At 37.5% G+C, this 62156-nt stretch overlaps 2 protein-coding genes across 2 annotated transcripts; both read right to left on the bottom strand.

The window, feature by feature from the left end:
* Positions 1–17013: 17013 nt before the first annotated feature.
* LOC141661035 (uncharacterized) lies at positions 17014–18670 on the bottom strand. The gene is made up of 3 exons (XM_074468016.1): positions 18453–18670; positions 17510–17986; positions 17014–17425 (listed from the first exon to the last, which is right to left on the bottom strand). The coding sequence occupies exons 1-3, from the start codon at positions 18668–18670 to the stop codon at positions 17014–17016; spliced, it is 1107 nt and encodes a 368-aa protein (XP_074324117.1).
* A 5951-nt stretch (positions 18671–24621) lies between these two features.
* Positions 24622–30785, bottom strand: LOC141659135 (uncharacterized). Its single transcript, XM_074465889.1, has 7 exons — positions 30266–30785; positions 29013–29210; positions 28653–28925; positions 26829–26931; positions 26250–26368; positions 25756–25932; positions 24622–25441 (listed from the first exon to the last, which is right to left on the bottom strand). Exons 1-7 carry the CDS (start codon positions 30560–30562, stop codon positions 24674–24676), a joined length of 1935 nt encoding a protein of 644 aa, XP_074321990.1. The 5' UTR covers positions 30563–30785; the 3' UTR covers positions 24622–24673.
* Positions 30786–62156: the final 31371 nt, after the last annotated feature.

The following is a 62156-nucleotide window of genomic DNA, read 5'->3' as shown; positions in this document are numbered from 1 at the left end:
AAGTTGATGGACACAGTACCCGCTGGCGAAAAGCCTAAGAATAACAGGCTTGTGAGTTTTCCGAGAACTTACGCTTGTCAATTGATTAAAGCTTTTTCAGTCCAGTAAGATGAAGAAGCGGAGAATAGGGCTGAAACTTCAACTGTAGGTGTTGCTCGGAATAGAGGTGTCCCGACCAAGTTATTCACAACCGTGGTCGGTGGAGTTCTTGAGATCCTGAAAACCAATCCCTCTACCTATCAGCGATAACTTAATAAAGAAGAAGTTGAAAATCTTCCTCGAGCTGCCCTTTATCTTAACGATCCTGAAAATCGGACTGAATTCACCCAGTTTATTTCAAATAAAGTGCTTCATCTCGTGAAAGAGCTTGTAGAAGATATATTCAAGAGGTATCATGAGAAGGAAAAAGAGGTAATTTTATTTCAATTGCTTTATTTTTCATAAGTCGTGAATCTCAACCACTGTTACTTTTATTCTATGCTTGAAGCCTGATTTTTTATATTTTATTTTGAGGTTTTTATGTGTCTGTGTGGTCCTTTGTTATATTCTTATTTTTTATGTTTGAATCTGAGGTCATATGCACATTAAATCTTAGGGTCACAATTTGACTTTGGATGTGTCAGTTTCTCGCGTACTATGTAAGAAATTATGTAAATACAATTATTATTCCACTATTAATTTTAAATTCCAAATATCATTCAGTGACTCTGTTGGTGCATATGATCTGAGAAAATAACATTACTTAAAAGATAGTTGATAAACGGATCCTTCGATGAACTACATTTTTGACACATTTTGTATTAGCTTGGATTTGGTCAGATGCATATGTTATAGGAGTGCATAGTATCTTATAATATTTAATAACCTTAATGAGAAATCTGATAAACTAACTAATGAAAGATCAATTAAAAATAGAGTGTGAATTATATAGTCATTACAAGTTGGCTGCCATATTTTGATCATTCAAATGGTACTCAAACTTTGAATATTGTTTCAATATGAGGTTTTCATGAATTAATTAGAATCACATTTTTACTCTTGTAAGTATTTGCATCTGTTTCTATTGTGTACTGCAGGTCTTTGATAGTTCTGATGAGGAGACTGATGTGACAGATATTTTTAACGATGAAAGTGATGTTGAGGCTGATGGGGAAGGTCAGAATGGTAATATAGACCCCTCGGAAGAAGGCACATCTGAAGGCAAAAATGAAGAAAGCAGTTCTGAAGGCTCCCATCATGAGGATGACTAAACCTTGCTCCACTGAAACACTCTTTGTTTTATTAAGTTTGTCGTTAGTTAGACTTAAATGCTTTTGGTTAAAATACTTTTGGTTAGACTTGGATTGTGGTTTCTTGTGGATGCTATCGGGATTATGCTCTTGTAAGCATTATTAGGATCATGGTGAATTTCTAAAGTAGGGACATAGTTTTCGGAAACTTTGCTTTTATTTTTTGTTGTGGATGTTTGGTTAATTCTAGTGTCCGGTAACTATGTTCAGAAATGATGCAATTGTTTGAATTATAAATTGATCATGTAGTGAATTCTATTTTGGTCTCATTGATTATGAATTTGTATTTTGGTTACTTGTTTGAAAATGTAATGCTTGGTTGACTTTTTCTTGTAGTTTTTTATCGTACATTTGTTTATAATCGGCAATGACAAAAAATAAATGATTTTTTTTCAAATAAATAATAAAATCCTACCAAATATAATATACCACAATGACCATTACAAACCCAAAATGGTAAGTATTGGTTCGTGTATAAACCGAAAAATATGGTAGAAAATGGTTGGTAGAAAATGCTTTATCAATCAAAATCAACCAATACTGGTAGGAAACAATGACACAAAACCAATCAATTCTGATTGGAAAAGGGCTTGACTTCGTCAACAGACCTGCCACATGGCATGCCACATATCTGGGCCCTACAAACCAACTCATCAGCCGAGGTCCATATTTTAGTGATGTGGTAGGGGACATGGCAGATCATGTGGCAGGCCACATGGACAGACACTTGGCGAGTGGGAGCCAATTGAAATACAAACATCAATTCCTATCAAAGATCAATTCCGACTAGAAAAAATTCCACCAAGCCGTTTGGTAGGAATTGACCCCTTTTCCTAACAGAAGTAGGCCATTTCCTACCATCTTTTTTCTTGTAGTGTTTGGTGTAGACATATACATTTAGTAAAATACTTCAAAAGAAACCCATGAATCATGTTCGAGTTGATGTATAATGTTTTGTATAAACTAATTCGTTATATTTATTGATATTAAAAATGTGCATTTTAGTAGCTAAAACTTTAAACTTGTTGACAATTTTGTTTTTCTTTTCTTTTCTAGGAGTATCTTATTTTTCTTTATTAAGTAAGCAAGTAATGTTAGAGGGAAAAATAAATTATATAAAATTTTTATAAAGTGTCATGGCGGCATGATATATTTTATTATTGCTATTAGTGTGAATGCAATGAGGATCATCTATTATATATATAATACAACAAGGGGTTTGTTTAGCACTATTATGCCCCTATTTAATATCTATATAATATTTATTTTATATTTATTCCCACAATTAATATTTATTAGTTCGCTATTAATATCTACATAATACTCATTTGCTCACAATTAATATATATTAATTGATGTATCATTGAAACGCATATGTTAAGCCTATTTGTTTATTCGAGGATTTAACTCAACTCAAATAAGAATGTAATAAGTAAATAGTGGATCTATCGTCAGAGAGATCTCACAAAGTAACATATGTCAAAGGGTTAAGAAACATTGTTCATCTACAGACTTGAAGATTCACTGGAAGAAGCTCAAGTAATTGATCAAGCCTCAGTGATATAAATCAAGATTGTAGATTTAACCAAGTGACAGAGATCTCGTCAGGGTATCTATTAATTACAGGAATTTAATCTGAAGAAAATCAAGACTTGGAGAAACATCACAGAAGTTAGTCATTCATGAACCAGACAGTACATCGAGTGTCAACATTCAAGTGGTGAAATGGATTCAGTGATTTTCAGAAGATTGTCAGAAGAGTGGTTGTTGTTCAAGAGTAGTATTAATTCTCTATTAATTAATTAAGTCATTTAATTTAATTAAGAAAATAAATTAAATCTGCAAATATTAATTTATTGATTAATTGAATTAATTGGTTAATTAATTCTGAATTAATATTATGCATTTTTCAGAAATGATTTTGGATTTATATTCAAAAAGAAAATCAGCAAAACAGATTTGAACTGGTATGACAATTGGATTGTCATACCGAAAGTCCTACCAAGTCTTTCTGGATAGTTCTACCAAGTCATTCTATTGTCCTACCGATAGTCTTTCTAAGTCAAGTAATTGTCATACAGTGAGGAAGTGCTGCCAAATTTTTTTTTTAAAACTTTTTTTCGTTTTCGAATCCTTTTTCTCGTTCTTTAAATCCGTGTGTGCTTATTTATAATTGGGTATTAACTTTTATTTTGTTTTATGTGTTTTTCTTGTGTTATTTATTATTATTTTGTGTCTTGTGCGGTTTTTCAGATTTGTTATTGCGAGTTAAGAATTTTAACGAGATACATTACTTTCTAAGTTTTTCGAATATAATTGACTTAATTCGAATTATTAATTTTTTTTAATTTTTTTTTAATTCGAATTTTCTTAATATCATTCTTAAAATTCTGAAAGTGTGTGTTTTATTATATTTTTAATGGCTCTCAATTTCCAAATTGTCGCGCATAATCAGGTTGGTTATTTTAATCCGGATAAATGTGATGTAGAAAAATTTAAGCCGTGGATTAGATTTTTAAATGACTATTCGATTGTTAGCTCTACTATTAAATCAAATGTGATTTTAAATTTTGATCTGCTAAGACTGATTTGCACAACCTCTACTGTGGCCGATGATTTTAAATCTTTTTCATTCACCGTGGCAAACACACAGTATGTGGTTGATGAAACAGTCGTCAATCGAGCTTTAAATTTTCCTATGGACAATTTCTGTAATTTGCCCTCTGAAAATGATATTTCAAACTTTTTCCATGCTATTCACTATCAGGGGGTGATCAATTTAACCAAACTTTCAAAATCCAATTTGGTGTCTGAATGGGACATTTTCTTCGATACTCTTTCTAAAGTGTTTGCCAACTGCACTAAATCCAACTTTCACAACATCACTTCCACTCTGCAGTATATTGGTCTTGCGATTGTTTTCAATCAAAGGATCAATTTTGGCAAACTACTTTTACCCATTCTCTTGAGACATCTCACTACTGCTTTACGTGATCATTCTACAAATCGTAGGGTCTCGTGTTACTATGCTCGTTTTCTCATGCTTATAGTAGATCATCTTCTCACACCTGAGCACAAAGCCCTTTTTCCTAACAACGCAGTAACCGAACCCCCTCCTGTAAGCAAAAAGATTTACACCCGCCAAGATACAACCTTCAAATTCATGCAAGTTCCAGTACTTGTATCTGTTTTCATGGCCACTTATATTCCCTTACCTATTTTCAATCTTCCCGGTCATGAACAGCAAGCTCAACCTCCAGTGGTTCAAGCCACCCAGGCTCCTCCAACCTATCTCAACCTCTCCCCCACTGTCTAAAATGTTACCCAGAAGGTTAATAGGAAGTAGTGTATTGGTGGATGTGAATGAACCCTCAGCTCTGCCTCCTCCGAAGAAAAGAAGAACATTTACTGAGGCATCTGAAAGCCCATCCTTGTCCTCCCAACAGGACATGGACTTTGAAATGGCCACTGAACAGTTACTAGAAACATCCTCTCAACAGGATGAATCTATTGAAATTCGCCATAGGGCCATGACATCCTGTGCTGAGTCAAGCACAATTCCATTACTCACAATGGAACCATACATACCCACAGATGTTACTCAGGACACAGAGCGAGGATTGCACATAGAGTCGGTTACAGTGCCTGTCATAGTTACGGCAGAAGAGCAGTCACATGCTTCTGAGGGAAAATCTGACTCTCAGCCACCTTTAATAGAGTCATTTTCTCCCCTCCCAGATCCAACACCTCTGGCTCCCTCACGGGATTCTCCACTCGCAGATTTATCTGGAGAAAGTGGAGGGCAACTCGGTCAATCTATCCCTGAAGCAATTCAGACATCTATTTCACATGAAATGATAGGTTTGACTGAGGATCGGGACTCGCGAATTCCCATTGCACCACCACTGACCTCTCTTGAAGAGGCTAGGGTGATTTTAATTGCAGGTACAGAAGAACAGCAACATCAAGACTCCTCACGAGCAATTATATTGAGAGAAACACAAGCACGTGAGGTGAGTGAACCAAACACGAGTGAAATTCAGGTGAGAGCACACACAGACACAGACACTGAAAACCTGTTAGCTCAAATTGCTGCTTTAAAATAAGAACTTGCTAAAAGCCAAGCTGAAGCTAAATCATTCAAAGCACAAGTGGTTGAACGGTCTTCTTCTTCCACCTCTGTAAACAATCAGCTGACACTCATCATGAATGATATCTCAGATCTCAAGACCACTGTCATACCAAAGCTCAATTCCATTCAGGAAACTCCAACTTTATCAGCTGATGACATTTCTAACTTCTGCTCTCTACATACAAGAATGACTTCTCTAGAAGACCTGGTTGAAATGAATCATTCACTGGACTCCTCCAGATTTCTAAAGATAGAAACGGGCATGGAACATCTCAATGAAGGGATGAAACATTTGTATTTCATGATCAAGAATTCTCACTGCCCTAATGAAGAACAAAGAACTTACTTTGAAGGGCCGTCTGGTGGAGGCTCAGGCTCTAGAGGTGATGGAGGTCCTGGAGGTTCTAAAGGAAAGTCAGTAGAGGATCCCTCAACTAAAGGGGAGAAGAAAGGGAGTAGTGGAAAGGGAAAAGAAAAAGATACCTCTGCTGGAGACAAAGGAAAGGCTGATGATGTCTACTACAGTGGAGAACATGATGACTTTGATATTTTTGACATTCCCACTGAACCAGTCTTGGAAGATAAAGATGGTTTATATGAAGCTGAAGAGGAAAATGATTTTGGAGAATCGGAAGAGGAAGCTACAGTGGATCCTATCTTTGAGAAAGTGTTTCAGCAACAGCAATCAGACTTGAAAAGAAAAGAAGCTGAACTCAAAAAGGTATCCCAGATCATTGACATGAGAAAAAGCATTGAACGAACAGAAACTCTTGAAAAGCAATGTCTTCATGACATTAAAGTCAAAGAAAGGAGAAGAGATGTAAGATTGAAGATTGGTGAAAAATGGGATGAGGCTAGGAAAGTACTTGATATGCCTCAGCTGAGCACTAACAATGATAGGCAGTTCCTACATCTTCTTGACAAGCTGGAAATCTCAAATCCTAACAATGACATGTACATGAATGCTATAAAGACTGAAGTCTCAAGGATCACAGCTGCTTTTGACAGATCCCTAAATGAGATGAGCATTTTTGTATATTGTCAGAGTGAAGGATCTTTCAAGGTGTCACTTCATCTGTTTGAGAATCGTTCTTTGTCAGAGATTTGGGTTCTTCTCAACAAAGTAAAAAGAAGCTCAGAATTGAATGAAGTTCTTCGAGAAAGGCTTAAAGAGTTTGCCAGCAGGGCTAGTCCTCAAGTGGTCAACAATCCTCATCAGGTGAGATTCTTTAAGTCTGATTGTCTTCAAATCTGTCATCTAGATACACAATCTCTTAAAGACTACTCAGCTAAGCATCTGGTCTGGATGGAACATCATTTAAGAACTGCTGGATACTCATCCATGTTGAAGACTCAAGCTGCTGATTTAATTCAGGCTTATTGTGAAAAGAATATTAAAAGGTACAATCAGTTCAAGAATAAGCTGAAGACAGTTGGAGTTCAACCAGTCAGACCAGCAAGCTTCACTTCAGAAAAGGATCGTGTCTTTGATAAGGAGCTGCTTCAAGATTTAGAAGAAGGTGAAGTTAGAAGAGAGGACAACTGAATTCAATTAGCTCAAAACACAATGTAATATGATTAGAGCTTTATGAATCAAGATAGACTAATGTAGTTACATGTTCAGGCTAGAGGAACATCTATCTTGTATTCACTTGTAAATTTCGTTTGGAATCTGGAAATTGTTAAATATAATCCAGAACTTTTCTGCTATTTACTTTGCATTACTGTTTATATCTTTTTCTTATTTGTTAGTTGAGTTATCCTCTAGGTATTTGTTGTTATTGTCTAACAAGCAAATAGGGGGAGATTGAAAGGCATATGTTAAGCCTATTTGTTTATTCGAGGATTTAACTCAACTCAAATAAGAATGTAATAAGTAAATAGTGGATCTATCGTCAGAGAGATCTCACAAAGTAACATATGTCAAAGGGTTAAGAAACATTGTTCATCTACAGACTTGAAGATTCACTGGAAGAAGCTCAAGTAATTGATCAAGCCTCAGTGATATAAATCAAGATTGTAGATTTAACCAAGTGACAGAGATCTCGTCAGGGTATCAATTAATTACAGGAATTTAATCTGAAGAAAATCAAGACTTGGAGAAACATCACAGAAGTTAGTCATTCATGAACCAGACAGTACATCGAGTGTCAACATTCAAGTGGTGAAATGGATTCAGTGATTTTGAGAAGATTGTCAGAAGAGTGGTTGTTGTTCAAGAGTAGTATTAATTCTCTATTAATTAATTAAGTCATTTAATTTAATTAAGAAAATAAATTAAATCTGCAAAGATTAATTTATTGATTAATTGAATTAATTGGTTAATTAATTCTGAATTAATATTATGCATTTTTCAGAAATGATTTTGGATTTATATTCAAAAAGAAAATCAGCAAAACAGATTTGAACTGGTATGACAATTGGATTGTCATACCGAAAGTCCTACCAAGTCTTTCTGGATAGTTCTACCAAGTCATTCTATTGTCCTACCGATAGTCTTTCCAAGTCAAGTAATTATCCTACCGAAAGTTCTACCAGTTCAAAGGATTGTCTTGCTAGTTCATTTTGGATTGTCTTGCTAGTTCATTTTGGATTGTCTTGCCGAATGTCATGCTGATTCAATTCGAGTGATCTGTTTACTTAAAACAAACAGAAGCAGATTATTTTAACAACACAATTGAATACACAGCCAACCACTGAAGAACACAAAACAAACAGAAGCAGAGAAATTATTGTAAAATTCTCAGAGCATTTATTTCTAGCAGTTATTGTTAAATCCAATCCACTAAAAATTCTTTTGTTGTTCATGTGTAACTATCTAGCGGATCAAAATCCCTAGAACTTAATCTCAAATCGCTTTTAGCATTTGATTCTAATTATTGCAAAAATAGAAAAAGTTCATGTCGAATTTATTCTAAATTTGTGATAATTAATTTGAGATTAATTCCTTGTAACAGATACCGTTGTTGTAACACATTTCAAGTTTAATAAAAGTTTTATTTAACTTGAATTTTGTTTCAATTTTTATTCCGCATTTTATTCGATTAAACGGTATAGTTTGTATTCAACCCCCTTCTACAAACATATTGGGACCTAACAATCATTAATATGCTTCATTATTATGTACTTTATATATACATTAATGTAAATAAAAAATTTATTTAATTAAATCATCATTAGTTAAAATCTATTAATTTTGTATGATTAATATATACATGGATACATATTCATACATGCATATATACATACATATACACACATACACATATGCATATGTACTAATTTGAACTGGGGGTGAAGAGCGAATACTTGACCGAGCTACAAATTTTTACTCATAAATAATATTTTTGACACACACAATAATTATCACCGCATTAATAGTACAAACACACATAAAATAATCTCAAAAAATCAATGAATTATACATATTTTCATGTTTGTGCATAATTTAATAAAATTTATTTCACACTTATTCTATCAATTAACGCATCATTAATATTTATATATTTTAAATCTCACTGAAATATCAAAAAATACTTATTTTAATTCTGATTTATGTTTGAATAATAGTTCTATATATACATATATTTTGTCACCAACAACAACAACAACAATAATAATAATAATAATAATAATAATAATAATAATAATCATAATAATATATCATCCAATAATTATACGTGAGAAACATATCAAACACAAATCTAATTCAAATTAAGTGATGTTTCAGTGAAATTTAAAATTCTTAATATTAACATACATATGTGCATTGAACTATTTATACCTCTAATTAGATAAATTATATATATATATATATATATATTATTGTCACGCTTTAACTATTATATTTTGATGGTAGAAATAAATTCATATTCATACAAAGATTAAGGAACTTTCATCTATATGAGTACAATACATACTTGTATTGACACTAAGTTTTATATAACTTATCAATCACATTTTTAAAACAGCAAATACACGACACATTTCTAACGTACAAACAAATAACATAATTATGAACACATCAATATTTTAGACATATTTAGAGAATACTCATGCATTAGTAATGAACCTACAAGATATATTGTTATTATTTTCTCTATCGTCCTGAGTGAGTTATATACCATTTTATTTCTCAAGTGTTTTTTCTTTGAAATGTATGGTTAAAAATGGACATAGACACACATAATTTTTTTCTTATAGCCTTCATTAAACATGTGATCATGTTGATTTATATTGGTATTTAGTTGCGGCCTTACACGTCACAACTTGAAAAATGGTAGCGATTGAAACAAATAATCCTAGTAATGTTTTGTATCAAATGAAATTAGAAGGAGCCTAGCATGTTTAGAACTATATATTTGTTAATATTGAATGAGGGATGTGAAAAGTTATTAAGGTCAAGAATAAATATTCAAATAACAAAAAAAAATAAAACTATAAGCAGACAAACTAATATATTCTGCAATATCTTAATCAATCACAAACATTTTTATAGCAACCCCCATGAATCACCCTTAACAGTGGACAATAAGAAATACCACAAACATTTTTACAACAACCCACATAGATCGCCATTAATAGTGGATAAAAAGAAATACCACTTTCGATCATTATTGTTTGGACTTAATGTCAAATTTCCAAGAACATGTTCAACCCAAATATCACCCCACCCCAAAAATACATATACACAAACAAATACGTCCTCTATACACCGGGCAACGACATATATATACTGTCAATAATTGCACTTAAAACAAATACTCGCAATAACAGTGCAACCACAAATACTCATGGTCATATACACAAATAAATACATCATTTATCCATTAGACAACAACATAAATATAGCGTTAACAATTATAATTAAAACATAAAATTTAATTTACGGAACACAGGTTATAAAACTAGTTTATATTTAATCAATAAAAATTTGACAGGTGTCATTTTATTATTATTTTGAAACTTAAGTTTGTACATATAATATTTTCCTAATTATGGAAGAATCGGGTCGTTACTTTCTACGTAAGAATCTCATCTAAATTCAGATGAAAAAGAGATTTCTTTGAAATTCTTACTCAATAATATAACTGAACATACAAATCAACAAACAAATGATTACTTAAATTAAATAGGGTGGGTAGTAGGGTTTAATTCTAAATCCTTCCAATTAGTTATCTAAATTTTAAATCTAACAGAGGATGGCGTTTGATGACTCATTTCTTATTCGACAGCTATATGTAAAATTTGAAATTAGAACTTTTGATGATTATAATTAAGTAAGTTCAATCGAATTTTACGGGTTCCTTTAAGATATTTTTAAAAAAATAACATAAAACTAAAGTGGCTCGAAGACGTAATTGAGCCCTGAGTTTGTATAGGGATTTTCATGACATATTGTTTGATGCTGAAGGAAAAGGGAATCGGGATAGAGTTTTATAACAAATTACTGAAGAATTTCAGACCAAGTTATGAATTTGTGTAGCTTGCAAGATGTCTATTTTTAGGGTATGAATTCACATACGATAATGGTAAGAATAATGTGGTGTGCAGTGTCGTCACGGAGGAGCTCCAGAAAGATAGGTTTCAGGAAGAGCAAGTCCAGGATCCTGAAGTCTCACCTGCTCAAGATCAACATAAATGATGATACTGATCCCATCAGATTCAAGATAAATGTAAGTGATGATGTTGACACCATCAGATTCTTTATGAACCATATTGAGAAGTACATTTCAACTTTATCTTTGTACTGTATATAAGGTACATATACAGTTTACGGGAATGCACCATTATACGGAGTGATAACTCAGTTTCTTCCCAGGTCTTCTCCTTTCTCTCACGTGCCGGGACCCGGCCTCCGCAGCGGTTTGGGTGCGGTTAACCTGCTAGGTAGGGATCTCTGCAAAACAGAACCGGAGGGGGGGTTGTATCCCGCGGCAACTCCGGTGTGAGAATAAGAAATGGGCTTTCTTGAAGAAGAAGAAGAAGAAGAAGAAGAGGGAAGAAGGAGTTATTCAAAAATATGTGAGGGTATGTGTATGTGTGTATAGCAGTCAAATGTTTTTCAACCCCTAAAACCCTCTTTTTGGGGCCTTTTATAGGTCCCAAGATTTAGAGTTTTTGGGGTTTGTACCTCTTCATCCTGGCCTTTGATCATTCTTGGTTGGTGACAGGTTGGACGGTCCAGATGAGCTGTGTGGTCAGGTGTCCTTTCTCCATCAGAGCTGTCTTGGGATGATTACCCATGAATGGCTAGGATGCAATTGTTCCATTTTGGGTAACATGAGACATTTGACTCTTTTATCCTGTGCCACGTGGCACCGGGGACCACTTCGGCTTGGGCCTGGGGTGGCATCTCTTTTGGGCCCCTGTTCTTCTATCCGGGCCTGATTATTTCTAGCCCATCATTTGCCTCCCACTCCCTTATACGGGTTTTCCCGGATGGGGGAGCAGGAAAAAAATTCACTTCTTTGACTTGTCTCATGACCCCGGGGTGTTGCTGGGTACAAGTCCCCGTGGTTGTGTTTGGGTAGGCCTTTTAATTCTTGGCACTTGGAAATTTTTTTTGTCATTTTTCTTTGATTTATGGCCCCTAACCCCGGGGTGTTGTTGGGTACAAGTCCCCGGGGTTGTGTTTGGGTAGGCCTTTTGGTTCTTGGCACTTGAAAATTTTTTGTCATTTTTCTTTTGACTTGTGGCCCCTAACCCCGGGGTGTTGTTGGGTACAAGTCCCTGGGGTTGTGTTTGGGTAGGCCTTGGTGCAGATGTGACAGGTGGTTAATGTTTTAGCGCTTTTCCCGGAGTGTCAGGTGGCGGTTGAGCTTTTTATACAAATATATGTGTAAGTATATGTGTATGCACGAAACGTTGCAGTTTTCCCCCCTTTTTTGCCTCAAAAGTCGCGCCTGTTAAATAATTACAGATGTGTAATCATTAACTGCAGCGGTTATTTTCTGGACGCTCAAGATTGCGCCACGTGTTCTCGATTAACAGACCGGATTGCGGGGCAGTTGAAGGGGTTAAAACTCCTTCTGTGCCTATAAATACCCTCTCTTTCTCATTTCTTTTTCCTTTACGCAACTGCGAATACATCTTTCAGCCATTTTTCTCCAAGTCGAATTGGGAGTCTCTTCGCTTTTTGAAGCCGATTTATTCTCCTGCTTTCTTGTAAGTTCTTGAACTTACCATCATACTTCTTCTTGTTTCTTCGTGATTGCTTAGTGAGTAACTGTAGTTTGGTTTTTTTTTTTGGAATGCATGTATACTCAAGTATTTGGATTTATTTATCTCTGTTGTGTCGAGTTTTGGCGAATCAAAATAGGTTGTTTGCTGTTTAGATTTATAGTTTTTATTTTGCGAAGAAAAAGTCGGTGTTTGTAGAGAATCCGGGTTTGTGTTTTGGTATGCATATGTGTGCAAATGAGGGTTTTAATCTGTGTAAAACTGGGCTTGATTTTTACTTTCATGACTGTTCATAACATGCGATATAGGCTTATATATGTATATATAGGTTTGTTTGATATGATTTGGTATATTGATTTTGAAGTTAACTATTTATGAGTAGCTTTTGTGTTTCTTTCTTTTCTTTTCCTCCCCGAAATGGCATAGACTCCGGGGTTATATGGTTAGGAGGGGTAGAAAGAAACAATTAGCTAACCTGAAGCATAGACCTGACCGTCCCCACTTTGGATTTCCCGAATACTCTTCCAGTGACTCTTCGCCGGAACTAGAAAATATGCCTCCCCATCGTCAAGCCATAGTTGAGGAGCTGCCTACCTTCCTGTTAAACCCTGGGCAGACTTTGGGTAGGAGAGACGGGTCTTGGATAGACATTGACCATTATTTCGTTCGGACTCATGAGAACAACCCTCCCCATGATTATTACTTTAGGGACCTTACCACTGCTTATAGGCCCGGGGGCTTAGAACCTTATGATGGGGCCCGCATGGATCAACTTTTTTATAATGCCCCCGGGACAAGATATGTTCCTGCCCCCCGTCATCCCGACCTCTCCGAGTACACCTTCCAGCAGATAGATGATCTGGTGAAGGCTGTATTTCACTTCGGGGATGATATGGAGTGGAGGTGGCCCGAGCCTCACGAGAGAGTTTATCACCGTCCTGCTGGTGGTTGGGTAGGAATTCCCTTAGAGCATCTGCATAGTATGAGACCTAATCTCCATCATTTTACCAAGTCCCTGTGCCGTGACGTCTACGGGATACCCTTCACCCAGCTAGCTTCGAACTCTATTAAGTGGGTTTCCTGGTTTCTGGCATGTTGCCATGTGAAGAAGTACCTTCCAACTTTTAAGCTTTTTTACTATCTTTTTAAAATCAAAAAGTCCACCTTGCCTCCTCTTTTTGAGTTTACCTTTAATATAGATGGTTGTGGGCTCCCTTCTGATGCCAAAAAGGCTCCAGTCTTCATGTTGAACTCGCTCCGGGGATGGCACCAGGAGTTCATCTTCGTCCGGGGGTGGGACCTGGAGTTTATGCCTTTGTACAAAACTACTTTGAAAAATAGCAGGTTCCCATCCGAGAGGCTTGGTGGAGATGCCTTGACGAAGATGTACGACTTTGTGGTTGCTCTTGGTGCCCAGTGGACCCGGGACACCTTTTTAGATAATCAAACATTGTATAATGTTGGCTGTAAGTGTTTTGCCTTAGTAGTTTTTCCCTTGTATTTTTCCTGTTGTATATCTTTGTCTTGTTCATTTGAATGACTGTTGTTCCTTGTGCAGGTCTTCCCCTCCTGAACCCCTTCCATTACGCTATATCGCAGCAATTTAAGGATTTGGTTGGGAGGTTCAAGAAGATTGGTGGTGCCGTGCAGCTGGACTCGGGGAAGAGGGTAGCTGGTGCAGGTAGCGGTTCGCAGACCCGGGATGCTGGTTCCTCGGGTAACAATGTGAGGCAGAGTGCTCCTGTGATTACCCCGCATGTTGTCCCGGAGCCTGAGGAGGTTGAGGTGGTTGAGCTGGAGGAGGTGGAGGTCGGGTCTTTGAATCCGCGGAAGAGGAAGGCTGTGACAGAGGTTGCTGGTGGGTCCAAAATCCCACAACGTAGAAGGGTTTAGGGATCGGGTCCTTCAGAAGAAGAGAGCCAAAAGTTGGTGGAGGAGGATGCGCTGAAGAACCTCCTAGCTCGGATGACCTTGGATGATCGCCGGAATGAAATGTTTGATAATTATGCTACCCCTGCTGACTTTGACTGCTATGCCACGGAGGATCTGGATACCTTCCTCGATCATCTAGTCCGGGACGTTTCGGAGGTAAGGTCGTTCCCTTACCATTTTCTTTTCTGTCCTTGTGTTAGTACTTAGCCGTTTTGTTTTCAGGCCAATGCTCGGATCAGCGGATGCTCTACTATTCTCCATAACTTCCGCATAAGGGAGACCAAGACCAAGGCTACGCTGAAAGAGCTAAGTAAGGAGAAGGAGAACTACGCCAAGTATCGGGAGGTGAAGGAGAATGAATCCCGGGAGCATAAACAAGCCGTGGCTGAGGCGGTGAAGTCTCGGGAGGCTGCGGAGCAGTTGGTGGGATCCCTCTGGGCGAAGGTGGAGAACCTGAAGAAGGAGCTTGCTGCTAGGCCCCCGGCAGAGGAGGTGCTGGAGTCCTTCCGGGGTACTCCTGCTTACTACGAGGAGCTTAACAACAAGATCTTTGAGAAGGTCAATATCTGCTGGGACGTTGCTTCTGCCTATCTTGCTGAGAATCCGGGCGGCGACATGGACGGATTCATAGAGCTATATCTTGCTGAAGAGCTCCGCCGTGAGGAAGCCCGAGCAGCTGAGGCAGGCACTTCCGGGACTCAGCCGCCTCCGCCTCCCGAAGATGGCCGCGAGAAGACCCCTCCTCCTCCCGAAGATTGAAGAATGAAGACCCGGGCTTAGTGCCTTGTAATTTTATTTTTGTAATTTGCTTCCGACTTGGCCTTTGTGGCTTTTAGATTTCCCTTAACTTGTTTTTGTAAGACTTTATTTGGATTTGCTCCGGGGCTTGGTTTGCCTCGGGAACGTATGTAAATATATTTCTCATTCGTATTTGGTTTTGTTTCCTTTTCTCAAAATCTTTCTAAGTACACGTGGTTCGCGTTGTAATCCCCGTGAGAGGGTTTAGTTTAAAATTTTAACTGAATAAAATTTTCTAAGTATACATGGGTTGTGTAATGGTCCCCGGGGAGGGGTTTAAAATTTTAATTGAATAAAATTTTCTAAGTACACATGGGTTGTGTAATGATCCCCGGGAAGGGGTTTTGTTTAAAATTTTAACTGAATAAAATTTTCTAAGTACACATGGGTTGTGTAATGGTCCCTGGGAAGGGGTTTTGTTTAAAATTTTAACTGAATAAAATTTTCTAAGTACACATGGGTTGTGTAATGGTCCTCGGGAAGGGGTTTTGTTTAAAATTTTAATTGAATAAAATTTTCTAAGTACACATGGGTTGTGTAATGGTCTCCGTGAAGGGGTTTTGTTTAAAATTTTAACTGAATAAAATTTTCTAAGTACACATGGGTTGTGTAATGGTCTCCGGAAGGGGTTTTATTTAAAATTTTAACTGAATAAAATTTTCTGAGTACACATGGGTTGTGTAATGGTCCCCGGGAAGGGGTTTTGTTTAAAATTTTAACTGAATAAAATTTTCTGAATACACATGGGTTGTGTAATGGTCCCCGGGAAGGGGTTTTGTTTAAAATTTTAACTGAATAAAATTTTCTGAGTACACATGGGTTGTGTAATGGTCCCCGGGAAGGGGTTTTGTTTAAAATTTTAACTGAATAAAATTTTCTGAGTACACATTGGTTGTGTAATGGTCCTCGGGAAGGGGTTTTGTATAAAATTTTAACTGAATAAATTTTTTTGAGTACACATGGGTTGTGTAATGGTCCCCGGGAAGGGGTTTTGTTTAAAATTTTAACTGAATAAAATTTTCTAAGTACTATAGTGACAGTGATCGAATGATAGTAGAATGATTTTGGGCTATGGGGTGCTCCAAATCGGTTTTTTCATTTAAATCATTAGAACAAAAGTACATTCTGGGGAAACGTTGAAAATTACATCAAGCTGCTATAACCTAAAAGTGGAGGAGATGCCGGAATGTGTGACCTACCTTTTCTGGTAGAATTTCCTTAGGCGAGCTCCGTGCCAAGTGTTTGGGACTTCGGTCCCCCGAGGTAGCTTAACTTGTAAGTTCCTGGCCGGAGTACTTCTTTAACCCTGTAGGGGCCTTCCCAGTTGGGCTGGAGCTTTCCCTGATTAGCTGGGTCCGAGGCCTCGGTGTGTCGGAGTACCAGGTCTCCTTCTTCATATTCTCTGATTTTGGCCTTCTTCCCAAAGTAAAGTCTTGTCTTTTCTTTGTAGCCTTCCATCTTTCTTACTGCTTCATCTCTTATCTCATCTAGGAGTTCCAGGTTGGTCCTAAGCCCTTCAATGTTTGAGATCTCGTCAAAATTGACGACCCTGTGGGAAGGGGACCCGGTTTCGATTGGAATGCGGGCTTCGGTACCGTATGCAAGCTTGAAGGGGGTCTCATTCGTTCCCGCTCTGGGGGTTAATCTGTAGGACCACAAGACTTTTGGAAGCTCGTCAGGCTAATTTTTCTTGGTTTCTTCTAGTCTCTTTTCCAGGCCCCGAAGTATGGTTCTGTTGGTTACTTCGACCTGTCCATTTCCCTGAGGGTGTGCAACCGATGCTCTTTTGTGTTTGATTCCGAGCTCTTTCAGATATGCTTCAAATTCAGACCCGACGAACTGTGGGCCATTGTCGGAGATGAGGACTACAGGGATCCCGAACCTCATGACGATCGCGTCCATGAACTTGATACAATCCTGTTGGTTGATTGTCCTCATGGCTTTAGCTTCTTCCCACTTTGTCATGTAATCAATGGCTACCAGGATGTAGCGGAGGTCACCTTTTGCTCGGGGGAAAGGGCCCATGATATCTATGCCCCATACAGCAAATGGGATAGGAGATAATACTGATGCTGGCAGGCTCGGGCTTTGTCTGGGAACATTGCTGAATTTCTGGCACTAGGGGCACTTCTGGACGTAAGCGACGGAGTCGGAGTGTATCGTGGGCTAGTAGTACCCTTGCCTGATGATTTTGTAAGCTAGAGCTTTGGCTGCCAGGTGGTCTCCGCAGATGCCTTCATGAACCTCCCGGAGGCAATAATTGGCCTCCTCAGGGTCTATACATTTCAAGGTAGGTGCGGAAAAGGCTCTTCTGTATAGCTGACCCTCTTCCAGGAAGAAACGAGCAGCTTTGTGCTTCAAATATCTGGCCTTGTTCTGGTCTTCCGGGAGTGTCCCATCTCTTAAGTAAGTTATGTAAGAAGTCATCCAATTATCTGGGCTCCCGATGCACAGGACCTCAGCTCGCTCTGTGCTGGGTACTTTGAGTTCTTCGAAGTATACTGAACTAACGAGGTCGGAAGAATTCTGCACGAGCTTGGACAGCTCTTCCGCTGTGGAGTTCTCTTCTCTATTGATTTGAAGTATGGTGATATTGAGAGTGGCTTCCAGGATCTTTCGCGATACATTCTCCGGTGGTTTGCTTGACCACGATCTGAGAATCACTGTGGATGGTCATTCTTGAGATGCCAAGAGATTTTGCCAACTTGAGCCCGGCAATGAGTGCTTCATATTCAGCCTGATTATTCGTTGCCTTGAAAGCGAAAGTTATTACCTGTTGAATGGTAAAGCCCTCCGGGCTAATAAGGATGAGGCCCGCTCCGGACCTTTCGGCCGTGGATGATCCGTCGACATAGAACTTCCAGGAATCCATCCCCGAGTTGGTTCTCTCCGGGGATATCTCTTGGGGTAAAGGTTGATTACGTTCCGGGAAGGTGCATTCCATCACAAATTCGGCTAAGGCCTGAGCCTTTATTGCCGTGTGTGGCACGAATTTGATGTTGAATTGACTTAGTTCAATGGCCCAGTTAACTAATCTTCCAGAGGCATCTGGCTTGTGAATGACCTTCCTGAGCTGCTGGTCCGTGACTACTCTGATCTCTCGGCCTTGGAAGTATTACCTCAGCTTCCTGCTGGAGTGCACAAGGGCCAAGGCAAACTTTTCCAAGTTTGGGTACCGAGTCTCGGCATCTTTGAGGACTTGGCTGACATAGTAGACGGGGCTCTGCATTTCCCCTTCCTCCCGGACCAGTGCCGAGGAGACGGCTTTGGGGCCGGCGGCGATGTAGAGAGACAAAGGTTCTCCGGGCTTGGCTTTGGAGAGCACCGGGGGGTCCATCAGATGCCTCTTGATTTCCTCAAAAGCTGTATGACATTCTGGTGTCCAATCCACTAACTTCTTGTTCCGGGCCCCTTTCAGCAACTCAAAGAATGGGAGACATCTCTCCACCAGTTTCGGGATAAATCTTCGCAGGGCTGCTAGGCATCCTGCCAACTTCTGGATGTCCCTCTATGTTTGGGGTATCTTCATTTCCATGATGGCGGTGATCTTCTCTGGGTTTGCTTCTATTCCTCTTTTGCTGACCAAGAATCCCAGGAATTTGCCTGAAGGTACCCCGAACGCACATTTCTCCGGGTTCAGCTTCATGTTGTATCTCATTAGGTTGTCAAAGCACTCCTTGAGGTCTTTTATGTGATCTGGGGTGGTGAGTGACTTGGAGATCATATCGTCTACATAAGATTCCATGTTCCTCCCCAACTAGCTCTTGAAAATTGTGTTCATCATTTTCTGGTAGGTGGCTCCAGCGTTGATGAGTCCGAAAGGCATCATGATGAAGGCGTAAACTGCCCTATGAGTAATGAAGGTTGTTTTGGCGATGTCTTCGGGATTCATGCGAATCTGGTTGTATCCCGAAAAGGCGTCCATGAAGTTGAGCATGGTATGGCCCGAAGTCGCGTCGATTAGCTGGTCAATATTTGGGAGGGGATAGGAGTCTTTAGGGCACGCAGCATTGAGGCTCGTGTAGTCGACACACATTCTCCACTTTCCGTTTGGCTTCTTGACTAGCACCACGTTGGCGAGCCAGTCGGGATACTTGATCTCGCAGATGATGTCGGCCCTGAGCAGCTTTTCTATCTCCACGTCTATTGCTTGCTGTCGTTCGGGAGCAAAATTTCTCCTTTTCTGTTTGATTGGTTTTTTCTTCGGGTCTACATCCAGGCTGTGCATTGCCACTGAATGATCGATTCCGGGCATATCCTCTGGCATCCATACGAATACATCCGCATATTCTTTTAACAGTGAGATGAGCTCTTCCTGAAAGGATGTCTCCAGGCCTTTTCCAATTTTCAACTTCCGGGTGGGGTTCCCGGGGTCCAATTCTATCTCTAACGTCTGGGAGGCAGGCTCTACCTTGGTTTTCTCTCTTTCTTCCACAAATTTCTGTATCCGGGCGTCGGCGTTGGTTATGTTGTATCCCGAGTCCTCTATCATGTTGACATCCAGCTTTAGCCTTTTATTGAAATGTTCGCGATGTTTCTTGCGGCTTTGGCCTTTGGGTAAGGCCATTGCCTTCTTTCTGTTTTCTGGTTCAGTTTCAGCCATGACCAGCGCCTGTCCATAGCATCTTCCCGAAGCGCCCCGGTCCCCCCTGAGTTCCCCAATGCCTCCCGGGGTGGGAAACTTCAGCTTCAGGTGAATTGTAAACGGGATGGCTTGGAGCTTGGTGATGGTAGGTCTTCCCAGGATCATGTTGTAAGAGGATGCAACACTTATCATGTAGAATTTCATGACATGAGATACCCGTCGGGGAGTGGTACCAAAGACCATGGGGAGGTATATTACCCCGCGGATCGGGATCATATTGTTTCCGAATCCGTAGAGAGGGTCTTCGAGGCATGGATCCATGCGGAGGTGTCCCAACTTCATCCTGTTAAGGGTATGTTCGAAAACAATGTTAGCTGAGGAACCATTATCAACCAAAATTCTTTGTACCTCATTGTTGGTGATGTCGAGAGTCACGACCAGGGCTTGGTTGTGCTCGGGATCCAGGCCTTCATAATCTCCATTGGAGAAATATATGCGCTCATCTTCAACCAACTGGATCATCAAGACATCGATGCCCTCATCTGGACTTCGGGGCGGGGAGGAGGTCCCCCCAAAAATCATGTTGACCACATGTTTCCCTCCACCGGAGGGTTTATCTCTGTCATCAAGTCTTCTCTGTAGGTACTGGTTCATGTTGCCCTTTTTTATCTGATCTTCAATGAACATTTTGAAAGAGAAGCAGTTCTCCGTGGTGTGACCGTGATCTTCGTGGTACCCACAATGCTTGTCCCGGACCCTGTTCCCGGGGGGTGCCAACAGCGGCTTCGGGGGGTAATAAAAGGGCTTTCCCTTGACCTCTCTCAAGATGTCGGCCCGGGGCCGATTGAGCGGAGTCCACTCGGGCTCCGGTTTTGGTTCCCTCTTAGGTTTGGGCTTCTTTTCATTTTTCTGGTGTCTGGAGTAGTCATCCTGGGGTGGGGTCCCCCTGGATTGCTGCACATAATTGGTCTGTCTATCTGTCATATGCCCCTTTTCTTTCCCGTAGGGGCGGCGGTGTTCCGGGGATTTTATCATCATCCCGGATCCTCCTGTTCATCTTCATTGAGGTGAGGAAGTCATTTTCTTTGATAAACTTGGACGCCATTGCATAGGCTGAAGCAAGGCTTTGGGGTTCCCTATGGATTAGGTCCTTCACATAGCCTTCACATGAAACTGGGTGGAGATTTCGCCGAAAAATATTCACGGCTTCCTTTTCTTCAAGGTTAGAGAGCTGGTTGACTGATTCTTGAAATCTTTTGATGAACTCTGGGAGAGTTTCTCTGCTTCTCTGTTGTATGGTTTCCAAGTGGCACATCTGGAGCTCATTCATACGGTTCGCCCTGAACCTCTTGAGAAATATCTCCCGGAAGTCCTTCCAAGAGTCGATGCTCCGGGAGGAGATTCGACTGAACCATTTCTGGCTCCACCCTTCAGTGTTGAGGCGAAGAAACGACATTTGGTGAGGTCACTGTAGTCGTATATGTTCGAGATCTGTTCAAAGTAGTTGAGATGTTCTTCAGGGTCAGCAAGTCAATCAAAATAGTCGAAGTTGAAGTGCTTGAGCGCTGATTCCCTGGGGGTGGATTCCAGCTTTCTGGTGAAGGACGTGGCCGCCGCCCCGACTTCCACTTCCCCTTCCACTTTTCTTTTAAGGTCCCGGAGAACTCGGGCCATTTGCTCCTGCTTGGATTCCTTTTCAGGTTCTGAATCCGAGGAGACATGGATCCGGCGTGCCTTTTTCTTCAGTTTGGCTTCTTCCTCTTCCTCCTTTCGAATACGGTCCCGGAGCGTGGCCCTCTTGATCTCGTCTCGGGCGTCCTCTGACGGCCTCTTAGTTTTGCCGATTCGGTCCAAGACTGAGCCCCTGGATTCTTCTGAGTGCTCTTCCTGGTCTTCAGGACGGGTCTCAGGAGCCTTGTTCTTTTCTTTCCACAGGTCCATAGCCGCTTGAATCTGCTCCGTGGTCATATTTCCCCAGGGGTTTGTAGAGGTTTCCGCATACTTGTGGGATGTTTTCTCTATGGTTGATCTCTGGTCTCCGGGCTGAAGCTGAGACGAAGCACGAGCTGTGGGGGGCTCTTCATCTATATCTTCCATCTCGTCGTCCCTGGGCGGGGCGACCGTGGGCTGAATGGTTCCGGAGACCGAGGTCTTGCTCTTTCGCGTGGTCATTATTCTCAGGACACAGTAAGGGTGATGTTGCTAGGATGTGTGATCGTTCTGGAGAAAGAATAAGGAGAGTGAGCTGTAAAGAGAGGGAGGGTTTTCGTTCTTACCAGAGAGGGTTTCTTTGGTTTTGTAGCTGTGCAACGTAGCTGGAGATGACACCACGTCACCGGAGGTTCGATGCCCTCCTTCTAGCGCCAATGATAACTCGGTTTCTTCCCAGGTCTTCTCCTTTCGAATACGGTCCTGGGACCCGGCCTCCGTAGCGGTTTGGGTGCGGTTAACCTGCTAGGTAGGGATCTCTGCAAAACAGAACCGGAGGGGGGGTTGTATCCCGTGGCAACTCCGGTGTGAGAATAAGAAATGGGCTTTCTTGAAGAAGAAGAAGAAGAAGAAGAAGAAGAAGAAGAAGAAGAAGAAGAAGAAGAAGAAGAAGAAGAAGGAGTTATTAAAAAATATGTGAGGGTGTGTGTATGTGTGTATAGCAGTCAAATGTTTTTCAACCCCTAAAACCCTCTTTTTGGGGCCTTTTATAGGTCCCAAGATTTAGGGTTTTTGGGGTTTATTCCTCTTCATCCTGGCCTTTGATCATTCTTGGTTGGTGACAGGTTGGACGGTCTAGATGAGCTGTGTGGTCAGGTGTCCTTTCTCCATCACAGCTGTCTTGGGATGATTACCCATGAATGGCTAGGATGCAATTGTTCCATTTTGGGTAACATGAGACAGTTGACTCTTTTGTCCTGTGCCACGTGGCACCGGGGACCACTTCGGCTTGGGCCTGGGGTGGCATTTTGGGGCCCCGGTTCTTCTATCTGGGCCTGATTATTTCTGGCCAATCACGGAGAGCACATAAAACTCGAGTGGTAACGCATGATTTCGATGAGCATAAATGGCTAGCAGAGAGCTGCAATGCCCTTATTCTTGGAATCACTGTATTATCGGTCCCAATTATCATCAAAACATATTCCCGTATTCATGGGTAACTCGGCTAGGCATCCATCTTGAAGCAACCCAGAATAAGCAATCAACGTCGCTATTTCAGCAACAACTTCCTATTTTGTTGTATCTAAAATTCTCTACAACAATTACCAATATCTTCTTTTATTTGCACGCAGAAAGCAATACACTATACACTATACTTCATACTATGAACAAGAAAAAATGACAAAAATACATCTTTTTTCATTGTGACAAAAATATCTCTTTTTAAAATTTTGGCCAAAAATTCCCGTCTAATACGCATTTTTCAGTTGGGTATACTAATACGCATTTTAAAAATGGGTAATTCATATTAAAAAAAATAAAATAAAAAATAAGATACGCATTCACAAAATGCGTATCACCCATTTGATTCTGGACATGCGTATCACATGTTCTTCTCTTTTTTTATTTTTTTTATGTAATACCCATTTTTCAGATGCGTAATAGATTTACTCATTTCTAAAATGCGTATTAGAAGGGTATTTTTGGCCATAAACTCCAAAAAATGATATTCTTGTTACAACTTCTAAAAAAAAGGTATTTTTGGTCATCACCCTATGAACAACGCTTAAATTTTTCGATTGACACATGTCTTGAAGTTTAAAATATGAAAGGCACATCATGGGCAAAACAGAAGAACAATCTTAAATATTGTAATATATTACATCAATATAAAAATAGAAAAAAATTAAAGAATTTCTACTTTACACGAGTTGCAACAATCCAAACTTCAAAACTAAAACAAACTAAAAGAATATCAAGAACAGAGGAACTAGAATTCATGTATGATCCTCACTCCTCACCCATGGCAGGATATTCTTGGGTAGGAGATGAAGAACTTGTAAATGAAGGAGATGTTTCACCATCCTGTGGTATGTCAGAGATGGCAGCAATCATGCGACTAACGCTAAGCGTTCGAGCAGGTTTGAAGCTAAGTGATTTCATCAACTTGTTATCAGAAAACACGTCAGAAGAATTTGTAAGGATGAAATAAACCAAAGCTTGAACAATTACGAAAATAGCCACCTTTACAACGAATGTATCTGTTTCTTCTAACATTAACATTGCCTTTAATCACTAATAGATGCAGCTCCAAAGTTTGATGTACTTTCAAGATTTCTTGACACTAAGACTGAGAAAATTGTACTTGCAGTGAGTTGTATACGGAGAGAATGATGTGTATGATCCGGTGAAGAATAGTTGATGAGGTTTAAAATTTATATACAGAAAATGGTAGAATTCTGAAGAAGTTGGCTCTGACTTGTTTGGGGGAGGAAGGGCAGATGAAGTTGATATTGTTTGACCTCGAACGTTAAAATAGTGGTTTTATCTTTATCCAAATTATGCAGTCATGACTTCATATAATACTGTAAACTGAAAGAACTTTGAGGGTGGCGGCTTTTATAATTTTTAACTTTCTAGAAGAGATGCTGTTCAACTTTCAAACACATTCTAGCTTTGTTTTTTCACCAAGTTTCATTTTCAATACGGGATCTCAGAGAAATTTATTCTTCACGCTACTTTAGGAATTGGAAATCCTTCTTGAGAAAAAATCAAAACTACAAAATATTTTGTGCATATCCCGGTAAATTGTACATTGGCATGCTTTTAAATTGTACATATACAGTCTTCATCATTTTCCAGTTCTCTGATTAACAACTCTATCATCTTCTTATACATAGGCATGTAATGATCGTTAATCATTGTTCTTGACAATCGCAGCTTACTATACAACTCCCTATTTGTCTCGTAGATGCCAACATGTTCATGCTCCTCGGTGGAGTGATCTTGACCTGAATCACTTGCATCAGATGTAACAACAGAAATTATATGCATTATTCTTCCGGGGGGATAAAATTGAAGGTTCTCCGCAATCTCGGAAGTCGATGGGGGTGGTTCAGTATCAGCTGCAACAGCTAGCTCCACTTCCTCTTCAGTAATTTCTCTTGCAGCAGCAGCTTCTTCTTCCTCCTGAGCTTTCTTGTTAGCTCCATTCTCTCCTCTCTGAAGTTCCATCTCCAGTTCATACAACAATTCACCTTCCGTTATCTCCTCCATGTTGGAAGCACTGTTATTAACTCTGCTGTTTGAAAGGAGCTCTTCATCTTCATCAGTCTCATCATTGCCTGATACGCCCCTGGAAGCATTTAGTTTGACATTGTTTATGTCAGAAACTCTATTCACAAGGTCACTCTTGGGAGAATGTGGGGATCGTGATCGCTCACTAATAAGCGAAGTTTCAGGCATATCCTCTTCTAATGTGTTTGACAACGAGACAACATTACGTCGACGAGCGCCCATACATGACCATGATGACAGGGTAGCACGGGATTGAACGACCGCCTGAGCAACATTCTGGGCACGCTTCATCACACCCTGTGATTCATTATGTAGAGCACACCGTTCATATAACACAAACGGATAGGTAATTAATGAAAATGTAAATAGCATGATTACTGGTTTGAAAAGGAAGAAACTTCTTTCAGACTTGTGATCCAAGTCATCAACCTCTTACAGTTTTTCATAGATAAATCAATAAACACAGTACATAACTTGTGTTAAGATTATAAAGTATAACTGTGCCTTTTCAAATCGACGGATAAGTTTAGAGAAAGGAACAGAAGTCCCTTTCAAATTATTTTGAAACTTAGAAAGGCTTTTAAACACAGAAGCTGCACTATATAACTTGCCTGAGTACTGCTAGAAACGGGGCGAAGAACCGCACTTGCACCAGCAACCCTCTCTCTTGCACTAGCTATTGATGGGAGACGAGATCCCAAGGCCGTTGCAGAGCGATAAACAACATTTAGAACTCTTGTATGCTCAACTTGATCCCGCAGATCATTATACCAAGATGATGCGGTGACCTGAAAATAGGCTTTTGATTAGATACTTTCCTTTAAACAAAGAAAGTTCTGCACTCGATCTACATTTATATTCCAGAATTATAAATAGTTACTTCCTCGCTCCATGTGGAATGGTGGTGGACTATTGGTACATAGCTTTAGGAAAGGTGTTATTTGTGCAATAACAAATAACATATTTTACCACATTTTATTGTACATTAGATAAGAGATGGACTTTTCATAGAGAAATTACTTGGCATATCAAATCGAGACAATCATGTAAACTGGAATGAAGAAAGAAGTAAAAACATATTCCAAAGGGAGATGAGTTACCACACCTCTGAGCGAAGATCATCTATTGAAGCAGTTGAGAATGTCGGAACTAGATCAGAACCGTTAATGATAGTTGTAATAAAATGCTTCCCTGACTCAGCTAATTCCCATGTCATACAAGCAGCTGCAAGGAAGTAAGTCGCCCATAAATATTGGTTAAAATTAAAACTGATTATTTTAATTCAAGAAGACGCATCCTCCACCCGCCATCATATCAGCATGTTACTTTCCTAAAATTCTCTTGTATGAACATTGAGTACCCCAGATAATAATAATAATAAATAAATATTCCATAAATGAATGGAGAAAACATCCATCTATGCTGTCTGTAGTTCTCTCTGAAAACTTTCATGCTCTAACAATTATTAAGACCCTTACAATTTATGGACACAAAGGAATCTGCTTATTCAAACAAACTGAGACTGGAGATGGATGTCTTTATTAAAGTCCTGACTCACACTTTAGTACATAGATCTTAGTCACCTATGTGCTTACTGCTTAGAGAAAAGGGCAAAGGAGATGGACAAGTAGATTTTCTTGCAGACCAAGTTGCAGAATCTCAGCATTGGACGCAACACTCATACCTGGTGCAAATGTGATGCAAGTGGTTGACGAAAACTCTTTCTGTTCCCGGAAAATATAGGTCAACAGTGCAGCAGTACCACCACCAAGTGAATGGCCAACTATCTACAAGTAAAAGGGATGTATTTTCATTACGATCAGTCATCAAGCATTATCCTTGATAGAGATATGAAATAAGTTTTTGAATATATGGTCAATGTTACACACAATAATTCTGTTTCTGCTATACTAATAAATTTATAGAGATAGTACATAAAAACATATATCTAATACTTAAGCAGTTGGAAACTGGAATGACGGGCCTCAGGCATCTTGAATTAAAGATTTATATGATAAGTATATTTAACAACTTTAGGACAACAATTTATTTCAAAGCGCATTTGATGGTTGAGCTTGAAGATTTATTTTACAAAGTTCTGAATTAAAAAAAAAAATAGGCTACTTTGTGTAGAACGGGTGACATATTTTTTCAAATCTTGCTCTGGATTTTTTTAGGAGAAATGATAGTAAGGAACAGAAATTCCCGTAGTCTTCCTCTCAAAATTTCTTCCCACTTTTCGGATAATATTGAGGGAGAAAACTCAGAGCTTCCTTTCTTCTCTTTTTCCTGTTATGTTCTGTTCTCGAGTTAAAGAATAGGGAGCACAGCTTTAGTGCAGGAAGATGGAACTATTAATTACAACTGATATGCAAACAAAGAAAAGAGATATGTTGCTTTGATAACCTTGTGTAAGGATAGTGATTAGACATCTAATTGTCACATGGTTCGATAATAATAATCAAAGTGTTTTAATAATATATTATAAAAATAAAATAAAATAATGCATATTGCATTAACGAGGCACCAAAAAGATCATCCACTGACAAAGTGTGGACATATTCAAAATGTATACAAAAGTTCTGCTGTGAACCATATCAGTCAATTTCTTGAACCAATATGTACATTGGAAACTGCGCCTATCATTAAAACTGAAAATTTATAAAAAAATAGCAAAGATAAAAAAAAACAGTAAAAATACAAGATACACTATATAAAGGGCAGAAGATAACATTATCTAAATTTGAAACTCCAATTCATAGCGTAGTATTGCACACCACCTTAAAGAAACAGGTACACCATTAGTCTACCATTTTAAAGCAACTCACTAGATGCTCTGGGAAAAACAGTTCATTTTTTTAGCTTAACTATACATCTGCGACATTCTAGTAAAACTATACAGATAAAATAACAAATTTGTTGAAAAATGTAAGGCCTAATTATAAGATTTTACTAATCCTAAATCGGAATAATAATATAAAATTACAAAAATACATATTAGTAACCTACGCCTGGTTGTTTCAACGTGTTAGCTTGCCTAGGAAAGGAGAACTACTTGAAACTTGCTTATTCTTAGTAACTTCCTGGAAATGAAATACAAAATTATGTCTGGTTCACAGTTATATAACTAGAGCTTTGACAGATGATTTTGTTTGGTCAAATTATAATTAATATATAATTACTGATTTTTAATATCTATGTTAGTTAAAATTTATAGAAATAAAATTACAAGGTAGAAGTGATATTTATATATATTTGCTGTAGTCAAGTCAATTTATAACTGATATAACATTGTGAGTTGAAATGACAATGGAGGGGGGTATATATCAGCAACTTATGGTGTTTTCGCGCATGTCATGCGATGATGACCTTTATAATTTCATCTATGACATCTACGATTTCATCTAGTTATTAAACAAAACAACTTATATATACTTCCTGGACCCTTGAACTTGCACAGGGAAGTAATTCCAAACCATGAGACTGTAGTAATACAAGTTGCGTTTACCTTCACTTTGTAACCGGGAAATTCCTTGAGAGCTTCCAGTAGAAATGGAGTGCTGAGCTTCGCAATCCAACGTGCAGCAGCAACCATCCCACAGTGGGCATATCCTAATACCAAATTGCTAACACCGCCATCATGTAAAACTGAATGATGAAAAGGGACCACTGCACCTGTTGCAGCAGTTAGCGTATCTTTGATACTATGAGTTCCCCTTATCAACAGAAGGAAGCATTTTAAATTTCTATCACGCAATATTGTAAAGGCAGGCTTGAGGATCTGTATTAAAAACGCAATTAGAACGTCATTTCATGATGAAAAAGATTTCATATTTAACCTACTTAGCATACAATAATATTTGCGTACCCCGGCTTTGGGCTTCTGAAGAAGAACATCTGACTGACTGTAGCCAGCAGAGTCCAAAAATACTGGAAATGGCTTCTTCGAGAAAAGAATACAAGAGGTTAATAATGTCAAATAATGCTTTAAATCAGCCAAAATATATGGCCCCTTAAGTTCAACGCAATCATCACCAGCATATACACTTGAAACTTGTAGGTTACCCTGCAAGAATGTACTAACTCATCAACAAACTAGCTCGAAAATCGAAATACTTGGCCCAAATATATATCTCTTAACCTCTTCGATTTTAAGACATGCCTAAATACACATTGACATGTATGTTGAATTTAGTACTTGACAGTCCAAAAATAGTAAATTTTGGAATGAATGGTCCAACATGAACACATTCACTATTAAGTCCAAAATTGATCCATTGACTAATGGTCTAATACCAACAGACCCCAAAACCAAAATTGTCACCCCTAGAGAGGACTTCAAAATAGAAAACTAATAATACCTAATCGTACCTATATGTAAATTCAAAAATGACCAAATCAAATGGTCTATAAGAAACACAAATAAATCAAAGTCGGAGCCTTTTATTATGCTAGATTGAATCCATAGTCACTCTCAGTACCACAATATCATACACATCACATATTGATAAATAAATAACAAAAATAAACAAATTACAACAAGATTTACACAAACACAAAGAAAGAAAATTTCCAAAAATTCAACTCAACGCAACATAGGCCAACACACACCCAAAGTCCCAAATATTCAATTTTCAAGAAAAATTTAAAAAAAATATCATAACATCCATCTGTAATATAAACAGCAATTAGAAACACAAATTACAGAACCTATATATCTCCAAAACCCAACTCCGGTCCATTAAGTAACCACATTGTTAAACATCATCTCTACTCCTAAAACTAGCGATCACTAAATCAAAAAATCTCCATAAACACACGCCCGCAAGTTAAAGCTAAACACTTCCGAAATTCTACATTTAGCAGTAAATCATTTTTCGCTCTGCAACAAAGCCACTTAAAAAGCCAATCGTGAATCGCATTAATTATAAGCTAAAAGCAACAATGTCAATTAAAAAGCCAATAACTTCAAAAACCATTTGTGAATCACAAGAGTTATAAGACATCGCAACAAATTCAATTAAAAAGTCAATAACTTAAAAATGATTCATGTATCGCACGAGTTATAAGCTATCGCAACAAAGTCATAACTTTAAGAAAAGCATCCGTGAATAAGCTAACCTGGTTGCGCATATGATAATTAATCCCAAAAGCTAAATCACCAATAGGCCATTTCCCCAACGTCTCCGAATACGTAAACCTAAGCGTCTCCGTAAGTGTACTAATCGTCTCTAACCACGTAGCTGGCGCATGAGCTGTTCTTCTCACAATCCTCCTCGTTTTCGATCTACTCAATTTCGACTTATCATCATGATCACTATCTCCCTCATCTACTTTCGCCGTCACTAGTCGCCGGCACAACACATAGTACAAAATCACCATCATTCCGGCCGCCGTCGCCATCGTCGTCGCCACCATACCTAATTCAACCTAATTAACAATTTAATTGATCTGATTATAGTTAAAGATCAGGTGATTAACCAGCAAGATTGAAGCTTTTGTGTGTGTGTAAGTGTTTTAATTGAGCTATAATTTAGGGATTTAATTGTGTAAATATGAACATTAAATAGATTTGTATGTATGTATGTATGTATAGTGTGTGTATGTATGTATATAAATGAGTATGGGAAAGGTAGATTGGATTTGGATACGGGGGGAACTACTTTTTGGAGGGGAGAGGGTACTGCCAATTTACAATAATGCCCGGGGTATTTTCAGTCTTTATTTTTTAGTACTCACAAAATTTACGCAAACACCATTCAGAAATTATTTTATATTTTATATTTTAATTTAATTTGTGTTTGAATTTATGCTAACTAACTTGACCAAATTTTTTGGTACTGTTCACAAAAATTTTAATACTGCCTTTTAAATAAATTGTATCTTTATTATATAATATATATATGGGGAATCATATTCAAATATTTGGTAGTTATACTCCGTATATCGTCAAGATAATTTCAACCTTTGGATCATAAAAAATAACATCCTAGCATTACAAAATTAGATATAAAAATAAAATTGTAAATATATCATGACTCCTATAATCCTTTACAAAGCATTCTATAATCAATGGTATTCTAAATTGAATAGAATATAAGATTTAAACCAAAAAGAAGTAGACATCCTAAATTAAATAGAATAATAATAAAAATTCTTATTATAGGTTACGGTATTTTAAATTGAATAGAACATAAAATTCTTAATACAATCATGAGTAGAAAATGATCAAATTGTTTTAATACTATTCAAAGACGAGAATACGATACAATTCCCGAATACAATCCCGTATACAATATGATTAGAGATTCAAAAAATCATAAATATAAAAGGATTGTTCTACTAATGCTCAAATTGTAAAATATGATGTAATAATATAACCGTGATTTGATTTAATATTTTACTATATATAACTTTGTAATATACATGGCAAAAAAATAATTAAATTCAATATTCGTATATTTCTCAATATCCGCATATTTGTTAAACAATATTCCATCAAACTATAAAAATAATACTAATATAAATACAAACATAAAAAATAACAATATATGTACATTAAAAAATTCTAAAATAAATTTATAAAATTTTAAAAAATAAAATAAGTACATTTTAAAAAACATGGAATCGCAGGGGTTATCTATTATAAATTAAAGATACTTAAATTTATTTAATAAATACTTATATTTAAAAGAAATTATAAATTAAACTTTTAAAACAAAATAAGTTACATATCGATTGTAAATTAGATTTTCCATAATTATTAAACTCTATTTATTAACATGTTCCCTTTTTAATGATGAGATAACTCAAATGGTTAAGAGCTTATTTTTTATTTTCTGTCATCCCTGAAATTTGTTAGGACATATATCACACTTATATTTGAGAAATTAAAAGAGAGGAAGCAGGGCAAAAGAGTAAAAAGAATATGAGTACAATAATTAGAATCTAATTAATCCAGAATCTAATTAATCCAGGGAAGGAAGTGGAGATAAAGACAGCCTCGGAGCAAGTGAGAAGTGGGGGGCCCAATTTTATTTCGGTGGGTTGGGTTACAGCTCTTTTTTATCCTTTTCTTTTTCTGGGTGTAAACTGTGCACAACCCATTGGGCACAGACAAGAAGATCCAGATTCCAGATGCAGCTGAACATAAAATTAGGTCAACTTCTAATAATTTTACTAGAAATATTTTATTGTTATAAATACATTTTTCCCGAATCACTATTGCATAAATTGAACTTTAAACAAATCCGTGAATGTTTGTTTCCCTCCCGAATGAATTACAAACAAACCCCGAAATATTTTTTTATATGAACAAAAGACAATTTTATAATAGAAAGAAATATTATTGATAAGTGTCAAACTTGTTCCGTTGGGTAAGTTATTGTTCCAGGTGATTTAGACCTATTGTTAGGCCATACAAAACAATGTTTGATCATTAATGGTGGTCGTCAAGCAACTCCGACATGATAATCGGTGAATGAAATTATGTTAAAGCAATGATCTTGAAAACTTTGAGAATGTGTGTGAATATATATATATATATGTTATGATAATAGTTTTTCATTATGATAATTTCCCTTATTATTGTTTATTTACTCGTTTGCTATATAAACTTTCCTTCTATTGTAATCGAGAAAAAGTTCATTATAGTAAAACTCTACTTTTATCTTTTCTCTCTACACTTTATTATGATACCAGGTTGATTCGACCCGTAACAAGTTAACAGAAAGACGATCGTGATAATTTCCACATGTTAGGGTTTAAAACATCCATTTTGAATCATTATTATGAACTTGTTGTTCTTGATTACAATCCAAGAGTAACTTATATAGTTAACAATTAAACAACAATAAATCATAATAACGAAATTTATTATGATAACAAAAATTATCAAATAATAATATTATATATGTTAACGTCCCCCTCGAACTCTCATGATGAATTGGGAAATTGCCAAACAGGAAACATAGTCACGTATCAAAACGAATTCAAAAATGAAACATCAAAATCAAGAGCATCCAAATAAATCCAAAAAATGAAATCATGGATCCAAAACTTTGATACAAATCCAAAATTATGCAAAATCGCATGGCAAGAGTAAAAAGTGTATTATATCATCCAACAGCAAATGGAAGCAAAACTAGATTAGAAGCGTATCAAACGAAAACCAATATCAGGGCTAACAAAAAAATTCAATCAATAATGGAAGAAGAATTATCAATATCATCCGATAACCAGTCGAAACAACTTCAATATATAACCACTGACTAACAAGAAAGCAAAATATAAATAAACTATAACCATCTAAAACAAAAATCCAGTCCAAACCACATATAAGTAAAATTTAAATTTATAAACTATATCCAAACCCCAAATTGCATATATAATATAGAATATTAAACAAAAACTCAATCCGAATCCAAATCCAAAGTAGATATAATTATAAAATCAAATAAAAACTGGATTCAAATCCAAACTATATTTTTGTTAGAAAGAATACACACAAACATACGAGATTGAATCTACTAAAGGAAGTATACATACAACATATATGACGCGAAAAATCACGTTCAAACTTGTATTATTAATCCAAACAATTGTCAGTTATACAATCAATATATAATACTTCAATGATATCAACCAATCAAGGATGCCTAAACCTAACAATACTTAAAATCCGCACTCCAGCAAGACTTAAGTCTATATCTTAGATACTCATCTATTCTATCAAATATAAAATGAATATATATATATATAGGGAGATGGTCGAATGAAAATCAACCTTATTCTAAAAACTAGAGACCAATGACAATCACTAATTTTATAACTTGAATTGAATCTGCACCACACAAGTTTTATCAAACCCCTTCTTTCTCCTCCTTCCAATTCCAACCGTAACTCCATCTGTACATCTATACGTAAATACTTTTATACCTGTTTTTAATTTAATATTTTCCATTGTCGACAAACTTTTTTTTAAATCCGACTTTACTATATTTTTCTCCATCTCCCAATGATCAATTTGCATACCATACTTGCTATATTTCGACGATAAATCACTATTTATACTTAACAGAATCACTAAACCGGAATTACTATAATTTCGGAACTTTCTTAATTTTAGTGATTCTCGTAAGTATAATTAGTGATTTATCGTCTTTCTCCTGTACCACACATTTCTCCTGGTGTCCCATCTCTCCCCCCATCACAAACCATTATTCTCCTACTATATGTTTTTACCTTTTATACACAAACTACTAGTTTAGTGAATAACATGTGTAATATAGTAATTTTTTATCTTTTTCACCGTCCTCCTCTTTCACTTGTTCATTTTTGGTTTTTTGTTTGGTTCTTACTCTTGAAATTGATCTTGACTTTCTTGTATTTCGGTTTCTTTAAATTCCAGTTTCTCTTCAACATTCTTTTGAATAATGTGTTTTGTCTGTTTACAAAATTTAATAATTCAAGATCTAGAAATTACTATCTAAAATTTAAGTTGGAAATCAATTTAATAGTTATTGTTGTGCAAGACATGCATGTACTATAACAAGACTAAATCAAATTGACAACCCTAAGTAAGTTGTATGATAATCTAAGTTTGCATTTTGTATTGTATCACTTAAGTCTGTAAAAGTGTAAATAGATTAGACTGGAGTATTTTTATGTAAACAGTCTCAAGCCAAAGAATAAATTCTGGAAGAAGATCATGAAGATCATGCCTCAGAGAAAGTGTGAAGAAGCTTGGAGTTGAATAAATCTGTATTGGGAAAAACATTTTAAGTCAAGAAATCTACAAGTCACTTATTAAGTGTTATAGATAAGTCATTCGAGAACTCCAGAATGACTTATCGAGAAGTCAAGAAAAACTACTAGAGCAGAGATATCGACAAGCCAAATTGAAGACACGAAGATTGGAGATATCGACAAGTCAAATTATCACTAAAGATCTCAGAGATATCGACAAGTCAAAATATCACCAAAGATCTCTGAGATATCGACAAGTCATTTCTGCACTAGAGAACTCAGAGATATCGACAAGCCAAATTGAAGACATGAAGATTGGAGATATCGACAAGTCAAATTATCACTAGAGATCTCAAAGATATCGATAAGTCAAAATATCACTAGAGATCACTGAGGTATCGACAAGTCAATTCTACATGCATAAATTTAGAGATCTCGACAAGCTAAATTCTCTTATAGAGAACTCAGAGACTTCGATAAGTCAAAACAACTATAGAGTAATGAGAGATCTCGATCAGTCATCATACTTATTGAGATGTCGAGTTCTCTATATAACAAACTGGAGATGTTGATGTAAAACTCAAGTACAAGATGCAGACCAGTTAAAGATCCAAGATTGTCAATCAACAAACAAATCAATCACTGATTTGAAAAGTCTATAAAAGCAGTTTGAAGAGTACAAGATCAAAGGCCAAGATTAACTGACAAAGTAAAGTAACAGACATGCACGATTTGCAAAGATACACTAAGCCAAAAATAAAAAGATTTAGTTATCCAAAAGTAGGGTTTAGTACATGCTTTTGCATGCTGTATAAAACCAGTATATACTGTTTAATAAAGTAAACACTTAATGCTTTGTTTTAGTTGTAACAAATAGATCTCAAAATCTTGTAATTCTCAAGAGAGAAGCTGAGTTCTTTATCAACAAAGAACCCATAAATTTGTAGTAAAGCACTAGCTTGATTTTTAATAAAATTAAGTGAGTTTCGAAAGATAGTGTGTTCATGTGCATGTTTTATTATTCCTGTTAAAACATATTATCTCTACAAGACAAAAAACTTTGTTCACCATTTATAATAGTTCAAAAATCCATTAAAATTGTCTAAAACACATTCAACCCCCTCTGTGTTGTATTTATTACCCAACAGTTGTTAATTTTTTAGGGTTCACCAATTCCTTAAATAGGTTTTAAAAATATATTTAGTACATATGATATTAATACTGATCGTTGAAAGATGTACAAAAATACAGTGAAGTCAAATTTAAAAAAAACTCGTTGAATGACAGAAAAAATTAATTTAAAAATGGAGAGAATTAGGTGCATTATGTATAAAAGGCTGCATGTAAGATTTATGTGTGGGGTTGTGTATTTAAAATTCATGTTGGGCTGGGCATGTTTCTAGTTTTTATTTTAAGGGTGTTTCTCTCTCTATATATATCATAAAATTTAACCAACAAGGCATATACCTAATCCGATAATAATAATAATTGTTTACTCATACAATTATTATCCAGTCCAGTTATGATAATATTTATCTACCCATTCAATTATATTACCCAATTCCAATTATGTCTTGTATCACCAAGGCCATACAATCATAATTAGGTTGAAACCCAACAATCCTCTCATTCAACCTAATACTCCTGATCAAATAGAACGGTAATCATCAACACATCAACGTCCGTTTGCCGATACCTCCACTCAAACATGAATCACTTTATCTCGTTCTTCTAACTTTTGAGAATCACTACAACCCGTATAATGACCTTCAAGCTACCATTTTTCATCATAATGGCATATTCATCTACAAAATCACGTACATCAACCGCGAATGGTCCTTTTATTATTGAGTCACCCCATCTTTATTTTCATAATTTTTCGGCCTCTTCAAGAAAAATAATAGCATCATCCAAAATAGTCACCTAGTTGATCAATCCATTAAAACAATCGTGATGATCTCTTCCATCTTCTTTCATCTCGATTCCGAACAAATTGATCTGTTGTGCAAGCCAGCCGCCGAACCGCACATAACTTTGTTTCCCTAGTTAGTAGGCTTCTTTGTTAGAAAATAGAAAGTTTGAGGCATATTTTATATATATTTTTGATATTATTTCCGGAAGCTAACACTTGGAGGTTGTTCCTTGACATGAGGACTTAAACTTTCATATTTGGATCTAAGACATTTTTTTAATGGAATCCATGAATATATTGAGACAAAGTTGCTTGTTTGAAATGGGTTATGGGGATTTTGTCCCACATTGATATTGTAAAAGAAAGATATTGAGTTTATATAACATCTTGTGTTAGTTTTGTTTAAAATTACTAGCATAAGTGGAATACTTGTGTGGTCTAGTGCTAGTGGGAAATCTTATATTTTCTTTTCAATTACAAGTTTAATTATTTATATTGATTATTTAATTATTAATATTAAATATATTGAGTGAGGATTATTTTAATTATACTCTGAATATATTTTGTAATATTAATATTAATTAATCAGGATAAAATATAAATAATAAGGAAAACCCATTTTGTTTTCTTTTTCTATTTTGTTACTTGAGATACCACATCGAGTAAAATAGAATAAGAGCAACTTGAGATGCCTATATATTGAGAGGTATACTTGAGATAAAGATAACACAAGTCTCGGTGCCTACCTCGCAAACATATATGAGTTGCATAGGTTTTTTATGGGCAAACTGAGGTGCGAGTCGCCATTGATCATTGTTGGTTTTGTGGCCAGATTGATCTGTTGTTGTTTTATCCTGGAAGCGATATTGCTGCATTCCATCCCAGCTTAAGTGAGGGGACAATAATCTCTTCAAGAACAGTCAAGTCCTCTTGAAGGGTTTGGCGATTCAGTTGTTGTGTTTTTTTTCTTATCAGAATTTGGAAAGCAATAAGAGATAAGTTTTTTTTACTTTCTTTATCAATTACAGTCTTTATAGTTTGTTATTGCCTTCGTGTTTTGTTTCATTAGTTGGTTATCTGGTTATTTGTCTTGTTCTTGTTATTATATATAACTGCCCATTGTTGCTGTGTAGTTAGAATTATACCCAACAATTTTGAAGAGATTATAGTTATATATATAGTTAATTAGCAAGATGGTTAACGAAACTAGTGATGTTCCTGGTTTTGGTGGTACTGTTTCCATTGATTGGACTACGTACCGTTTTCCTCAGCCAATTGATTTATCAGGTATGCCTGATAAATTCAGTGGTGGAGTTTCTTTTTCTCGTTGGCAGAAAAAGATGAAGCTCTGGTTAACGGTTAAGGGTCTATGGCCAGTGGTACAGTATGATCCTCCTGTGTTGGATCAAGAGAAAGCTGAATCTGTTAAGGCTTATATTTTATGTGCTGAGAAGGATGGGGTGGCTAGGGCAGCCATTTTGCCAGCCTTGGAGAACACCTTGTCCGATGTTTATTCATCAGATGCCCATATTGCTAAGGTCTTATTAGATAAGCTGTACCAAACCCATAATACTGATTCTCAAGGACTAGAGAAGTATTTTGTGATTAGGTTCCTTGATTTCAAATTGGTGGATGGAAAATCCATGGCTGAATAGGTTCATGAGTTTGAGATGTTAGTTCATGCTTTGGGTGAGTCCGTGATGGTCTTTCCTGAGAAGTTTCGAGTGATGTCTATGACTGAAAAGCTCCCTAAGTCTTGGGAAGAGTTTTCTATTTCCCTGAAAAGACAGAACGGAGAGATCACTTGGACTAACTTGATGTTGGACATCTCTGTGCAGGAGCAGCACAAGTCCAAACAAGGACATGTGATGCCTGTGGAATATGAGAGCTCGAAGGTGAATGTAGTGACTATAGGACATAAAATAAAGGTAGTCTTTAAAAAGGCTAACACTAAACTTGATAAGAACGAGGCTAAGAAACCAAAGTAGAACAAACCATGTTGGTCTTCTGGACAGGTTGGTCATTGAAGCAAGGACTGTCCAAGTAAGAAATCTAAGAAAGGTGGAGTGGTAGCTCAAGCAAATACTGTGCTTGGACTTGGAACCACGAGTGGGCCAGTAGCTAACATGGTCATTGGTGAGGTTGTTGCCTCTAGAACCGATGACAGGTATGTTACTTACAACCCTGTACTACTTTCCACTTATCTGTTACATGAATGGTTGATTGATACCAGAGGTAATGTACATATTTATGCTGATATTAGCTTGTTTGTATCTTATCAACAGAGTCATGGAGTGACAGTGACGATGGGGAATGTTAGTGCTGCACAAGTGCTTGGAATAAGAAACACGGACCTGAAGTTTGCTTCTGGGCGGATTCTATCTCTCACTAGAGCGCATCATGTTCCTTCTATTCGTAGAAATATTATAAGTGGAAGTTGTTTAGTTAAGAACAACTTTGAACTTTCCTTGAAATGTAATAAAGTAGTTATTACTCATACTGGTACATTCTTTGGCAAGGGTTATTTGTCTGATGATTTGTTTTTAGTAAATGTTGAACCTGTTTTGGGTAGTTTTATTAATGACACTGTTGCACCTTTTATTAATTGTGTAGAATCATCTGATTTGTGGCACTTACGACTTGGTCATTTAAATTTTGGTGCTCTAAAAAATATGATGAATTTAGAGTTGATTCCAAAGCATGCCATTGATAAGAAATCTAAGTGTCAAGTGTTTGTAACTACTAAATAAAGAAGAAAATATTTTCATAATATTGATAGGGATTCAGACTTGTTATATCTAGTTCACTCGGACATATGTGAATTTGGCGGTGTGTTGACTAAGGATCACTGTAGATATTTTATTACTTTTATAGATGATTATAGTAGATATTTTTATGTTTATTTGCTTAAACATAAGGATGAAGCACTAGATAAATTCATTATGTATAAAAATAAAGTTGAAACACAAACTGGCAAAGTACTTAAATGTTTGAGGTCTGATAGAGGTGGTGAGTATACGAGTACCTTATTTAATGAATTTTGCGCAAGCAATGGTATAGTTCATGAGGTTACTCCACCATATACACCTGAGTCTAATGGGATGACAGAACGAAATAACAAAACTTTTAATGACATAATTAACAATATGCTAATTAATTCTGGGTTGCCTAAGTGGAATGCTTGTGTGGCCTAGTGCTAGTGGGAACTCTTATATTTTTCTTTTTAATTACAAGTTTAATTATTTATATTGATTATTTAATTATTAATATTAAATATATTGAGTAAGGATTATTTTAATCATACTCTGAATATATTTTATAATATTAATATTAATTAATCAGGATATAATATAAATAATAAGGAAAATCCATTTTGTTTACTTTTTCTGTTTTGCTACTTGAGATACCACATCGAGTAAAATAGAATAAGAGCAACTTGAGATGCCTATATATTGAGAGTTATACTTGAGATAAAGATAACACAAGTCTCGGTGCCTACCTCGCAAACATATATGAGTTGCATAGGTTTTTTATTGGCAAACTGAGGTGCGAGTCGCCGTTGATCATTGCTGGTTATGTGGTCAGATTGAACTGTTGCCTTTTTTTATCTTGGAAGTGATATTGCTGCATTCCATCACAGCTTAAGTGGGGGGCAATAATCTCTTCAAGAACAGTCAAGTCCTCTTGAAGGGTTTGACGACTCAGCTGTTGTGTTCTTTTTCTTATCAGAATTTGGAAAGCGATAAGAGATAAGTTTTCTTTACTTTCTTTGTCAATTACAGTCTTTATAGTTTGTTATTACCTTCGTGTTTTGTTTCGTTAGTTGGTTATCTGATTATTTGCCTTGTTCTTGTTATTATATAGGAGGGACCTATGCCCGCGCTACGCGAGCTAATACGATCCTTAAATTCAATATCTTGATATTTTTTATTATTATGTTTAAATAAATAATTGTAGAAAATAAGTTACATTCTCTATATGGTAATGTTGAGATTGATACATGGATCAATATTTCTTGTAAAATCATTATACACATTCGCCTTACTAAAATAATAATTATTTAATTAATGATTTAATACAATGAAAAATCTATTTCAAATATGAATATATTTGATAAAAGATTTTCTATAACATGAATCTATATAATTTATCAAGTACACAAATGATAAAGCCTGGTAAGTGAATGTGGTTTGTATGTCGGACTAATAAACAATGTCTTAACCTCATATAGTGCAACTAAAATTATTTGTATAGAGTGGTGGGTGATAAGATAAATAATTGATAAAATAATTTTATTTGTAGTGTCAAAATACGATGCATCAGAACGAATATAATACATGGAAAGGACTATGATATTTGACCTGATAAATATTTTGAGCATGATTGTAGTTAAATTTTTAATCTACTTATCTTATGATGAATCTCTATTCAAATTTCATTTACTCTATATAAATAATTCTTTTATATTTTTTAAAAGTTTAAGCTTGACCGAAAATAATACGCGAAAACTGATAGATGATGCAACAGTGGATTGATATATTTTGTTGTGTGATATTTTTATACAAAATTAACGAACACAAATATGAATAAAAATATAAATGAAATCAAAATACATTTTACAAAGCCTTTTTTATAAAAATAATAAATAAAATTTTAAAAATTAAATACAATAAATTTATCAAATATATACATGTTTACCTTTCTGGGTTTGGTTATACTTACATACAAATATTTATTTTTAAAATTTAATTTGGATACCTGTCTAATTGCGCTATATTCTCCGCAACAGAAGAATTACACTTCTAGGGTCAATCTCCAAATCGCTGCTGCAAACTATAGCTAGTCTCCAAAGGTCTTTAGAGATTCAAACATTCGATCATCTTACATACATCAATACATACTACTGCAAATTGAGGTTAGTATTTTCTTCAATTATCCATTGATAATTTTTCAATTCTTTGTAAAACGATATGTATGCAATTTTAGGGATAAGTTATAAACAAATTTATAATTTCGAATTGAATTCCTGATAGTGTGATATGTTGTTTATATATTAATGTCTTGATGAATACTGCTCTTTAGTTTTTAAAATATAGGTTGCATGCAAGGATTTTACTTTATTTATACAAATCAATTTCTAGTTAATCAATTGAATGATAACTTGTTAATTGGGAAAATATTAGTTTTTGTTAATATTAGTTGTCTAATAACTGCATATTATATATTAGGCTACTTACAATTTGAGAAGGAAATGGGAAGATATGGACAGAGGTCAAGAGGGGGAAGCTGTCAAGTTTTATATCTGCTAACAACATTATAAACATGTTCAGAAGCTTTGTAAGGATTAAGCCTAATAACATTTTAATTAATTCAATTAGTTTAATTTTCCCTGCGACGTACACTAACAATTATTTTCTGATACAACAGCGTATTCCAGAATCTGTGATTTCAGAATGTGGGAAAAATGTGTCCAGGAGTTTAATTATTAGGTGCGGAGAAACTTTCTGGAAATGTACCTTTGACGCTGGTAGTAGGTGAATAAATGGATTGGGTGACTTTATGAAGTACTACAGGATCACACTATACGGAATGGTTCAATTTGATTATTAAGGCGATGATTTGTTAGATGTGAAAGTTTTTCGATCAACAGCAAGCGAGCACGATCATCCAAACTTAAGTGTTAGTGATTTCTTAAAATGTTCATAGGACAAAGAGTGGAATGCAGATGAGTTTATTATGGATAGTTCTACTATGGAATTTGAAAAGAGTGTAGGATCATGGGGATTTAATGCATTCAACAATGTACCTCCGTATTACTCAATAAAAGTTTACGGATTTGACTTACATCCAAAGATACATAAAATGGTATATAAACTAATGCTTTCGTGTTTAATTCGCGTTTGATTTTGGTATAATTATTGGTAACTAATGACTATACTGATTTCATTTTTTTAGCGTTTAAAAACAGAATTAGAAGGACTTTACCACAAGTGGGTGAATCTGAGCTCTGTTTCGCTTGTATTTGCTTGCACCAAATGGGAAATAACACTGCTATAGGAGGGAGATAAATGTTCATTTGGAAAAGCCTGGCTTGATTTTGTAAAGACAGTAAATGTGCAGAGTGGGGATACATTAATATTATTGGACTGTCCTGCAGAGGGATCAACAACTGTGTACGTAGTTATCTTGAACAAGAGGCATCAGATTTACATTCTTCTGGTACATACATTGTTCTTTTTTTAGATTATAAAGTAGACTATAATCATAGTTTTTTATAACATTAATTTGTAATAATTTGATTTTTGCAGATGATAAAGTTGAGTTTTCTCGTTCTTTTTACAAAATAATGTCAGAGTCTCTACTTCAAAAAGGATTTTTGGTATGATATTTTGATTGTGTACATAATTTAAATATAATAAATTCTATATAAGTATTTGGTACAAAGAATACCTTAAGTACGTATTTGTTTATTTCTGATATATACAAATTATTTTCTGTATGCAATAAGGTGGTACCAAAATGCTTTAATGATGCTTATGGCGTGAAGCTAACCATGTTAAACAAAATCATTGTATGTGACAATCTGTGGTGTATATCATATACGTATAATGGAGGTTATGTTAGTAATCTTAGTGCAATGCTAGAATTCTACAAAGTTGTTGAGAATGAAACAATTGTATTGACATTTGATCATGGAAACGTGCTTCAAGGAAGAATATACCAATTAGATGGAAAAGAGATTGATTATGTATCTCGTATAATGGGTGGTGCAGCGATTACAACTGGTAAATGGATTTGGGATGAGATATCTAAGGAATCAAGTATTGAGGTTTAATTAAATTTTATTCCATTTTAGTTTAATGGCCTATAATGTTAAACTGATTTGGACTACCTTTGGTAATTGCAAATAAGTGATATGTACCAAATGAATTACATAATCACAAAATGTTAAAGCAGAACCCACTTAGCCCACTCCACTAGAAAATCAGGGGTGATGTCCTCATAAGTAGCCTCAACAATCCTCACAGCAGCTGCTCTACGAAACACCTGGAGCCTCTCTCTGAGTCGCCTCTCACCACTCCCAACCTCTCTGGTACGCATGATATATAATAACTCTTGAATCTGTCCCTGTAGGAATCGTTGCTCCATAAGGCAAGCCTCAAATTGATGATATGGGACAAGATAGGAAAAGAACTAGAAAGGTACTCTTGTAACTGAATGACCAGTAAAGCCTGAATCAGCAGGTGGAGGTCCTCTGATAGGTGGCCTCATGCCTGGGGGTGGAATAGCCTGCAGTGGTACGGGCTGCAACACATGTGGAGGTAAAATAGCCAATGCTGGTGGAACAATAGGACGTAGATCTGAGGATGGTACTCCAAATGAGGGCTCTGAGTGATCAGCTGATACGGGGATGAAAGAGTCGGCCATCACTGCTATCTGAAATCATATCGCAATATATGAATCTCGAACCACGACGCGAATCATACTAATACCTATTATACCGTAGCACTCAACCTCTCGACGTTCAATTTTTCTATTTCTTACTTCTGATCCTAACCCTCTACCCATTCCCGTCAACCTAGGCTTGTGTCAGTGACTTATAACCTATAGCTCTGATACCAAACCTGTGGCGCCCTCCAAACCCGGGTCAGAAGTTTGGGGTCCACACACACACACCTTATTTATAACTTGTTTATAACAATAATAAAGATAATAATAATATGTAGTGACCCTACTTACCAACTACCACGGACCGCAACAGGTTAAAGTATGCACACAAGCCAAACACACACTTATATTACAAACCGTCCAAATCCCAACTATTCAAACTCAAAACTGAGTATTAAACATTATTACAAACTTTTACAAACTTAAATTATCTCAAAAGTTGTCTACTAGCTTAACTCGATCAACCTGAACCCCTAGCTCTCGCGATGGACTGGGGATCCTTGCTACCAACTGGTTCCTTCTTAACTGGAAAAGAACATAAACAACATCGCACAAATGAGCTAACTAGCTCAGCAAGTCACAATGACAAAACTAAGAATAATGATCATCAAGTGAAAAGGGTTATGATATCAAGTGAACAATGAATTATGATTTAGAATTGGATATTATATTTTAATTTTAAAAACAAAGGTTAGGCTGCTGATCAGTCACGCACTAACCCCGAGCAAAGCATACATCACTGCTCTAACTACTGGATTTAAGGCAGACATTGGCCTAACTTGACCATTAATATGGTCTGACCACGAATCTGGTCCACAATTTTATAAAAATAATCCAATTCTAACATAATAACAGAATAAACAACGTAAAATAATAAACAAAATCATAAACAACATTGAATGTTCGATAAGGAAATGGTTTCAATCTTTACAAGGGATCAGTATGGCAATTTCAAAGCTTGACTGTTAGGTAATGAAAGAATTGGATAACAAAGGAATCAATGTTTCAGGGTTACCAGGAATTGGTCTTTCAAAGCATAAGGTACAATGGTTTGAGTATGTAAGTAATTCGATTCAGTGTTTGGTAGTTAGTTTGTATGTATTTGTGGAGTGGTATCGTATATTTGTGGTTCGTATTTGGGTGTACAACAATCAATGGTTTAGAAAGAATAAGGTTTACGGCTCAAGATCAATAACTGGAATCAGGGTTTTGGGTTCAGTGTTTCAAAGCACTTGCAATATAAAACGGGACTATCAATCAACTACAATATATCTCAAGAAAGTTCAGAACACTTGCCTGGTACTAGCTTGCTATACTGCACTAACTTCCAATCACAACAGTCTACTCCTCGACTATCTGTTTCCCTTTCCTACGCCTTGCCTCTTCTGCTCACATATCAGAAGCATCTATAAATACTCAACTTATACAATTCTATTCGATACACACTTCTATCTACCCTTTGTTTCACCCAAATCCGATTAACGGATTGAAAGTTACGCTATAGACAAGTAAACATCGAACATATAGATCGACAGTCAAACAACAAGTCACATATAACACATAACACGTCAAATAATCAATGACATATCATTTGTAAAGGAGTCTCGGGTCATAAACAGGCTTTCGGGTATTTAAAATGATTTTTAAAACATTTTTCGGAATTAAAATGGGTCGTTGAATCAATTTTAAAGTAATAAACAAGGTACGTGTTATGGATAAAAAACGAAAGTTATTATATGCTGTATATATTACTAAGAGTCGGGAGCTCAAGGCCTTTAATGGCTGCTCTCGTGTTTCGTGGCTCGATCTGCCTTTACGAGATGCCTACGTATCTCTGTGTATTAGAGAATCAAGCCAAAAAACGTAGTTCTGATTTGTGGGGTGAGACCCCTTATATAGATGTTGGTGGTCCTTGAATTGGACTTGGTATAGGAGACTTGGTGGGCAAGTCTCATAATTAGAATGGACTTTGGAGTCCTAGATAGTAGGAAACTGATTCCTTATCCTTTTAGGTCCCCTTGAGGCTTATCTATAAGGATTTATATCCTTATCAGGACTCTTCTCAACAGCTGATTTTTCCATTATTAATTAATTACGAAATTAATTAATAATCAGGGCTTTTGGGCCATTTTTATTGGACCAGACCTGATCTGGTCCATCAGGCTTAACCTTTCTGGTCTGAATATCAAACATCTTCTTATTGGGTCTAGCAGCCCATTATCAGGATTTATTTATCCCTATCATTTGCCCCCCAACTTTTGGGAAACATTGACTATGTTTCGCAGAAGTTAAGTCTATTCATGCCCTTACAGGGTTTCGTTCTTGCGTAAAGTGTGGAGCGACCTACACGTTTACAACGAATTTTTCCTTTTATTTAGGAATTATTTTGATTTCCAGGAATTTTTCCCTTATTTCCGGGATTTTTCCCTAATTTATGGAATTTTCCCTAATTTTTCTGGGATTTTTCCTTATTTTTCTGGGATTTATCCTTAATTTCTGGATTTTTCCCTTAATTTCTGGATTTTTCCCTTAATTTCTGGGATTTATCCTTAATTTCTGGATTTTTTCCCTAATTTTTCTGGATTTTTTCCCTAATTTTCTGGGATTTATCCTTAATTTCTGGATTTTTTCCCTAATTTTCTGGATTTTTCCCTAATTTTCTGGGATTTATCCTTAATTTCTGGATTTTTTCCCTAATTTCTGGGATTTTTCCTTAATTTTCTGGGATTTTCCCTTATTTTCTGGATTTATCCGTAATTTTCTGGATTTTTCCCTTAACTTCTGGGATTTATCCGTAATTTTCTGGATTTATCCGTAATTTCTGGTTTAAAATGCATACAAAATTGATTAGGATGCAGAAGAAATTGATCAGGATTCAGCCAAATCGATCAGAATTCCTGCTCGATTTCGATCAGGATCCTGATCGAATTAACTCAGGATCTTACACTCTGGTCGACAGGATTCCTGATCGATTTCGATCAGGGCTCTTGATCGAATTGATCTTCAAAGTGACACCCTAGTCGACTGTTACACGTGCTTAATCGACCAGGATTCCTGATCGATTTCGATCAGGACTCTGATCGAATTAAGTGATTTTCTATCATTCTGATCGAATGGAATATCGATCAGGATTTTCTTCTGTGTCGATCAGGACTCTGATCGATCTTAGGGGATTTCTTCCCTCCTGTTCGAATAAAATATTGACCAAGATTCTCTTTTGTATCGATCGGGACTCTGATCGAATTTAGGGGATTTCTTCCCTTCTGTTCGAATAACATATCGATCAGGATTCTCTTTTGTATCGATCAGGACTCTGATCGAATTTAGGGGATTTCTTCCCTTCTGTTCGAATAATATATCGATCAGGATCCTTTTTTGCGTCGATCAGGACTCCGATCGATCCAGTTTAAAACTCTGGTCGATTTTTGACCATTCATTTTCCATATGAGCTTCTAGATTATTCCTGATATTTCTAGTAGACGGGCTTTTAGGTTGGGCCTGGCTAAATGGGCCTAGAAACGCCTCGTATTCCGAGCTTTTCGCCTATATAAGTGTAGTGTGAAGTGAGAATCCTCACTTCACTTCTCATTTCTCATTTCTCATTTTCTTCTACAAACTTCTCTAGAGTTCTCCCTTTGAGTAGGCGATTTCCGGCGAGCACACAGCCACCGTAGCTCCACCATTCTCAAGTATTTCTGGGTTTCAAGCTTTTAAACGAAGTATATCAATGGCGGACCGTGACTTGGCTCGTTTGCAGAAGATGAATGTCTCTAAGAGAGGTACAAACATTCAAATTCAATCTCCATATACTTCTCTCATTGAAATGATTAATTCGAGAGGTGATGAATATCCTTCTCTATCTGAGTTAGATTCGTATAATCATGGTAACACTTTTCATGAGTTAGATGGTAGAATAGAGTCTATGAACACCCTGTACAGACTTCCACCCCACCTTAGGATCACTCCAGCCGCCCCTGGGGATAGGACTTGTAATTGGGAGGGGGATACCCTGTTCATTTATCGAGGAGCCCTGACCGCAGGTCTTAGGTTCCCATTCCACGAATTTATTCCTCGTTTATTAGCCGACGTACAAATCAACCCTTGTCAACTCCCTCCCAACGCCTGGAGGAATATTATCTGTTTTATGGTCCTTTGTCTCAGGAATAACTTCCCTCTTTCCGTAGCTGTCTTTAGGAAAGTTTTCCAATTCTATAATAGTTCCATGAGTCAACCGGGATGGGTTTTAATTCGCCAACGACCCAAAGTTCCCCATATCTTTGATAGTAACTCTATAGTCGAGAACAACCCTAAATGGAGGGATGAGTTTATGAGGCTGACCTGGGCTGGGGGTGATTGGGCCACACTCTTCCGTAGGCCATTTTGCAAGGTATCAGATGGTAGTCCTGGTAGTATCAGATTGACTGATGAGGAGGAGGTGGCCTACCAGGCCTTAATTTCAGATGATGGGAAAACGGATACCTGGACCCTTTTAGAGGAGTTTTCCTTGAAGAAAGTTGGTCTCTCCCAGGCCAGTGATAAGGGTAAATTTATACCTGCGTAATTATTTTTCCTTCTCTTTAATCGCACTTTTTCTTTTTTTCTGGATTTTAATGTTCCTTCTACTTTTTCCTTTCAGCTTGCGAGGCCATCAATAATGTTAACAGGCCTAAGGAGGGGGAGTCAGGCCGTCAGAAAAGGGCCAAGCTATACAGGGACCCTAGGAGCAAACCTGACGGTCCTTCTTTTCTTAAGCCCCACGTCCCGGTGGTCGAGCTGGGGGACGATGTGGATCCTCCACTTAAGGCACATTCCTTCAGGCCTAACTGGGGCTTCAGGAGGAGCGATACGGTGGTTGGATCCACCAAACACGCTAAAGATTGGTCTTATCACTCCGTCACTCCCCATGACTTTACTGACATTGTTACGGGGAGTGATATTGAGACTATTGAGCTTCTGGGCTCTCAAGCCCAAGCTGCGGTAATTTTCTTTCTCTCCTTCTTTGAATCCCAACTTTCTTGTATTCCAACGAACTTGTGCTAACTCATACATATTTCTTTGCAGAGTAATACCTACTTCCAGGCGGCCCTCCATCAGGCTAGGTCCTGGAAGGGTAACTCAGATGGGTTTGAGAAAGAGATGAAGAAATGGGAGGAGAGAGCCAAGGTCCTGGAGAAGAAGCTGGACACGAAGAAAGAGGAGCTGGCTCAGGCTCATTCCGAGCTGGTGAAACTTAGGAGCGATAAGGATAAGCTCATCGATGACTACATGGATTCTGACAAGTTTAAGAATCTTATGGAGATTCATGATGAGGGTCTTTATTCCCTACAGTTTACTCAGGGATGGGACGCGGCCGTGAAGGCGGTTTCTGAGAAGCACCCGGGCTTAGTCGACCCTAAGGACTTTATAAGTCCTGAGCAGGCTGAGTCGGAGGACAGCATAGATGCCCTCTTTAACTCCCCTCAGCCAGATGATCGCATCTTGGATCCTAACACTGCTTCTCCTCCCGCTTCTCCTGCGAAGGACGCTGAAGGCGCTGATAAGGAGAAAGAGAATGAAGGCTCCCACATGGAGGAGTAGTTTTTCTATTCTGTAATTTGATCCTTAATTTATGTCTGGACTTTTGTTTGTATCAGATCTTATTACCCTCCGGGGTTATTTTATATGGTTCTTTCCTTATTCGCATTTTTCTCCTTTATCTTTCTGATACTTTAATATGCATTCTTGGCTTAATGGGCCACACAAATATTATCACAACTCAAACATCCATAGGTTGAAATAATTTCGAACTCTTCAATTTCGAGTCTGGTTTTCCAAAACCTTACATAATATGGGTTCGACCCTGATCTATAATAGCTAAAAAAGAAAAATACTATGCAAACAAAGCTTCAAGGTGCTTTTAAACCTACTTGTCATAATGACAAGTGAGAATCGTACTTCGACCATCTTACACGTAGTAAACCTTCAGGTTTTGTGCGTGCCAGGTTCTCGGGACTTCAAAACCATCCATAGTCTCCAGCTTGTAGGTTCCTCTACCCTGAACGCTCTTGACTCTATACGGCCCTTCCCAATTTGGGGCAAGCTTTCCTTTCTGTCCGACACCAGAAGCCTCTATTTTTCTCAAGACTAGGTCACCTTGTTTGAAAAACCTCTCTTTAACCCTTAGGTTGTAGTAGAATGAAGCCTTTTTCTGATATTCTACTATCTTTGTGTGTGCTTTATCTCGCACTTCATCGATTAAATCCAGGGCTAACTTCTGCCCTTCCTCATTTTCTTTTTCATCAAAAGCCTGAATCATTGGAGAGGAATGTGATATCTCCACGGGAACTACTGCTTCTGCCCCATATGCCAACATGAAAGGAGTTGCATTTGTCGTGACTCTACAGGTAGTCCTATAGGCCCATAATATGGGAAGTATCTCATCCACCCAATTATTTCTTGACTTTTCGATTCTCTTCTTTAGTCCATCCAGGATTATCCGATTTGCTACCTCCGCTTGCCCATTGGCTTGCGGGTGAGCCACAGAGGTGAACCGTAACTCAATTTCATTTTCTTCGCAATACTTCTTGAATTCCTCGTTGTTGAATTGTGTTCCATTGTCAGTGACGAGGATACGGGGAATTCCATATCGGCACATAATGTTTTCCCACAGGAATTGTGCAACCTGTTTAGTTGTGATTTTGGCCAAGGGCTTGGCTTCAATCCACTTAGTGAAATAATCAATGGCTACAATCAGAAACTTCCTTTGTGCTGTGGCCATAGGAAAAGGCCCTAGAATATCCATCCCCCACATAGCAAAGGGAATAGGTGAGTTGATAGAGGTCAGCATCTCGGGGGGTTATCTGGCCACTGGTGCATGTTTCTGACAGCGATCACACTTCTTTACATATTTTTTGGCATCAGCCATCATTTCTGGCCAATAGAAGCCTAAACGGGTTATCTTATGAGCCAAGGCCCTGCCCCCCAAGTGTTGTCCACAAATACCTTCATGCACTTCTTCAAGAGCCAAGCGTGCCTCATCGGGCCTGAGACACCTCAAGTAGGGAACCACGAAAGATCTTTTGTAAAGAATCCCATCTATCAAAGAGTACCTTAGTGCCCGAACAGTTAACTTCCGTGCTTCAGTTGCATCATTTGGCAACCAACCGGTCTGAATGTGAGCCTTGATGGGATCAATCCATGACGTCCCCAAGCCTACGGGAGCCACAAGCTTAACATCTATGCTTCGTGTCTTCAAAACACGGAAGTACACACTCCCTGAACTTTCTTCAATCTCAGATGAAGCAAACTTTGATAGCGCATCTGCTTTAGCATTTTCTTCCCTTAGAATGTGTTCAACATGGCATTCATTAAATTGGGTCATCACAGCCCTTACTAGGCGAACATACTTAGCCATCGTATCATCTCTTGCCTCAAACTCTCCCTTTACCTGGGATATGATCAGCTTCGAGTCTCCACGGACCTTTAAGTTTTTGACTCTAAGTGTCCCAGCTAGACCAAGGCCAGCAATCAGGGCTTTATACTCTGCCTCATTGTTTGTGGTTGGGAAGTCTAGCTTCATGGCATACTCAATTAAGAATCCATCAGGGCTTTGCAAAACCAACCCTGCTCCACTGGAGTTTGTTTTTGATGCCCCATCAAAATAGAGAACCCAATATTCTTTATCATCCTTCTCTTTGTCCCCATTGTCGACTCCCTTGTCTTGAGGTATGATATCTTCCTGCCCCCTGACTTCTTGGTTGGGTATGGTACATTCCACCACGAAGTCAGCTAGTGTCTGGGCTTTAATGGTCGTACGTGGCTTATACTTGAGATCGAACTCTCCCAACTCTATTGCCCACTTAATCAGTCTCCCACTTGCCTTGGGACTGTGAATGATATTTCTCAGTGGCTGATTTGTTAGCACTTCAATTTGGTGAGCTTGAAAATAAGGACGCAGCTTTTTTGAAGCCATTACCAAGGCTAAAGCGAATTTCTCAATGGCTGAATAATTTAACTCAGCACCATGCAAAATTTTGCTGACATAGTATACGGGTTTCTGGACTTTCAGTTCCTCCTTAACCAACACCGCGCTCAAGGCGCTCTCTGAAACAGCCAAGTACAAGAATAAAACTTCATTCAGAACTGGCTTGGCCAACAACGGGGCCTGGCCCATATACTTCTTTAATTCTTCAAATGCCTTCTGATTTTCCTCACTCCATACAAAGTCTTTGATGTTCTTTAGTGACTTGAAAAATGATAAGCACTTGTCTCCTGACTTGGAGATGAATCGTCCTAACGCAGCAACCCTTCCTGTAAGCTTCTGAACATCCTTAACATTTTTTGGTGGTTCCATGTCCATGATTGCCTTTATTTTATCCGGGTTAGCCTCAATTCCCCTCTTTGAGACCATCAGTCCCAAGAATTTTCCAGATCCTACTCCGAAAGCACACTTCGTAGGATTCAACATCATCTTGTGGTACCTCAGGACCTCAAAAGCTTCCCTTAGATGGGCTATATGATCAGTCTTTACTAGACTCTTGACTAACATGTCATCAACATAGACTTCCATAGTCTTACCAATAAGATCCTTAAAAATTCTATTCACCAACCTTTGATAGGTGGCTCCTGCATTCTTGAGACCAAACGCCATAACAAGATAACAATAAACACCAAAGTCAGTGATAAATGATACCTTTGGAATGTCATCCTTATGCATTTTGATCTGGTTGTATCCGCTAAACCCATCCATGAAACTCAGCATCTCATGTCCAGCGGTGGCATCAATCAAAGTATCAATTCTAGGCAGCGGAAAACAGTCTTTGGGGCATGCATCATTCAGATCAGTGAAGTCTATACACATCCTCCACTTTCCATTAGCCTTCTTCACCATTACAGGGTTTGCTAACCACTCCGGAAATTGAATCTCCTCAATGAAACCAGCTTCTAAGAGCTTTTCCACTTCCTGCCTTATAGCCTCTTGTCTTTCCGGGGCAAAATTTCTTTTCTTTTGTTTTACTGTCTTCCGGCTTGGATCCACGTTTAGCTTGTGAGTAATTAACTCCGGGTCTATGCCTGGCATATCAGCTGCTGACCATGCAAACACATCACTATTTTCTTGCAAAAATTTCACTAACTTCCCTCTAAGGGGCTCCTCTAATGTGGCTCCAATGAAAGTCATCCTCTCAGGATTTTTGGGATCTAAAGGAACCGAAACCAATTCTTCTGCTGGCCTTTCTCTATTCTCATCATTTTCTCGAACATCCATGTCTTCAATAGGAAGAACCTGCCCCGCGACTCCATCTGCCCTCAAAGAGGCCACATAACAGCTTCTAGCCATTTTTTGATCTCCTCTCTCTTCTCCAATCCCGTTTCGGGTGGGAAACTTCATGACTGAATGGTAGGAAGAGGGGACTGCCTTGAAGGCATGTATCCCTGTTCTCCCCATGATAGCATTATAAGTTGAACTAGCCTTTACCACCACAAAATCCAGCATCTGCGTTGCTTGCCTTGGCTCCGTACCTATGGTGGTTGGCAATTTAATTATCCCTTCCACAGGACATTCTACTCCAGCAAATCCATATATCGGCATGTCGGTTGGTGTCAACTGGGAGTCGTTATACCCCATCCTTAGAAAGGTGTCGTGGAGCAAGATATCCACAGAAGCACCATTATCCACAAGGACCCTCTTAACCGGGCTATTTCCTATTATCGGTGTTATGACCAGCGGGTCGTCATGGGGAAACTTCACACCCTCTAGGTCGGAATCATCAAAAGCCAATGTTACTTCTGTCCTGGCCCTCTTCGGGGCTTCTCCAACAATATGCATAACCTCCCTAGTATATGCCTTTCTGGAATTTTTGGACAATCCAGCAGCAGTTGGGCCTCCAAAGATCGTGTTTATCACTGGCCCTCGAGGGCGTCGCGGTCCTCCAAAAATTGCATTTATAACCGGCCCTCTGGGTTGGGGATTCCGCCCCTGATCATCTTGATCCCTCCTACGATCTTCAAAGTTCTTCCTTCCATTATTATTTCTGTCTCCTCCATCTCCAGTATACTTGTTCAATCGTCCTTTTCGAATCAAAAACTCAATTTCATCTTTCAATTGCCTACACTCATCGGTGTCGTGGCCAACATCTTTGTGAAACCTGCAATACTTGCCCTTATCTAGCTTGGCGGGATCAGCCTTCAAGGGCTTAGGCCAGCGAATATCTCTGTCTTTCTCAATCTCCATCAAAATCTGACTTCTGGGAGCATTCAGCTTAGCGTATTCAGTGAACTTTTGCCCAGGTCCTCCCTTTTGGGGGTTGAATCAGGGTTTTGTTCGGTTCTAGGATATTTGTCCTTAGCGATATACTCCAGATCAGTTTTTCGCTTCTTGCCTCCAGTGGGCTCATTACTCACTACGGTCTTCCTCATGCTTTCTTCAACCTTGATATACTTCCCTGCCCTCTCTTGGAGCTGCAACATGCTCTCAGGGGGTCGTTTGGCCAAAGACATCTTAAAAAACTCATCCCTAGTTCCTTGTTGCAATGCTATCATGGCTACCTTATCATCAAGATCTGGGACTTTTAAAGCCTCCTTTGTAAAACGATTCAGGTAATCTCTTAAGGATTCCTTAGCTCCTTGCACAAGACTCATAAGAGATGCTGAACTTTTCTCATGGACTCTTCCACTGATGAATTGCTTAATAAAAGCCTGACTTAGTTCTCTGAATGATCCAATAGAATTTGGGGGTAGGCGACTGTACCATCTTTGAGCCATACCCGACAGGGTTTGAGGGAAGGCCCGACATTTTATAGCATCATTCACGGGTTGCAGCAGCAGTGCGTTAGAGAATGTCCTAACATGATTAGCGGGGTCTCCCGTGCCATCATAGGCTTTGATAGTGGGCATCTTGAATTTTCTTGAGATATGGGCATTCATTATCTCTTCTGTGAAGGGTGGAGTTGGATCATCAGGATCTCCAAGGGGAAGGAGATTGCTTGGATCAGTTCTTGGGACAGCAGCCCTTCTTCTTACCGGACCATCCAGGTCTATGATAGGAGGAGGATTTCTCCCCCTAGGAGGTATGTGGGGTCTGGTGGCTTGGTGAGCCTCCAAATCACGCCTCAGCCTTTGGATTTCAGCCTCATGAGCCCTGATCTTTTCCTGCACTTCTTGGGGATTCGCCCCTGGGGTGCTTTGGGGGCGTTGCCTTCCATCGGCCATTGGCTCTTTCCCAGGACGCCTCCTTCTCGGGGCCACTTCATCATCCGAAGATTCGGAGTCTCTCTCAGTGTATGGACCAGAAAATTCCCGATCCTCAGGGATAGGATCCAAACCTCGTATATAGGGGGGCGACCGCCCTCGTGCTTCGCTTCGCCCAGCATATCCACTTCCTCCAACCTCAGGGTGAAGGGGCATCCCATAAGGGGGGTTAGTAGTAACAATAGTTGAATATTCATACCCGACGGGTCGAGAATTCACAGGTATATGTATTTGTTGAACTTGAGGATTCGTACCTTGAATAGTCGGGGGAGTTGTCCCTTGTGGCTGAGGATGAGTTGCCCCTGTCTGGGCTTCCCCCTGAGTAGATGCATAAGTTGAATGGGGAGGAACCTCCACGCTTGATGAAATCACCTGGGTTGTCCCTGATGGTGTTCCCTCCTCCAGAGCGCTGGTTGTTCTCCGTGTTCTCGCCATGGTTGTTGTTCCGTTTTTCCCACAGACGGCGCCAAATGTTATGGATAAAAAACGAAAGTTATTATATGCTGTATATATTACTAAGAGTCGGGAGCTCAAGGCCTTTAATGGCTGCTCTCGTGTTTCGTGGCTCGATCTGCCTTTACGAGATGCCTACGTATCTCTGTGTATTAGAGAATCAAGCCAAAAAACGTAGTTCTGATTTGTGGGGTGAGACCCCTTATATAGATGTTGGTGGTCCTTGAATTGGACTTGGTATAGGAGACTTGGTGGGCAAGTCTCATAATTAGAATGGACTTTGGAGTCCTAGATAGTAGGAAACTGATTCCTTATCCTTTTAGGTCCCCTTGAGGCTTATCTATAAGGATTTATATCCTTATCAGGACTCTTCTCAACAGCTGATTTTTCCATTATTAATTAATTACGAAATTAATTAATAATCAGGGCTTTTGGGCCATTTTTATTGGACCAGACCTGATCTGGTCCATCAGGCTTAACCTTTCTGGTCTGAATATCAAACATCTTATTGTTGGGTCTAGCAGCCCATTATCAGGATTTATTTATCCCTATCAGTACGGTTGACCAATTCTGGCTTAAAACATTTTTATAATAATTATCGAGCCTTGAAACCAATTTAAAATAATATTTTGAAGCTCGAAACTATTTTTCGGAATTTTTAAATCATTTTTAAATAATTAAATCTAATAAAATAACTAATTAAAATCAATTAATAATTAATTAAATCAATTAATCAATTAATTTTCGAATTAATTGACCAATTAATCAATTAAATATTAACTGAAATTAATTAATTAATTAATCCATATTTATTTTTGAATTAAAAATGATTTTTGGAATTAAAATAATCATTTTCAGAATTTTTGGAAATTAAAAACAATTTTTAAAATGATTTTTATAAAAGAAATCCTATTTTTGAAAATTAATAAAACATAAATACTATTTTTACCAATTTTGTAAACAGAAATCTTGTTTTTTAAAAACTTTTTAAAACACAGGGACTACTTTGCAATAACACAGAAAGGTCAGGGACCTTTCTGCATTTTTGCCATCCCCTTCACTTGCCGGCGACTCGAAACTTTCCGGCGAGTCTAATAACAGTCCAAATCACGACCAAACAAACGGGGAAACGTAGAGTACAACCTTAGGAACTTATTCATGTAATTTATTCCATCAAACAAGCTGTAAATCGATCGTAATATCCCGAGGAAAACTCACCACCAGCGAGTTTATATAAAATCCGGGGAAACTTCAAACGACAACTCCGATCGATCCAGGAATCGTCTGATAACGTGCTATATATGAATAGATTGCAAATTTCAAGGGGAACAAAAACCACCCCTTTAGAACATCTAATAATCCCTAAATAAGAAACCCCCAAATTCAATCAAGAATATTCAAACGAATATAAACCCTAATTATACAATTCGAGAATCAAACCCTAATTTGAACATGTTATTGAACTCCAAATCGATCATATGACATACCAAAATGATCAGGAAGAAAAGATCTACAACATACAAGCATCAAATCATCCAAACAATAGCTCGAACAAAAATTCATGCTTTTAATTCTTAATAATTCGAATATAAATCAGTTTATAGGAAATTACCCTTTGATTCTGGGTTGAAATTGATGGCAGAATCAAATAGGAAATTTTTCAAGCTTCGATTCGAGTATATGCACGCCTTAATCCGATATCGGTAACCCCACCGAATTTGTGTTTGATTACGAAGAACAGTTTATAATTATAGTATTTTCTCTGTAAAAACTCTGTAAATACTATTTGCAAATGATTTCTGGTACGAAATAAAATACGGTAAAGGCTATTTATAATTACGGAAAATTAGTATCCCGTTGGATCATTCCAGATACAAAATGGTACGTTTATTTATAAAAACTGATCCAAACGGTACCGGTTTTCGGGATAATTATCCAAATCAATACAATTTGTACTACGGTCTTGGTCTCAGCGCCTGTTTACACGTATTACGGGGTGATAATTGTGATAGTTTAATAAAAAGATCCCGTTTATCGAAAATACGAGTTTTATTGATTTACCGAAATGAATAATGTATCGAAAATGTTGCGCCGGGACCCGCACAGGACAAACCGTACGCCGGATCGAAAAAATCGAAACATGGAAAATGCTCGAAATATTGCAATTAGGTTAGGAAGGAGTTCTCGGAAGAGTTTCAGGTTATAAAAACGTAAAAACGGATGACGTCGGTTGGTTCCCGATTGTATAAAATAGTTTTTAAATACTCGGAAAAAGATTTTATAAAATCCATATATTTCCTATAAAATCATAAATCAACATAAAAATAATTAGGAAGATATGACAATTATCTATATTTTATTTTGGACATATAAAATTAAAATACTCAATTAATATTAATTTTAAACATCCAAACACATATAACACTTAACAAATAATTCAGAGAATAGATACTGAGCATACATAATAATTATCTATTAGCAAAAATAATTACATGATATATCCCGAATATTACATCCTTCCCCCCCTTAAAAGGATTCTGTCCTCAGAATCTCCTAAGAAAACAAATGAGGGTACTTTTTCTCATATCACTTTCTAACTCCCAGGTTGACTCTTCAGCCTTTGGGTTTCTCCACAATACTCTTACTAACTTTACCACTTTATTTCTTAATACTTTCTCTCTTTCCTCTGGAATTTCTATCGGACTCTCTATATATGACAAATCTTCCTGAAGCTCTATTGGCTCATATTCTATTACATGCCTGAAGTCTGGAATATACTTCTTAAGCATCGATATATGAAAAACATTGTGAATGTGCTCCATGTGCGGAGGTAACGCCAACTCGTAAGCTACTTTGCCAACGCGCTTTAAAATCTCAAAAGGTCCAACGTATCTTGGGCTCAGTTTTCCTTTCTTTCCAAATCTCGGTAATCCCTTCCATGGTGATACTTTCAGTAATACCAAATTTCCTTCTTCGAATTCCATATTTTTTCTTGATTGTACTGTATACTTCCTTTGACGGTCTTGTGCTGCTATCAATCTCTTCTGGATAACTTCAACAACTTCCTTTATCTGCTGTACTAATTCAGGTCCAAGTATTTTGCGTTCTCCTACCTCGTCCCAATATACTAAAGATCTGTATTTGCATCCGTAAAGAGCTTCATAGGGTGGTATCCCAATACTGGCGTGATAACTGTTGTTGTAAGCAAATTCTATGAGAGGTAAATGCTCGTCCCAACTTCCTTTGAAATCAATAGCACAAATACGTAACATGTCTTCGATTGTCTGGATCGTTCTTTCACTCTGGCCGTCCATTTGTGGATGGTAAGCCGTACTCATATTCAGTCTCGTTCCCAGATATTCTTGAAAACTCTTTCAAAATCTTGAATTAAATATAACTCAAAAGTCTACTGATACATACTACACACTACTGTACATACTACACAGCCATAACAACTCCGATCAGCATCTCCATCTCTGTATCTCGGACTCATGGCAAGTCTGGGCCTCCAATCTCCTCAAGCTCCTCTAGAACCCACTTAACCCACTCCACTAGAAAATCAGGGGTGATGTCTCCATGAGTAGCCTCAGCAATCCTCACCACAGCTGCTCTACGAAACACCTGGAGCATCTCTCTGAGTCGCCTCTCATAACTCCCAACCTCCCTGGTACGCATGATATGTAATAACTCCTGAATTTGTCCCTGTAGGAATCACTGCTCCATAAGGCAAGCCTCAAACTAATGATATGGGACAGGATATGAAGAGAACTGGAAAGGTACTCCTGTAACTGAATGACCAGTAAAGCCTGAATCAGCAGGTGGGGGACCTCTGATAGGTGGCCTCATGTCTGGGGGTGGAATAGCCTGCAGTGGTACGGGCTGCAACACAGGTGAAGGTAAAATAGCCAATGCTGGTGGAACAACATAACGTGGATCTGAGGATGGTACTCCAACTGAGGGCTCTGAGTGATCAGCTGATACGGGGATGAAAGAGTCGTCCATCACTGCTATCTGATATCATATCGCAATATAAGAATCTCGAACCACGACGCGAATCATACTAATACCTATTATACCATAGCACTCAACCTCTCGATGTTCTATTTTTCTATTTCTTACTTCTGATCCTAACCCTCTACCCATTCCCGTCAACCTAGGTTTGTGTCAGTGACTTATAACCTGTAGCTCTGATACCAAACCTATGGCGCCCTCCAAACCCAGGTCAGAAGTTTAGGGTCCACACACACACACCTTATTTATAACCTGCTTATAACAATAATAAAGATAATAATAATAATATGCAGTGACCCTACTTACCAACTATCACGGACCGCAATAGGTTAAAGTATGCACACAAGCCAAACACACACTTATATTACAAACCGTCCAAATCCCAACTATTCAAACTCAAAACTGAGTATTAAATATTATTACAAACTTTTACAAACTTAAATTATCCAAAAGATGTCTACTAGCTTAACTCGATCAACCTGAACCCCTAGCTCTCGCGCTGGACTAGGGATCCTCGCTACCAACTGGTTCCTTCTTAACTGGAAAAGAACATAAACAACATCGCACAAATGAGCTAACTAGCTCAACAAATCACAATGACAAAACTAAGAATAATGATCATCAAGTGAAAAGGGTTATGATATCAAGTGAACAATGAATTATGATTTATAATTGGATATTATATTTTCATTTTAAAAACCAATGTTAGGTTGCTGATCAGTCACGCACTAACCCCGAGCAAAGCACACAACACGGCTCTAACTACTGGATTCAAGCCACACATTGGACTAACTTGACCATTAATATGGTGTGACCACGAATCTGGTCCATAATTTTATAAAAACAATCCAATTCTAACATAATAATAGAATAAACAACGTAAAGCAATAAACAAAATCATAAACAACATTGAATGTTCGATAAGGAAATGGTTTCAATCTTTACAAGGGATCAGTATGGCAATTTCAAAGCTTAACTGTTAGGTAATGAAAGAATTGGATAACAAAGGAATCGATGTTTCAGGGTTACCAGGAATTGGTCTTTCAAAGCATAAGGTACAATGGTTTGAGTATGTAATTAATTCGATTCAGTGCTTGGTATTTAGTTTGTATGTATTTGTGGAGTGGTATCGTATATTTGTGGTTCGTATTTGGGTGTACAACAATCAATTCTTTAGAAAGAATAAGGTTTACGGCTTAAGATCAATAACTGGAATCAGGGTTTTGGGTTCAGTGCTTCAAAGCACTTGCAATATAAAACAGGACTATCAATCAACTACAATATATCTCAAGAAAGTTCAGAACACTTGCCTGGTACTAGCTTGCTATACTGCACTAACTTCCAGTCACAACTGTCTACTCCTCGACTATCTATTTCCCTTTCCTACGCCTTGCCTCTTCTGCTCACATATCATAAGCATTTAGCAATACACAACTTATACGATACTATTCGATACACACTTCTATCTACCCTTCGTTTCACCCAAATCCGATTAACGGATTGCAAGTCACGCTATAGACAAGTAAACATCGAACATATAGATCGACAGTCAAACAACAAGTCACATATAACACATAACACGTCAAATAATCAACGACATATTATTTATAAAGGAGTCTCGGATCATAAACAGGCTTTCGGGTATTTAAAATAATTTTTAAAATATTTTTCAGAATTAAAACGGGTCGTTGGATCAATTTTAAAGTAATAAACATGGTACGGTTAGCCAATTCTGGCTTCAAAACAATTTTATAATAATTATCGAGCCTTGAAACCAATTTAAAATAATATTTTAAAGCTCGAAACTATTTTTCGGAATTTTAAATCATTTTTAAATAATTAAATCTAATTAAATAATTAATTAAAATCAATTAATAATTAATTAAATCAATTAATCAATTAATTTTCAAATTAATTGACCAATTAATCAATTAAATATTAACTGAAATTAATTAACTAATTAATCTAGATTTATTTTTGAATTAAAAATAATTTTTGAAATTAAAATAATCATTTTCAGAATTTTTGGAAATTAAAAACAATTTTTAAAACAATTTTTATAATAGAAATCCTATTTTTGAAAATTAATAAAACATAAATACTATTTTTACCAGCTTTGTAAACAGAAATCTTGTTTTTAAAAACTTTTAAAACACAGGGACTACTTTGCAATAACACAGAAAGGTCAGGGATTTTTCTGCATTTTTGCCATCC

The sequence above is a fragment of the Apium graveolens genome, chromosome 5, assembly GCF_009905375.1.
Source record: "Apium graveolens cultivar Ventura chromosome 5, ASM990537v1, whole genome shotgun sequence".
Classification (NCBI taxonomy): Eukaryota; Viridiplantae; Streptophyta; class Magnoliopsida; order Apiales; family Apiaceae; genus Apium; species Apium graveolens.
Note: the sequence above shows the minus strand (reverse complement) of the source record. Positions and strands in the feature narration are given on the sequence as shown.

What these genes read in the sequence shown, in the direction of transcription:
- LOC141661035 (XM_074468016.1), bottom strand. Translation starts at nt 18,670, where the DNA reads ATGGACCCCCCGGTGCTCTCCAAAGCCAAGCCCGGAGAACCTTTGTCT. An exon ending in CACTCCAGCAGGAAGCTGAG is followed by an intron (nt 17,987 to 18,452) that starts GTAATACTTCCA and finishes AGTGATTCTCAG; the next exon opens with ATCGTGGTCAAGCAAACCAC. An exon ending in TACAAAATCATCAGGCAAGG is followed by an intron (nt 17,426 to 17,509) that starts GTACTACTAGCC and finishes CAATGTTCCCAG; the next exon opens with ACAAAGCCCGAGCCTGCCAG.
- LOC141659135 (XM_074465889.1), bottom strand. Translation starts at nt 30,562, where the DNA reads ATGGTGGCGACGACGATGGCGACGGCGGCCGGAATGATGGTGATTTTG. An exon ending in ATTATCATATGCGCAACCAG is followed by an intron (nt 29,211 to 30,265) that starts GTTAGCTTATTC and finishes ACATTCTTGCAG; the next exon opens with GGTAACCTACAAGTTTCAAG. An exon ending in TTCAGAAGCCCAAAGCCGGG is followed by an intron (nt 28,926 to 29,012) that starts GTACGCAAATAT and finishes TTTTTAATACAG; the next exon opens with ATCCTCAAGCCTGCCTTTAC.